At 31.3% G+C, this 72,089-nt stretch overlaps 8 protein-coding genes across 8 annotated transcripts in view; 1 reads left to right on the top strand and 7 right to left on the bottom strand.

Annotated features, from left to right (window-relative positions):
- The window catches only part of LOC143912296 (uncharacterized), a 2,697-nt gene extending 1,055 nt beyond the window's left edge, over window positions 1-1,642 (bottom strand). Inside the window, exons 1-2 of the mRNA XM_077431578.1 lie at window positions 1,237-1,642; window positions 996-1,123 (exon numbers count right to left, since the gene is read on the bottom strand). Of these exons, the coding sequence (XP_077287704.1) occupies window positions 996-1,123; window positions 1,237-1,642 (534 nt within the window). The remainder of the gene's footprint in view (window positions 1-995; window positions 1,124-1,236) is intronic.
- Window positions 1,643-15,271: 13,629 nt separating this feature from the next.
- On the top strand, window positions 15,272-16,093 carry LOC143912295 (uncharacterized). Its single transcript, XM_077431577.1, has one exon. The coding sequence runs from the start codon at window positions 15,272-15,274 to the stop codon at window positions 16,091-16,093; it is 822 nt and encodes a 273-aa protein (XP_077287703.1).
- A 1,177-nt stretch (window positions 16,094-17,270) lies between these two features.
- On the bottom strand, window positions 17,271-18,072 carry LOC143912294 (uncharacterized). Its single transcript, XM_077431576.1, has 3 exons — window positions 17,808-18,072; window positions 17,577-17,731; window positions 17,271-17,495 (listed from the first exon to the last, which is right to left on the bottom strand). The coding sequence occupies exons 1-3, from the start codon at window positions 18,070-18,072 to the stop codon at window positions 17,271-17,273; spliced, it is 645 nt and encodes a 214-aa protein (XP_077287702.1).
- A 1,644-nt stretch (window positions 18,073-19,716) lies between these two features.
- Window positions 19,717-21,004, bottom strand: Osi10a (Osiris 10a). The gene is made up of 4 exons (XM_077431575.1): window positions 20,874-21,004; window positions 20,629-20,810; window positions 20,041-20,268; window positions 19,717-19,967 (listed from the first exon to the last, which is right to left on the bottom strand). Exons 1-4 carry the CDS (start codon window positions 21,002-21,004, stop codon window positions 19,717-19,719), a joined length of 792 nt encoding a protein of 263 aa, XP_077287701.1.
- Window positions 21,005-29,096: 8,092 nt separating this feature from the next.
- On the bottom strand, window positions 29,097-32,148 carry LOC143912292 (uncharacterized). The gene is made up of 3 exons (XM_077431574.1): window positions 32,005-32,148; window positions 31,266-31,530; window positions 29,097-29,419 (listed from the first exon to the last, which is right to left on the bottom strand). Exons 1-3 carry the CDS (start codon window positions 32,146-32,148, stop codon window positions 29,097-29,099), a joined length of 732 nt encoding a protein of 243 aa, XP_077287700.1.
- Window positions 32,149-43,227: 11,079 nt separating this feature from the next.
- Window positions 43,228-44,895, bottom strand: Osi8 (Osiris 8). The gene is made up of 2 exons (XM_077431572.1): window positions 44,464-44,895; window positions 43,228-43,581 (listed from the first exon to the last, which is right to left on the bottom strand). Exons 1-2 carry the CDS (start codon window positions 44,893-44,895, stop codon window positions 43,228-43,230), a joined length of 786 nt encoding a protein of 261 aa, XP_077287698.1.
- Window positions 44,896-59,250: 14,355 nt separating this feature from the next.
- Window positions 59,251-60,114, bottom strand: Osi7 (Osiris 7). Its single transcript, XM_077431571.1, has one exon. It carries the CDS (start codon window positions 60,112-60,114, stop codon window positions 59,251-59,253), a length of 864 nt encoding a protein of 287 aa, XP_077287697.1.
- A 7,021-nt stretch (window positions 60,115-67,135) lies between these two features.
- Window positions 67,136-68,843, bottom strand: Osi6 (DUF1676 domain-containing protein Osi6). Its single transcript, XM_077431570.1, has 3 exons — window positions 68,596-68,843; window positions 67,348-67,603; window positions 67,136-67,267 (listed from the first exon to the last, which is right to left on the bottom strand). The coding sequence occupies exons 1-3, from the start codon at window positions 68,841-68,843 to the stop codon at window positions 67,136-67,138; spliced, it is 636 nt and encodes a 211-aa protein (XP_077287696.1).
- Between the last annotated feature and the right edge of the window lie 3,246 nt (window positions 68,844-72,089).

Below are 72,089 nucleotides of genomic sequence, written 5' to 3'. Positions count from 1 at the left end.
AAACTCTCCTTATGAGGTCAATTGATGAGTGGTTATGGAGAGAAGAAAATTATTATAAATTCACAAAAGATCGTACGCGTTCGATTTGAGAACGATCATTATTCTCGTAGAAATAAATGGTACATATATGTATACATACACACTAGCCGGCTCGAATATGAAAGGCACGTTTATGGAATCGCTTTTTTTAACACACTTACGAATCGTAATTAGGAAAAAAAACTCCGCCGTTATTTTACTCTCGGTAATCTTCAAATGATTACGCCTGTGTCGATAAAGTGTTACAAGAGGACCGTATATGCTGTATTCAATCATTAATATGTCAAACAAACGATAATGACGCGAAATTGATTGGTTCCGTATTACCGAGATCAGACGTGGAGCTTACGATCATTTCGAAGTGCAAACATACGTCCATTTACATACATACATACATATTTATTCGGCTAATATTTGCATTGATGATTTACATACTACTGTATGCTATATTGCTATTGACATATATTTAATTTGGAAATATATGTGAAATCCACAGTGTAGAAAAATTAAGCTGGTTTGTATATTTACAATGTACGTACATATTGTATTATTTTGGCTATTTTTTTGGAATTTTATCCAGTTTATTGTCATGATTTTTAACAAATTATAAACTTTTTACAATGATATGATGCTTAAGATTTGAAATATACATAATATAAATGAAACTAATAATAAAAACTTTGTAAAGATGAACTTGATTTAAAATTTGAATTGATTCGATACCATTGGACAAATTAGTTCTTGATAGTTTTTATAATAAATGTAGACTCAATATTAAATTCTATTATGGCAATAAAACCATCACGATTTTCATTGACTTAAGAATTTGAGCTTTAATATTATAATAAGTTAGGTTTTATATTTTTATAAATTAGCATTTTTATTTGAAACTTTTTTTATGAAATAAAATGACTAAAATTACGATTGAAATATTTTTAGATTAAATTTTATTATACCTTCGATGTGATCAGAGCTTTTCCCGCTAGCAGAAACAGTCCAGCAATTGCAATCGGGACCATAGCCGCCATCTTCATCGCCATTCCCATCATCATCGAGCCCATCATCTTCTTCATCTTTCCACGTCCTAAACAGATAAATTTATTATAAAAATCGGCAAAGCTCGCATTCAATATATTAATTAGTTTATTACAAAACTTAAAGGCGTGTAATTTTAAGCATGCAAATGATTCAACACACCTTCTTCCATGCCTCGTCCGAGCTCCTTAGCGTTGACCTTTGGCAAGGTGATCTGCAAGGTTCGCGAATTCAAGAATCCAGTAACTTTATCGATGAGGGAATCCGTCAAGGCTTCGTCCTGATCCTCGGCGGATCTGGAAGAGGCTGCCGCATTGTCGATCTGAGAGGGTTTGCTCTCGATCTCGGCAACTTTGACCACGTACACTTCCTCGCCGAGGGAGATCTTGTTGATCCTCGACAAACGGTCCACGAAGGTGATCGCCTTCTTCTTGAGACACGGCGTGAATCCTGTCGAGGATTTGTAACACTCGTCGTATATCCTGTAGGCGGTTTTCAGACCCGTCGCGAGCGTTGTCGAGTTTTCGTGGGCGGTTTGTGCGCCCACCGCTGCTATAACGAGCGCCATGCACACGATTTTCACCAACATTTTAGTGCACCACCGATACACTGAGCTTTTAAAGCGAGAGAGAGATGATGATGCTGAGCTTTGTCGCGGTCGGCTAGAGACTGGTGGTCCGTGATGGTTTGGAACTGCATTTATACTTGACCACATTTCGCCCGGCGAAATAAAATTGCGGCGCCATGGGAGAGGGGCGTGAGACCCGGTGCTGACTTGAGTCGTGCACATCAGATCATCACGATACTTGTCAAACATACCCACCCATTTGACGTTTTTACCAAATAATATATACATACATATATATATGTCACACCGTGGATTCATTTCAAACGACGCTCATTGTTCAAACGAGCGCAATTTAAAATACACATATGAACAAGTATAATGTTTGAAAATAAGTCTTGCACTAAGTCAGAACAGCTAGATATATTAATGTTCCCACATACTGTGAATATGCTCTTCTCTGTAACTCAAACTTCTCTTATAGAAGCAATTTTTACTAGTTTTCCTCCCTTGGTTTCGTCCTCTTGCACGAGGTGGTTAATTTTGGATATTCTATTACCATCTATGTACATACATAAGCCAGCAGTATAGCTCAGTGGTAGCGTGTATGATAAGCACCGAGTGATTATTGGGTTCGATCTCGCTATACTGCTGGTTAGTTTTTCAAATTTTATCTGATCATTGTTGAAACGGTTCCTCAAAATTGGCACAAAAATCATCCTACCTGCTGTCACAAATCTTCTGTATTTAATGTAAAAATTATGTACAAATCTAAAATCGATAGATGTCGTAATGGATTAATTAATTAATTAATTGTTAATTCTGTGTTCTTCAGCTTCTCGAAATACAGTGGTTTATGTAATAAAAATGCTGCATTGTTTGTAATTAATTGACTAGGAAGGCGCATTGGGGTCTCTTCCTATCAAGCCTTCCTGGTATATATATGTATGTACATATGTAAAAATAAAATAAAATATATGAAACGGCATTCCATATGTAAGCTTTTAAAGATTTCCTCAACGCAAATATTTTTTAAAGATTTCCTATGTACATACATATGTACATAGGTAGCCCATATGATGGACAACTTCCCATAATCTCTCCTCGACATTTTTTAGTGTGATTATCTATGTAGTATTTGTTAGAATAATTTATTTCGTTAAAGCCTCCATTCAGTATTTTTTTTTGTTTTGTATCTATGTATATGTTTTTTGCTTTAGTTAGTGTGTTTATGGGATTGTTTCAGGGAATCGCTAACTGTAGTGATGAAAGACGCAGTAGTAGAGTGGAGCGTATTTGATTAATCATTTGAAGAAAGCATGATTGATGGTCAATCGCAAAAAAATAGTGCTGATTTACAAATTACTAAAATAGTTTTGGGGTGTCCCACATGAAGTTAGGAAAACAGCTGTTTGGATTTGGTTGTCGGTTGTTTCTTAGCCGACTTTTGTGAGAAATAAGCATAATTCAGTTGATTATTTCAAATTTGGGATCCTTTTCGATATTAGTCCACTGGTAAATGTGAGTTCCGCAGTGGCCCAGTCTGCCCTTGACCTAGATTCTTCAGACAGGCTCTGATCGAGGTGTTGGAATTCCGACCCTGTTGAGGATAAATTGCAGGATAATTACGCAATGAAAGTTATTGATTTAAATACAAATATAATATTTTAAAAATGGATTTAATTTAAATGTGTGCTAAGATGTAAATTAATTTTAATTGTATCATAATAAATAAAAATGCCATTGTAGAAGTAACTAAGAAATAAAATTCAAAAATTATGCTTAAACCACAAAAAAACGATTTTTCTTAAGAACATTTATCTTCGTTCACTTAAGTTTTAATGGTTTTTTTTATAAATATAAGATTAATTAGAAAAGGGTCAATAATAAATAAAAATAATAGCTCGTCCTTCTATTTTTTAAAAATAAATGTTTCGATGTATGTATGTACCTATACATACATACATATGTATGTACAATTACAAGAAAAAAGTTAATATTTCAACAAAAATATTTTTAAAAGTTCATTAACTGAAAATATGATATATTATGAAACTCGGGTTTAAATTAATTTTATTTATATTTTTAAAAGCTCACGATGCTTTTTGAACTTAATTTTTGAACGGGTTTGTTTGATTGATAGTTAAGCTTCCAAAATAATATTACTAAACTTTCAATGCATGTTAATATTAACTCATACCATTTGACCACATTTATTCTATGCATTTGAATAAACTTTTTATATTTTTTGAAAACTTTGAATGTAGTCAACCCCCGGAAATTTTTTACTGTATCATTCATTTTCACACTAAATCTATAACTTAATTCCATTAACGATTAGTTAAATGCATTAATATAAAGCTTTCCAAACGGAATTACATTTGCATATGTATGTATGAATGTATGATATTACATATATGTATGTATGTAGTATCAAATATCAAAGTGAATGAGTTTCGTTTCTCGGAGTTTTTTGCATACAATTCGCAATTTTGTATGTATATTTTCCTGAAATCAATCGGTATGCAAAACCTAATGTAACGTTTGAATTTAATTGAATTTTTACATTAAAACATCATTGTTTTGTGTTTTATGCGTATTCATGAAAGGAATGCTTAACTAGGATGTGGTTTTGGTGCATCGTAATACTCATTCTATTTATAAGGACCTTAAGAAGACTTTTATTTTTCAAATTCATATTTCAAATTTGTGTATTGTACATATAGATATATGTATTATATTACAAAGAGTGGGTCACTTTCCATAAGCTATTAACACTTGAATATCACTGTGAATATTTATCATTTCAATTTTTTGTACTGCTTTATCCAACAACCTTTTTTTTATTATCAATAAATAAAATTTTTTACACGAAATGCTGATATATGTAAATTCGCTAGAAATAAAAACGATGCGGTGGTTAATTTCCCATTAAATCTAAGGCTTTTTGTTTTAACTTTATTACTTTACAAAAATTACTTTAGAACCGATTACTTTAGAACCTTTTGATGAACTTTCCTGGATGTAAATTTCCACACCTAAATATTTAATTGATGTGGACGATTAATTGACATTCATTTATTATATAAAAAGCATTTAAGCAAAAAAATAAATAAACGAAATTGGCATCATCAAGTATCAATTATCAATAATTATATCTCTCTATAATTATTTTTTGCCCCCTCCACTCAGCAACGGGAAACCACTCTTTTTTACACTTTCGTGGCGAACTGTAAACAGTTTTTCAAAGTTAAACAGCTATGCTAATTTTGAGAGAATCTTTAAAAGCAGGGATTGATAAGTATTTCTAGTTTCATATTTTTATTATATTATATTTCAAAATCAAAATACATATGTATTTTGATATACATACATATTTATATTTGTACATAGTCTTAAATTTAAATAAAACATAAAAAAAACATCGCAAATACATAAAAGGTACTTGTATACCTCTAGAGAATTTTAATTAACGTATTTAAAATACGGGGATAATGTGTATAGTTATTCAGTCCAGATCATAATCATAAAGTATTCATTTTCATTTAGTATTTTTATCATATCAATGCGATACATATCTTTTATTTTCTTTAGATATTTTTACTTTATCTATATATGTACGTAGTAACAATTAGACGAAGTTTAGTGATCACGCGAAGTTTCGAATTCGAGATTTTGACTGATTTAAACTCAAAATCGATCACTGATCTATAAAAAATGTGTGTGTCTGTGTATTTTTTTTTTAGAATTTTTGAACACCGTTAGTCCTATCGAAGTGAAACTTAGAATCGATTACTAAAATGCTCATCGATATGACGGAAATGGTACCTCCAGTACCATTTCCGGTGTCCTCGTAAGTGCTTTCTTTTTTTAGATTCAATTAGTTTTTGGATTCAATTATCTCCCAAACCGCTCAATGGATCAGACTGAAATATTTTTACATGTAATTGAAATTATTAGTTTCATACACTAATATTTTTTAAATACTTTTATCTCAACCGGAAATAGTATTATAGTTATACTCAGAGAATCGAGGTTTATGTTTTTCTCATTTAATTTTATGTTTTTTTTTTATATTTGCGCACACAAACAGTCTTCTGTAATAAAATATAATATGATTTTAATATATATACATATATATATATATATATATATATATATATATATATATATATATATATATATATATATATATATATATATATATATATATATATATATATATATATATATATATATATGTACATACATATGTATGTCATTTTGTGCGTTCCATTTTCAACTGAAAATTTTAACAACAATCATATCATCGTTCCACTATTTCTACAATAGTTTAAAACGGTTTGATTTAAGGTGTATTACATACATTTTTCACACGCGACCATAAACGTCTATTTTACACCTACTAAAAGTCACATTAAATAGAGATTTATCACACTGGCTTAGTCTATTATGTTATAACTACACACCGGATAGTCACAGTGCTATCCATTGTTCCATTGTTGTAAATCCTTTGTAAAAAAGGTTCGGCAAACCTTTAACAATGCATTTATAACCTTTGAACAATACGCGGCACCTTCTGGGTCCGGTGACTAGTTATAACTCACTTCAGCTAGTTTGACAGTAGCTTAACTTTAAATCTCGATTTCTGCTTAAGATTGACTAGCTTTTCTTTAAACCTCTAGCATACTCTTTAACGAAGAATAAGTTGTCTAATACGAATATCAGTCTTCCTAGTTAATTGAAAACATTGTTCACTATTTAAATTCATATTTCGATAAAACTGAGGTTTACTTGACAAACAGGATATTATGTAAACAGAGGATGATTCATTTTCAAATCCCACGGTTTACGTAGTTAAAAAATAGAGGGGATGAAATTTTCTTTTTCGTCTAAATGGTTAGTTTATTTTTTTGAGATAAAATTGATAAACACACATTTATTACTAGTGGTTTTACCCGGCTTCGCTCGGTATTTGTAATATAAACCGCTTAAAAATGACTAATCTAATAGTAAACATTTTATTAAATTTATTTGAATAGTTTTATTTTATATAAATTTATTTGAATACTTATTTGTTTATTTTATTAAATTGACTGCCACGTACAAACATACATTTATAACAAGTCTCTTTCGAAATTATATGTATACCAGAATCCGGTACCCCCCCCCGGCACCCCTCGGGACTTCACCTCCGGGAACTTTGCCTCCAGGGACTTCGCCCCCGGGGGCTTTCGAATCCTTTGGATCGAAAAAAAATCGAATCAGCGCCTATGAATCGAAAAAAAAAATCAAATATGTTTTTACGAACCAATGTTACATATATGTATATATACATATATATGTACATATATGCAAAGTCTCTTTCGAAATTATGTATTAGATACAATATCAGCTCGAATTTCCACCGACCGGAAGAGACGTTTGACGCCAGATTCGTGCGTCGCGTGACTTTTCACAAGTTTTTCACGGTCCTTCATTCCCAAAATTCGTCACGGATCATCCCAAGACTTTTCTATTTTATTACCTACACATTCATCTTATATATACGTGTGTAATGATCATGCACGTGTGCCACATACGGTTCGCCACATCGAGTACACCCGGCGTACTTGTACTCGCCTACGCGCATTTTTTGCGAGCATTCTTTGTTGACCCTCACGCTTGACCCTCCCTGTTTGCCGGTAAGCAGTTCATACGTACATCGGAAATGAATATTCCACGCACACATAATATATGTTTTGGATAGATGGATGTGTGTGTATATATATGTGTACAATACTTATCGTCAACAACCCAAAGGCATGCTGCACTACAAAACTAGGTCTCCTGTGAATGGGGGCTAAGTGTGAAAGTTTTATAATAAGCAATCACAGCTATTTTGTTAATCGCAAGTGCGTATTATCGCCGCGATTTCGTGAGAAATACGACTGGAATTATAGTTTTTCGTTCCCGTGTCATCTTTTGTGACCGTGGTCGATTGTGAATGGAAAGCTTGGGATGATTCGTTTCCTCGATAGCGTTGGGATATTTGTTTTGGGAGGTTTTTAGGCCTATGTATTGTATCAAATAGGCTAAGACTAGATAAGTGGGAAACATCTGATTTCATATGATTTATGTGTTGGGAGGAGTCTATTCGAAATCGGCACTATTAATCATGCATCCTCTTCTTCTTCGTGAATCACTTTCTCTCCTTTCCTTGGTTTATATCCCCTCTATAGGCCAATTGAAAGCCAAAAGATCAAGAGTGTGTGGTTTTGCCACGTGTAAGTAGCGGTTTCAACTTTGACCTTTAATTTATTATATACTAGTGGTTTTACCCGTATTCGCACGGTATTTATAATAAAAACAGCTTAAACATGGCTAATCTAATAGTAAAATTCATTTGTTTTTTTATTAAATTTATTTGAACCAAATTAAAGTTATATTTCATGACAGCTAATCAGAAATGAATTACACACACACACACACACAGTGAATGTTTTTTTTATACACATACATATAAGGGAACTGGAACTGAAAAAATAATCCTGATCCGGAACAGAAATCCGCAACCGGAACTGAAAAAGCAATTCGGAACCGAAATCTAAATTAAAATCGGAATTGAAAATGGTATCGAATTTGATATCGATATCGTCGTCATAGAAAATTATATTTTTTCGATAACTTCACGGATTCTACGACCCAAAACCTACAAATTCTCTTTCGAAATTATATATTAGATTAATTTTACATTGGTGAAAAAAACAATAATTTGTTTTTCTCATATTGAAAAGGAGTATGCATCAATGGGGTCTACCTCACGGGCCGGAATGTGAAATTACCGAAAACGCAAATATCGGAAGGCAAAGTTCGAAAATCGAAAGATCTAAAGTCGAAAGATCAAAAAAAAGGGTGCATGGTAAACGGTACATACTCACTTAATTTGCGCGAGCAGGATACAACAGGAACAAGAGGAACAGGCTTTTCCTCCCGTATTAATGTGGGGTAATTTCACATTCCGGCTCGTCACGGAGACCGGCATCAATGATAGCTAATTAATAATATAAAAATATGTAAACATATATTTATCGATTCACGTATATAACAAAGTATTGGATCATACATATAATATATATTTAATACTGGCCGAATTACCGGCATCGCTCGGCATAGGCAAAGTTGAGTGCTAAAAAGAAAATTTAATTTAAACTTTTTCAGAAATTTAAATTTGAGACTTGTTTATTTTTTTTGATATACATATAGTAGAAGACTAGCTGTTAAGTACCACTTTTATTTTTATAAATTGAAAAAATATATTGAAACAAATCTTAAAATTAACAAAAATAAAATTAAATTGCTTTCTGAAACACGATTTAAAATATAATAAACGTGTATCACACAACGGAAAACTATTTTACAATTTACGAGTACATCTAACAGAAGGAAAACACAACGTATCGCAAATTATTGTTCTTTTACATTTTATTATATTTAATTACTTATTATTTTATGGGCTCTAAGTGATTTCGATAAGTGTGTTGTATTGGAAATAGGGTCATCATTTTTACTTTCTATGTGTGTGTGTGTGTTTTCCTACTTAAAAAAAGAAGACCCGAATTGAACAAGTGGACGAGTAGGTACGCCGTGGCTTGCGAATGAGGTAATCCAGCAAACAATAATGCGAAAAATCACAATTCCCCGTTAAGTTTTAATTGTTTCACTTAATCCGGTTACCTAGATAGGTACTAAGAAGTTGAACAATACATTTGTAAAATGTAAAATTTTTTCAATTATAGTATTTACATATTTCTTTCATTATAATACATCTACATATATATATCTATGGTATGTACATAGAACTCAACTCATATAAGGTAAAAAATAATCAAACGTATATTTTAGGTTTTATTACACATTATGATCAAATTTCCTAGATTTATAGAGAAATTTTATTTCTTTATTAACAAATATAAGTAGCCCTACCGAAAGAGGACGTGTCACTTTTTTATGACGAGCGTTTACGGTTGCTCGTAAGATGGGAAAAAAAAGTAAAACAAGCAATTACACTTTTATTGAGTGACCGCGCTGTAATTTTTCAAGAAAAAATCTGTCGATTAAATACTACTACCGAAAACGGCATTCAGTTTGCAAACTTTCCATTATTAATGATGGATATGTTGACGTTTGATTTATTCGTAGGTAGTTCCAGTGCCAATTTCATTCACAACAAAGTGATTTTCTTAGTAGATATGCAAGAGATTTGAAGTTTAGAAAAAAAAAAATGAATGAAGGCAGTGTAAAAACACTTTCCTAACTGACACAATTCATCAAAGGGTCACGACTCCCATGTCAGGTGTCATGTGTCACTAACACTATTCGCATACTTTAATATTATATTATGTGTGGAGAACACAATGGATGTATGTAGGTATTCACCGTGACTAGATGATCTGGTTTAATAACACAGTCAAATTTTCCATAAGAGAGCATAAACAATAAAGGGGGAAATTTATGTAGGAACAACGTGTGTTAAAAAACGAACTATATGTATGTATTTATGTGTCATATTGTTTTATTAAGATTACTTCCAGCAGCTAAACGTGAATGATATCAAAAATTGTTTTAAATGATTTCGGGTATTTTGAGTAGCTATGTAAATATAATCTTTGCCTTCCGATATTTGCGTTTTCTGTAATTTAACATTCCAGCTCGTCACGGAGACCGGAATCAAGATACCAAAAGTGAGACTTGGCCAAAATTAAAGTTTTTTAGTTTGATTTATGAAAGAAACGAATCATTTTAAATATGAGCTTTTATTTTTGTAAGTCGTAAGCCCACTTTTCTTAATTTCGAGAAATATCTCGCAAAACATTAAATATGTACATACATACATATTGTATGTATGTATGTAATGTCTTGCGTTTTACAATATTTAAAAATACTGGTGGCTTGTAATAGTTTTATTCTGCTTTTCTGAGATTCTGGACATAAATAATTAAAAGTAGTGATAAAAGTTTGTGAATTAAATCAAACTGAAATATTTTATTTGAACTGAAAATAGGACATTACAGGGCTGCCGAGAGGAATCCCGGGCCCCGGGAAAAATAATTCCGGGCCCAATTCCAAATTTTTACAAAAAATCTTCTAGATACATTTTTAATATGCGAAAAATTGATCAAACTATTAGAAAAATACCTATATGTTGGTTGCTATTTTTTAAAATAATTGAAAATATGGTATAACAGGTACGATTTCCGACACGGGGGCCCCCTCGAGTAGTCCGGGCTCTGGTACTTTACCCCGGTTCCCCTCCTCTTGTTGGCCCTGTATATATATCATCATAATCATCATGATCATCTACAGCCACTGACCATCCACTGGGGATGAAGGCTTCTCCAACACGCTTCCACTCGTCTCTGTTTTGCGCAACGCTCATCCATCTCACCCCATACATTTTCCTAATTTCATCTACCCACCTTCCCTGTGGTCTTCCTTTTACCCTTTTGAATTCTCTCGGTTACCATTCTAGTACTTCTTTTATCCAACTTTCATCAATACTTCTAGCCACGCGACCCACCGATTGCCATTTCAATCTCTTTATTCTATCCACTATGTCCACTATCCTTGCCATACTTCTCACCCACGTATTCCGCTTCCTTTCGTTCCTCGATATGCCAAGCATACAGCGTTCCATACTTCTTTGAGTGCATTGGACTTTGTGTAGCATTCTTGGCGTTCAATGTCAAAGTATCACATTCATATGTCATCACTGTCAAAACGCATTGATAGAAGAATTTTTTCGTCAGACAAAGTGGCATTTTTTATTTAAAAACAACATTCATTCGTCCAAATGCACTCCATCCTAATTTCATACATACGTCTCTTTATTTCTTCTTTACTACCGGATATGTCTATTATTTGACCTAAATATAAATAGTTATTTACTACTTTTATTGTGTATTATTATATCATCTAATGAAATGCTACCAGGCATGCAATAACTGTTGAGCATTAGTTTGGTCCTATCTATGTTATTTTTAATCCTACTTTCCCTGTCTAGCTGTGTTAGTCTGCTAAGTTGGTCAGCTGGATCGTAAGCCATTAAAACTATATCGTCTGCGAACCGAAGATGACTCGAGAAGCGACTGTTGATACTTACTCTTGCTGTGTCCCATTCCAGGTTGAGTAGCTTAGGAGATATGGTGTCTCCTTGTCTTACTCATTTTCCTATGCTAAATCTATCCGCATCTAAAAAAAATAATCGAAGCTGTGGCATTCTTATACATATATTGCAGCTAACAGCCCCATATAGAAGCCCAGTACTCCCTGTGCTTGTAGAGCGTTAAATACTGCATTATGACTAACTGTATCGAAGGTTTTCTCATAATCGACGTGCTCGATTAATTCACCGACTACTTGAAGATGGTCCATTGTGCTGAAATTTGCCATAAACCCTGCCTGTCCTATAGGTTGGTTTTCATAGAAGGTATTCTTAAAAAAATCTGTAATTATTTTAGTGAAGAGCTTGTAAACCACTGAAAGTAGACTAATGGGTCGGTAGTTCTTAATGTCGCTTTTATCTCCTTTTTTGTGAATAAAATTAACTCCTCAACCAGATTTCTATTAACTTGGATTTGCCGCTCTGGTTGAAGGATTGTTTAATTTGAAATCGTAACGTGTTCTATTATTGTATTTTTTTATATTATATTTATGCTAGTTTTTTTTTCATCTTATTGTATACTTTTCTTTTTTTTTGTTTTGCCATAGTGACGACTTGGAACTACTCTGTAATGTCATTATGGCAAAATTGTAATAAATAAATATGTACATATATTGTTTTTTATAACTATTTGTCTACCACAGATAATATTCTGAGGTTATTTAAAGTACATGTAAAGTCGTTTACATACATTCTAAATAGACATGATAAAGCAAAAATCTGAATCGCAATATACATAATCGTAACGCTAGTAATCAAGATGTACATAATGTGGTTTTTATGCATATTTACAACATTTTACGCATCATAATTATAATTCGAGCGTAATCTGCTCAGGTAATAGTAGAGGTTGTGATCGAGAAATCTCGTCTCGAGATTTCTCGAGAAATTTTGATTCTCGTTTCTCGAGAATATTTTATTGTAAAATTTCGAGATTCTCATTTCTCGAGAATATTTTATTATGAAAATTCGAGATTCTCGTATCTCGAGAAATCGTTTATTAGAATCTCGAAAATATCGAGAATATTCTTAATTTATCACTACATGTTTTTGCTCAATAAACTGACTGATTTGTATACTTGTTAACTCGTATTATACTCTTTTATAATATAATTTACTTTTTTTCTTTTCAATGTTCTATTTTATCTCTCTATATCTTTCTTTCGTCATGTCTTTAATAAAGTTGTAAACCCCTGATATAATATACATATGTATGTAGTGTTTGTGTCCTTTTGATTTTTATATGTTTATATGCTAAAAAAATCAATTCACTATATTAAAAAAAAAATTATACTTTCTCGAGAATCTCGAGAAACAAAAAAATAAAATCTCGAATTCTCGAGATTCAAATATTTCGAGAAAATAAGATTCTCAAATCTCGAGATTCAAATATTCCGAGAAAAGGAGATTCTCGAATCTCGAGAATCAAAAAAAGTCGAGAAATCACAACCTCTAGGTAATAGTTCTATTATATTATTTAAAAATCTACCAGTGACTCCCTTTTAATATAAAATAATAATAGTAAATCTATGTAAAGATAAAATAATTGATAGTAAATTTGTCAGGCTAACTTAATAACAACATTAAATAAATAATGATATTAAATAATAACAATAAAACGTTGAAAATACTAGAACAAAATTTTTTTGGAAAGACTTGAAATGAAAATTGAGAGGTTTCGGTTTTATATACATATATACATATTTATGTACCTCTTAACGGTTTCATACAAAACAAAAGTCCGCCAAATATACATACATATGTACTATATTATATAAGTAGTTAATTTTGAAACGTATGTACATATTTCCAGTTCGATTCAAGGAATTAAAATGTATTGGTCGAACACAATTTCCCGTATATGTCTGTCATATCAAATCATTCTCATTATTATGGAGTAAAAAAAGTGATATTTTATTATGTAATCAAGGGAATAAATGGATCTTTCGTCTCGCTTTCAAAATATGAACTTGAGCTATTTATGCAAATATAATTTGTATCGAAATTCAGCAATTACAAAGCGTTAAATTATGCACCTTATAGTATAAATTGTTGTTTTGAAAATATCATATTACTAATGAAAAAAATACTTAATGAATGACTTGCCCGACACGAACGTTGATTCGCACGAATGCATTTATTAATGCGAACGCAATTGAACTTGAAATCATCAACTTGGACTTGAAAAATAAATGCATTTATCGCGAAATTTCATTGATTTAAATTCGAAATTTCATTATTTCATTGATTAAGTTAAATTAATTTAAAGTTAATTACCTTGGGTAATAATCACCTCGACTTTAAAAAAAATGAATAGCTCATCTAAAGATTTCATTAATGTTCAAAATATTACTGAAAAAAATTACTTTTTTGTTATTTGTAATTTTATTGTATTTAAACACAATTGTATTTTCAAGATTGCTACAATAATACGAAGATTTTCAATGATTAATTTTAAATTATCTATGTAATTGCATTCTTTACATTCGTTTCATTTTACCTGATTGAGATGTGTGAATGGGGAATGTTTCACGAATAGTTTTTCTTCTTTTTTTGTATCATTTGCATAAAAAGTGCATAAATAAATGACTCACAATTAGTATAATACATATTGTAATAGCATATGCAGTATGAGAATGCAACGGAATGCTAAATGCCATAAGTTTTAATATACATACATATATTTGCAGCCGATTAAACGCTAATATCTTTTAACTACTCACATTATTAATTTAATTTTAACAATTAATTTTAGCAATTAACAAAATTTAATATCTTATATATCTAGTTTATTTGGTAAAAAAATATTCAAATTATTGTAATGTATGTATGTATTACATAAGTGATGCTTAGAAATTTATCAAATGATTTTAATTGATTCGTTCTTCAAAATTTGTTTAATTAGATGTTTCAAAAGTTTACTCATAATAAAAAATACGAAAGACACCATGAAATATGAAAGGACTATTGAAATGTCATACTATTAGAAATTTTAAGATTACTCATTTTTTCAAAATATATATTGCACTTTTAAATGAGTTTAAGCTCATTATTGCAGACGATTACGCGCATGGATCGAATGCATTTCGATCCGTCACTCTTCGCGTATTGTAGGCGGAATGATTCTGGACTTACGTATTATCTATACCTTTCCATATACTTGTTCACACACATGCACCCACGGGTCTGGAGATGGGATGCGTTGCTAAGCGAATGCATTATTCTGATCGATCGAGAGTGGGCACGCAAAGTTGCAACCAGCTTTGACGTTCTGCTCTCTCGCAAATTATGCGCGGCCGCATCGATAGCACGCTCTGAAACCCTCACATGCACTGAAATTGGATAAATGGCCGTGCTTGCATCACACCTACTGCACTGCACTGGAAACATCTAAACAGACAGCACCACCACACAACAAACCAGCCACAATCATGCAGTGGACCCTCGTCCTTGTCCTTTTCGCGGCTGCAGCAGCAATCGCCGAACAGACCCCAGAACATCCTCTGAGCACCGGCCTGAGGATCATTCGCAAAATCTACGACCACTGCGAACACTCAGAGGAGATCGTCAAATGTCTCAAACAACAAGCCGTCAAAGTTACAGACAGAGCGATCAAAATGCCGACCATCCCAGTCATCAGCGGACTGGACCTAGTCAAGACCGAAACCAAAGAAAACGCCAGGTCTTACAACAAGTACGACAACATAAGCGACGAACAAGTCAAGAATATGTCATCTGAAGAGCTCGACCAAGTCCTCATCGAGAAGTCAGCGCGATTCTTAAACACCCACCAAATGTCCTTCACAATGTCCTCCTTGCTCGATAAGGCGTCCGAAGGAGAGAGCATCGGCAGGATGATCGAAGAAGGCCGTGGAAAGCTCAAAAAGTACATGGGACCTATTCTAACAGCAATCGCCATCAAAGGAGGCTTCGTAGCAATGGCTTTCCAAGCTATAGCTCTCATCGCCGGAAAAGCTCTCCTCATCGGAAAGATCGCTCTCGTCCTCAGCGCAATCATCGGCTTGAAGAAACTCGTCTCGGGAGGAGAAGCTCACGAGAAGACAACTTACGAAATCGTCAAGCACCCGCAAGTATCCCAAAGCCACACTTATTCATCTTCTCACTTCGGAGGAGGTGGTGGTGGTGGTGGTGGTGAATACGAAACCAGTGCTGGAGGTGGACACTATCGTCGTAGCCTGGATGCTGACCATGCCCAGATCTCTGCCTACTCGGCTCACGCACCACGACACTGAAAATCTGCCGAAAGAATATCGCAAAGGTTGCAATTTTCGAATTTGGACCTTTGCAGACGACCTGCAAGTGCATCGTTTTAATGTAAATAGTCTAAATTGTACGGATGAATGCACGTTTCGGGTGAAGAAGAGAAAAAACGCACCACTACACGGTTTAATGAAATAACGTTTTTGCGAGTCACATATTTAATTAATTTATTTATTTGTATTGAATATGCGTTGTGTGTAGCGTAATTGTAATTTGTAATAGGTACCCGTCTACTTGTATTCATGTGACTAATTTCCAAAGACTTATAATTTATAAGATACACTACAGTTTAATAATTTATGAATAGTTTTAAAAAATAAATATAATATTTAATAATTTATTTTTACGTTTTGTTATTATTATAATTTATGTATTGTAAAATATGAATATATCAGCAGTTACGAATGTACCTTTTTCATAGAGAAAAAAACGTGTCCAACGCACTGGCACATATAGTTATCAGTGTGCGTAAATGATTATCTTTATTTCTCTTTTAGCTTTATCAGACCGCAAAAACTGATGGTTAGCGATTATGATTAGTGTATCTACAGTTTGAATTATTTTAATAATTTTTAGTAGTGCATGATATTATTGTTTGCATATATTTGAATAAAATTAACGTTTCAATGAACTCGTACGCCTTTTAAATTTATACAAACTGTATATAATAATTGATGATCTCTATGAGTGTGTGTATGTGTGGATGATTAAAAAAGAGAAATTTAAAAATTATTTATTTCAAAAACTGTTTTACATGTAGTAAAATATTTCAAGAATTGTTTTCAAACAGTTTGATTATTTTTAAAGTTTATTTCAATCGATTTTCTTTGAATAAATAAATAAATAATATATCGTATTACACATTAACAGCACGAGTTTATACATATATATTTACTAAATTTATGACACTTCTTCGCCTCTTTCTCCTTGATAATAATTGTTATAGGCTGGGTTTGGAACGAAGCTTAAATTTAAAAATTATTTATTTCAAAAACTGTTTTACATGTAGTAAAATATTTCAAGAATTGTTTTCAAACAGTTTGATTATTTTTAAAGTTTATTTCAATCGATTTTCTTTGAATAAATAAATAAATAATATATCGTATTACACATTAACAGCACGAGTTTATACATATATATTTACTAAATTTATGACACTTCTTCGCCTCTTTCTCCTTGATAATAATTGTTATAGGCTGGGTTTGGAACGAAGCTATCTGATTTCTTCTGGCGTGAAAGATGAGCCCTGTAAGCCATCTCTTGGGCCATTCCAGACCTTTGCCATCCTCCACCATGTTCGTCCTTGGCGGCATAAACAACGTGTTCTCCTCCTCCTCCTCCTCCACCACCTCCAGACAACTTCTTCACGGCAGTCTAAGGAAAATATATAATTCAAAAATTAGCATGGAACGTTATTTCAAACACAGTTTATGCGAATTTTTACAATTTACTTACCAATAAAGCCAAAAGCAATGATATTTTAGCAATCATAAGAGCAGCGCCTGAAATTAGTGCTATTTTCCCAAGGAAAACTTGGCCTAAGACTGTAGCTAGACCCATAGCCATGTACATGAACATTGCTCCACCCTTTCCTCCCTTCTTTCTACGAGCTGTAATTTTTCCACTATTCATTATAAAATCACACTGGTTTATGTTCAAAATGAAATAAAATAAAACAAAACTGACCTTCATCTACTGAATCCGCTAGCTTGAATTGCACAACAGATGTTTTGAGGTAATCCAAAACTCTCGACATCAAAAGAGAATTCAAAACAGATCCTCTAGCTTCTGAAACTCCCGTGCTCAGGTATCTTTTGCTTCCCATAACACTGTTTTCATGCACCGCGTCAGGATCTCGTTTCAGATAAATTCCATCACTGATTTCAAGAGTCCTGTTGTTGTTCATTTCGTTCTCCAATTTCACGATGACCTTTCGTTTAAGGCAATCCATCTTCTCCTTTTGATTCAAGCAATGCTTTAAGGATGTGACGATCCCTGCCGTGAATCCCGGTGCATCTTCACTGCACACACTTGCGAGAACAAAGCAAAGGGGTACGAGCACACTGATATACTTCATAATTGAATATTATCAAAAGCACTATTCAAATTTATAACAACACTGTAACAGAACGCGGAAACGGTGCTAAATTTCGGAAGGTGATGGTGGTACTGATGCCGTTTTTGGATAACCCCTTCGTTTTATAGTAAAATCTTCATACACCGTGAAGCGTGTCCTCCTAGAAGTGCACACGTGTATGTGTACGTCTGTGTTGCTGAATTATAATTAGTGTCGTCTGCCGAAAAAGCGAAATAATGGGGTATACGATGCTAAGCAGACCCACATTCATAAGGCAATTACCGAGATTGTTCTTGCGGTATATAGAGTGGAACATCGGTTCGGATAATCGCACATTGCATCTCAATCGCGAAACTTTCTTTTTCATAACGTTTAAGCTGCAGCCGATGGCGATTATATTTCATAGACATGATGATGATTTCCGATGTTTTAGTCCTATTGAAAATTTCGCGAATACGCAATGAAAACTTTCGTTCGCGCCAAAGCACTGAACCGCATCGTTGCGATCGTGTGTAATGACAGTGGAAAATATTTTAATCAAATTATGTATAATACAATACGAACATTCTCTTTTTAATATCGATTTAATTTATGCATTAGATATTAGATACATACTATTTTCCAATAATAGGCAATGTTCGATGTATTCTCAATGATTTATAGGTATATCTATCGTAGATACGAACTAATCGTCTATCGATTTTGTTACGATCGTTTCAGCGGAAAAACACCACCTGTTGATTTTTTCATTTATCATTAATAATATTTCAATTCATAATGAATTTTTTCATCTCGACTGCTGCTACTGCAAACCGCGATTACATACTATTAACTGTGAAGAGTTTTCGTTGTAAATTGGAATTAATTTAAAACCACAGTCGACGACTTATAAAAGGCTATTTTATAACCGAGTAAACATTCAGTTATTAAACAATATTTCTTATATTAAATATATTATATGAATATTTTAATACTCGCACATATATTTGATACAATTTGTAAGCTGAAGCTTTGTTATATTTGTTAAATTAATTCTCAAAAGTACTTGTCTTCTTTAGGCATCGTTTCACATATACATACATATATCTGTAAATAATTGCTGTGGATTCTGTAGCATATAATCATATTTATTTACATACATATGTATATTAAATGCTTTGTTTTTTTTAAATTAAACTGAACCGACACTTAAAAATATTTAAATCAATTAATTTATTCAAAATTTATATACATATATTAATTTGTTTACATTTTATTAATCCAAATAATTCAATTTAATTGAATCAAATAAAATAAAGGTATCACAGGAAAATTCAATACTTTTCGCATGATCACACTTATGCAGTAAAGGCTTATGTATATGTATGTACATACATATATTAAAATAAAATAATATTCATCAATATTATAAAAAAATAGTAAAAATATATTTATAACACAGTGGTGAAGCTTTGAATTTTAATACTTTCATTGAGACTTCAAATGGATAACCAGAAAAGGGTTACACACTATTTCTTCTCATGGATTCCATGCAAAATTTCTAGCTCCACTGATTCGATCTCGTCCGTGTTTTTCTGAAAAAAGTCTCTCTAATCGGTCTCTAAGGTCTTCTGGTGACTGGGCTGGACCTGATTTATATGAACTATCACCATGATTTGTAGACGCACTATAATATGGGTCTAAATTTTCCTCAACAGCTCCCGAATGTATGTCTCCTTGTTTATAATAATGATCATTTCCATGATAGCGGTTACCGTATGCTGAAAATCCTATCGCAAGCAAAATATTTAAATTAAAAACATATATAATAATTAAATGTTATTTTATTTTCAATTAATTAACCTGGTCCATGACCTCCATAATATCCACCTCCTTGCCCATAACCTCCATTTCCGCCGAATAGAGAATTATATCCGAAAATTCCGGAAGCTAAAACTGCGATCTTAGCAAGTATCAATGCTTTCTTACTTACTATAACCATCAATCCGAATAGTATGGGCATAAGTGTAGACAATTGAAACTTAAATCCCAACAAAAATGGCACTAATAACTGGCGTGTTAACAAGCGAACTGAAAACAATTAAAAAAAGAAGATAAAATTAATTTTATAACCGTATGATTACTGAGAATATACATGGTTAGTTACACGTAAAAAATCGCCAGAAGTGTAATTTACGAGTAATGATTTTAATGGATTCGTAATCATTCAAAATGCAATAATCTCGCATTGTATAATATATACGACGAGCAAGTGATAAATGGATTCAGCAGTGCGAAATAGTATTTTGTGCGAATTACGTGAATGAATTTTAAAGAGGTGTTGAACTTTGCAGCTCTGTTTTTCCATAAAATAAGTTCGTGCTCAATTAAAAAACTTGTAATATTATAATAAATAGTTTCGAATAACCGTTAAAATTAATTTGCATTCACCTGTACTCGGCTCGTGGTCAATAATTTCGCGATCTCGTATTCTGGGATCCATAACGAATTCCAAAACACCGTTACTAGACAGTGTCGGTCCTATTCTTAGATTGAGTCCTGGATGCAAGTAGCTCATATCCCATTGCATTGCCCTTCTGCTCATTAAAGTACTAGCTCCTTCCACAATTGACCTATTATATAATATAATTTAAATTAATATTTAATATTGATTCATATTTAATTTGGAAATTTACCTAAAATCCGTAGGATCCTTGTCTAAGAAGTTGCTGATATCTCTGGGTCCACTTTCGTCCCTTTTCATAGTGACTCCTTCGGATAGATTGAATTCTTCTTTTTCTTCAAGATCTTGTAACTTTTCCAACATTTGATGGCCGACGCAAGTAAACAGATCAGACGATGGTCTATCCGGTTTATAGCAAAAATTTAAAGTACTTGACTTTTTTGAGATAGTTTGTTTAGCTACCGGTTCACCGGGTAACTGTACTGGTCGTGTACATGATATTAAGAATGTGATGATAAATACAATTCTGCAGATGTTTGCTTGTCTTATTTTGAGCTTTTTCATTTTGAAATTATCTGAAAGTGAAATAAAAAAAATAACAATCACGTATTCTAAGTGATTTTTTCACATTTTAATAACACGTGTTTAATTTTTTTTTGACATATGTAAAACACTATGAATTTGAATACGTCAAAAAGTCACTTTCGCTAACGCGTAAACACAAAACTTAAATCCGAATTTGAAGATGGAAATTAAATTGAACTTTCACTAACAAACGAGGATGCAATAGTGTGATGCTGTTGGTGACTTTTTTCGCAGTGATCGAGATTCGCAAATTTTCACTGTCTATATATAATTTCCCCGGTCATGATCCGTTGAACTTCCCTTTGTTTCCAAAGAAAGAAAGTGAGATTGGTCGGACTGTTTTTCACACGCATAAATTTAATGGAAGTTTGCAGGAAGATCACAATGGGTCATTGGAAGTGCCGCAATTTGCATGCTCCAGTTTCGAATTAAATTTCATCTTAAAAAAAAATTAAACGCAATTACATTCGGCGTGTAGAAATTTAAAATTATATTATCCAATATACGGGAAGGTAATATAATATAATGTTGATGGGAAAAACTGATTGGACAATATTTAATTGTTGATTAAATCAAGTCCGGCGACAGTAAGAATCATATGTATGTATGTATGTACATACATACGTACATATGTAGTATGTAGATAAATGCTTGAATGTCTTTAGTCTGTTAATTCATTCCGGTTATCAGGTTATGCACGTGTTATTCCAATTATTTCCGTCGACATTTATTTCATATCGCATCCGATCGATCAAACTCGGACACTGCCTAAGGAACAATTCGCCAATTATTTAATTAAAGTTTGACAAATTAGCATTCATATAAATATATTGTATGTACATAAGATATGTAACTATACAAAGTTGTTCTCATACGATAAAATTGATAATCTTAACGAGCTTGTCTAACCAAGTTTTACCAAAATGTATGATTCCAATTAAAAATCTCTTTTCCAACACCCACCCACCAAAGCTTTTTTACATCAAAAGCTCCATTAATTGTTTTTCAATTTGAATTCTCTATTTTGTTATATTCACTGGTTTTATATTCAATGCTTATATGAATTTATATATTAAGTTAAGCTTTCATTTCTGTATAGAGGAAAAATAGAAAGAAAAACTGATTAATGAAAATGACAACGGTATCATAAATTGCCAGTAATGGACCCGCAGACGAAGCTATTTGTTGCCCAATTTGTCTGCCATAGAGACCGCTGTCTACGATATTTGCAGATATTAACAATTGAATTATAATTAGCCAAAAAGTCTGGCCTATTTTTTTAATATTACTTGGTGTCTCAGAATCGTTACTCTACCAATTTTTCGTTGTGATAAATCGTCCAGCTGATTGATTAACAGATCCCTGCATCCAGGCCCGACCCGAGGGTGTGTGACGCTCCTATGTATATGGATTTCAGCCCCCCCCCCCCTTAATTTTTTTGAACAATAAATTTTATAAAAAGGTACAAGTTGAAGAAAAATATATTATGGCAAAAATAAATTAAATTTACAAATTTAAATTCAAAATAGGCACGATTTGCAGCCGTGGTCAAATTTATTAGGCCACTTGTAAAAAATCGTTTTAACCAAAAATACTTGGGTATTTGAAACAGCCACTATCTGTATCGCATCTTACTAGGAATTCCTTTATTGTTTAACCATACTTTCTTTTCATTGAATTGCTTATTATTTTAAAAACATACGAGATTGTCCATTTTACGCATATCAGTGTTTCGAGAGAAATGGTTTCGTCGCTTCGTTTTGTCGTTTCCGCTTCTGCTTTTTTTCTTTCGTGGTTTGTTTCAAATATATGCATCTTCTTCTATTGAAAAATGCCAAAAACACGGGTATCAAACGAAGGGAAAAGGGCTCAAATTATAGGTAAAAACTAAACGAATCAATTAAAGTTGAATACAAAATATTCTAAGAAAGACAATTTTTTTTCAATTTTATAATCAAAAAAATAAAAACAAGAGCGCCTCGCAGCACCCTTTGGCTCTGGCGTCCCTAGGCACGTGCCTCGTCTGCTGCACCTTTGAGACGGCCCTGGCTTTATCTATATTTCAATATATAATATTTTGTCTTGTGCAAGTTTTTATCTATATCTCAGAGGCAGTCTTTCATCCGTTGCTCGGGTATTGAAGATGAGCATCTAAAAGCTGTCTCCGATAAACGTTTTATTCATTTATTCTATCTGAAACGTGAGTCTACAGAAACTTAAATAAGGGATTATATATGTAGGAAGCTGGGACGAATTGATCAGAACTTCACAGTTCAATCACTATCAGCTAGGGGCAGTTATGCTTCATTCAAAATAGGAGTCTGCACAGCTGACTTTTCTGTGGTTTTTGATTCTGCTTTTTGGCCGCGGGGAGTCGGGTTGCGTCGGTGGCTTTTTCGGAAGACAAAGGCCGCAATGTAATAAGACCTGAAAGCAACGGGCGCGCCTTTGTGAGTCCTTAAATGTTTACTACCAAAATGTAAGGAGACTTAATTCAAAGACCGACATTTGTTTATCTGCTGTTCTTGCTCAAGATCATGACTTAATTGCTTTTTCTGAAACTTGGATTTGCGATTCTGTCTTAAGTGGCGAACTTTTCGATGACCGCTATTTAGTTTTTCGGAGGGATCGTTGCAGCAGAGGCGGGGGAGTTCTTCTCGCTGTACGAGCTACTGGTTTTCAATCTGTTCGCCTTTTTGATCAGCTCAATACCATTGGTGAACATATTTGGGTTGAACTTCGCTTAAAGAATTTTTCTATTTTAATATGTGTACTGTATTTTCCTCCGAATGAATCTCCTTTTATTATAAATTCATTTTTTTCAAATTTGCAAAATAATTTTAATGTTTTGGCTGGCAGGAAAGTCATGATCTTGGGTGATTTTAATCCTAGGAGTTTGAATTTTGTTCCTAATGAATTAATTTTTATGTCAGAACTATTTAATATGAGTCAATTGAACTCAATAACTAATTGTAATTATTTATGTGTTTATGTGTATATGCATGTATAATGTTTGTATTTATATGGATGTATGTATTGTATGTGTATGTGTATTGTATGTGTATGTGTATATGTATATATATATATATATATATATATATATATATATATATATATATATATATATATATATATATATATGTATATATGTGTAGGTGTGTATGTATGTATATGTATATGTGTATTTTTATATGTATTTATGTATGTATGTATGTGTATTTGTGTATACGTGGAAGTATTTGTGTATATATGGATGGTGTACATATATGTTTATATAATTGTCTTTGGCCAGGAAGGTGCATTGGGTTTACCTGTTAGGCCTTCTTGGTGTAAATTAAATAAAAAAATAAATAAAAATAAAATAAAATATACCCCTAAAAACCATTAATTTTACCTACATACGCCTTTAATCATTATATTACTTAATATATTTATGTAGATATATGTACATACATATTAATATCAATACCTATTTTACCGAGAAAAAAATATATGTATTGCAGAAAAGTCCCATTTTATCTGTGAAAATATTTGGAATTGAAAGAAACTTTTCACTATCTAAATATTTTTCAAAAATTCACAATATTTACGTAGTATGTATGCGAATTTTAATTGTAATTGTTTTCGTCTGATTCACAATTGTAGTATATATATACATAGTAGTTTTCATTTGAGTGTTTCAAAAAATTACAACAATGTGTTTTGTTTACCGTTTCAACATCTCTCATGAAAGGAAAAATCGTGCGAAAAAACGGAACACTTTCAACGAAAACTTGACGATATACATAATAGTAAAGATGGTACGACGATAATGTGTTTATTCGGTCCTTTCTCTACAATGCAATGTTCATTACAGGAAGTTTTTTTCTATTGAATTAGACGTATATGTATTTAAATACTTATATGCAATATAATATATGTTTGTAGAGTAGCGATCCGAAGAAGATACTCTTTTCATAATTACATAGTATTATATATAATACCAATATGAATGGTATAAAAACAGTATCCAAATTGGTATTTCACTGTGATATAATTAAATAGAATGGTGCCAAGTTAATTACGAGTGTAAGTGATGATGACTTTTTAAATCACGTTTTTTCTTAAGTTAGTTTGTAAACAATAGCATTCCGTGAAAATTTCGATCGAGTTATTTCAGTCAGTGGATCGTGATGACATTGGTTCGTGGTAAATTGACCGTTCACGACGTTTGTTATTTATTTCGGTTTCTACGTATCGAACGACGGCAGACCTATGATTTTGGATCGTATTATTGGTTTATGGCATGTGAACCGAAAATTTGAGTGAAAGTGTTGTGCCGAAGCGTGTATGAGGTGCATTACGAGTAGGTACGTTGCGTAGAAAGTAAAACAAAGTGAATGAGTGTCATCTGAAAGGAAACATTAACTGTACATCCAAGTTTCATTTGTCGGCCCATTTTTTCCGAGATAAATTGCGTGATTCCTTCGTCGTGTCACACGTTTTTTGTCATTTTCGTTACCGATTTGAATTTGTAACAGAAAAATATTTTTTTCGTTATATTATATAACTTGTTTGTTTACAGCAAATTACCTACAGAAATATGCACATATTTACATATATAAAAAAATATAAAATTTCAGTGACTGTGAAAGTCTTTAATAAAGAATGATTTTAATATTTTTGGGTTTAATTTTCGTAAATCGGAAATTTTTAAACGTCATAAAAATAAATTGACAACTTTGTCCGTTAATATTATTATATATGTATATATTTTTTTAAATATGCACCTTTAGTCATGAATTGCCTTTTAAATATTCTCAAAGAAAGTCGTATGTTGAATGTGGTTTTATTTTTTACTCTCTTGGCGTTTTTCGAAATCATTGTCGACATCTTTTTGTCATCACTTTCAAATAATATGAATGTGTTAGATGAGATATCGTTTCTTTGAACCTATTACATGTGAATATAATTATAATGTTCTTGTAGTATTCTTTTAATAATTTATAAATATTTTATTTAAATTTATATTAATAAAACGATACTAAAAAAAATATTTTTCGATATATTTTAGAAGATTTTTTCTAATGCTTTATTGATGTTTAGATTGCTGACGACAGATGACTCTTTCTATTTTTTTATTTTTTATTAAATATTTACTATACGCAAGTTGGTAAATCGGCTCTATAATTTTAAGCTTAGTTATTTAATAAAAATATTTTAACTATAAATTATTACATTTTTTTAAATTTAAATAAAATATTTTATACAAGCTCAATACAATTTTGTATTGAGCTTGATACTTGATATTTTAATTTTCAAAAATTATATCATATTTATAACTACATATTATAAAATGTGGCAAGATCTACATATAATAGTAGTACCAATATCAACTACTTATGTATGTACATATGTATGTATAGGTATATGTTACAGTCGAAGTGTATTTTCAGATGTAATATGTATGTATATTCCAACTAGCGTTTAAGGTCATTCATATTCAAATACAATTCAACTAGTAAATTATAACTCTTCAAACGCAAATACACTTTCGAAAATGTGCACCAGTTGTAATATATCAAGTATATTTGACAGTTTTGATGTTCTTACAAATGGTTTAGAATTCAATAATGCGTAAATATTTGCTAGGTAATACGAATTATGATAATGAGTATCGTATTACGATGATTCTAAGAATGTTTTCAAAACAAAACTGTTACTTTCCAATTAATTTTACTAGTCGAGTGACGTTTTCACGAAAACCTAGCCTCTCCATCTAACCTGGTACCAACTTATAGTCGAGATCTTTTTCAGTTGTAATATATTTTAACCAGTTGAATGTAATTCGCCATATGAATTAACTTACGTGAGTTAGACAAAATATATTCCAACTAGTCAAAATATAATAAAACTGAAAATACACTTCAACTATAACGGTAGTTGGTACCAGGTTAGATGGAATATATTCCAATTAGTCAAAATATACTACAACTGGAAGATGCACTTCAACTGTAACGGGTCTACGTGACGAGACAGAATGTTAAATTACAGAAAACACAAATATCGGAAGCCAAAGATCGAAAATAGAAAGATCTTATATGCTATCTGTGTATCTACATATGTATTTACTTTTTCATTCGTCCTGCTTTTATCAGAAGAAGTTAAATTAGAAAAATAAAAAAGATTTTGTGTGTAGCGTTAACCTTGCGGTAATAATACAGATTTATTTTAAATCTTTTTAAACTTTCTATCTACACAAATGTTGACTATTTGAGTATTCAACTTTTTTTCGAAACGGTAGTAATGGAAAATAATCAAATAACCACAAATATACTTTCAAAAAGAAGCAAAATATATCAGCTGTGTCCTAATGAAACTAGAAACAAATATTGTGTGTTTATGTTTACAATTTCTTTCTTAAAAAAATTGTCTTTCTTAAAAATATTATATAAAATAATCATGTGTTCACACGACAGCCCATAACAACCGCAATGAATACCAATAGTTTTTCTTGATGTCCTGGTATTAATTGGGCCAATAGGCGTGTCAGTATGACCTGGAAACTGGCCAGTTGGTGGGCGCGCCTTTCCTACATATGTAAATTCTCTGAACATCTTCCACATTCCCAATGCATTCATAATTGCCTATTTATACATTCAAAATATTCCCTGGGGGCTCTATCCATTATTGAGTTTGATTAATGTAATACATGCATGTAATATCACTTTGAAATATGCATTCATGCATAAATCAAGTACTTCCGATTAATTTTTAAGTGTAGTTTTCAGATGTGTAATTCCAAATATTGAATATATCGATGGATAGTTTTTTTGTGATTGTATGTGTGTAAAAGATAATAAAGATCAAAAAATAAAATGCAGGAAATCATTTATAAGTTTTATATTCTTTCAATCGTATGTATCGTCATAAAAGGTTTAAATTACAAAAAAATAATCGTACATTGTATTGTGAAAATAGAATTTGTCTGTCTCAAATGAGAAATTATAACATAAAAAAAACAAAAAAAAAACTAAAATAAACTAATAAAAAAACTAAAACTTAAATATTATGTACACACAAATAATATTTGGTAAATGTAACAGGAAACTAAAAAAAAATCAAATAAAATTCACACAGGTAAACATGTAGGCACATTAAAATAATCTTATCACAAAATAAAAAAAAATGAAAAAAATATACAAAACATAATTCATAGTAAATAACTCAATTAAGAAGCATATTTTCTATGATTTGTTTCGTCAATACTGTTTTGCGATATACAATAGCTTCTATTGAATTATAATACTGAATAAAAGCAAAAGAATTAAGTATTTACATAAATCTTTGCGTTAAAGAAGAAAAAGTCATGTATTTAATAGAAAATAAAAATAAAAATAAAAAGAAAATAAAATAAATCAGTCGAGTCATTTAAGATAAAATGTCTTTCAAAATGAAAGTAAAATAATACGAAAATAAATCTTTCTGGTGCATCCAAATCTCGTACAATACTACGAATGAAGTGAATAAATATATTTTTTTAAATAAAAATCGAAAATTTACGTAAAAAAACGTTTACATTATTATTATATTTAAATATAATATTTATTAATAAAAAACAAATTCAATAAATTACTAAAAATAAATTGCAATTAATAAATAACACTCGAATGTAGACCCCATGCATATCCACCTAATCATGCTTTTTTCTCTATGGACGGATCCTTTGCTAATGTATTAAAATATTATATTATCTAGTCGACAAAAATAATTTGGCGGATATGTTAGAGATAGAGACTGTTTCTTAAATATCTATTCGGACGGTTTATGGTAAGAACTAGATATACTCGATGGTTTTATTTCGAATTGAAATGTCGTCGGGGGGGGTTGCTTATTCTGGTTTGTACGCGCTGTAGGCCAACTCCTGAGCGGAACGACCCCATCCGTGTCCACCACCACCACCACCACCACCTCCGTGGTGTTCCTCTGAGTAGTGAGGATGAGCCACGACTTCGTAGCTACCACCTTCATTCTTGGAGCCCAACAATTTCTTCACTCCGATGATACCAGAGATGAGGAGAGCCAACTTGCCGACGATCAAAGCCTTGAAGGCGACCAGAGCGAGGAATCCAAGGACCAATGGGATAAGAGCAGCAGCCTTCAACTTCAACAATAAAAGGAGGGGCAAGAGCATCTTCTTCTTCTTCTTGCGACCTGAAACCATTCGATTCATTAGAAATTTCGATTTCAAATCAATCTTAATTTGCACAAATCTTTGAAAAAAAAAACAACAGTTAACGAAATTGCTGATACAGTATCATAAACCGTTCGCCCTACTTTATAAGACCCACTTTATAATTGTATTTATTTCAAGTTGTCGGTTTGATTTGCATATTTTTTAGATCGATCGTATATCCGTTAGAAGACAAACTTCGACGAGACGAGTAAATTTTTTTTCATCCGAATGTATGAATCAATTTGATGTGTTTTAATAATTTCGATCTTAATTGTTTAAGTGTGTAAAGGCGCGCGTACGTTTGTACAGTTATTGTCGGAATTCTATTAAGATTCAATGGTGGTTTTGATCTTGACCGTGTCTCGACAGTTGAATGGCCTTAAAAATGCCAATGAATTGTCGGCCGGCGTTGCGTTGGGCATAAATTATCCTCGAAAGTTACCACAAAACCGGCACCTCAGTTGCCATATGTGCTCATCGATAGTCAGGGAGAAGAAACACCGAGATGTTGAGCACTTTCCCTTGACCCAGTTGGGGCCCGGAACACGAGAGAGCTAGTTCTGTAGATGACTACTGCCCCACCGACAAAACAAGTCAGACTTTCCAAATTGAGCACCTCGTGCTTTAATTATCACCACGGGTCGATAAACGTGCGGTAATAAACATATTGATATCGACGTATCACAGAATAGACGCCTGTTTCTTTTTTTTTTTTTGATTCCGCTTCGAGAGAAAGTTGTAATGACCTTACGATTTGGGGCCGTCATTACCTTGCGTGGGTAAAGTTTTTTTCGGGTCACGTTGTGACTGGTTTTTGTACTGAATTTATATCGACATTCTCACAAACTTTCCAGCCACCAAACCAGTCGGAGCGGTGCTATTGCCATAAATAAAAATAATTTTTCGCTTTATTTTATATAGTTTGAAACTGACACCTCGCCTATAATCTTTAGATTGACGATATAAACGGGTGTGATTGCCTTTTCGAACATTGTAATATGCTACGATCTTATTATGGTTGTGAATGATACTCTCTGTGACGGTCAGCAACTGGTAGTTAGCTTTATTCTTTTCAACCGGGAATGATGGATGACTTGAAAAAAGTTGTTTGGAAAGTCAGCCATGCGGCATTTTCTAATTGTATTAATGTGATAAAGAGGATTTTCACGTCCGGAGTAAAATCTCTTTAAAATGAATAGTTGTACGTCGATTAAGTTCGTGTTATGTAGGTTATTATGGTGAAGTTACATTGACCTAGTATTACAAGGGCGATGACCCTTTGAGAAATTCTGGAAGTAGAAACTCATACCACCGGAAAAGTACTTAATTGTTCTATAAAAGTAATTAATGCAGTATCAATGCGTAGTTAAAATGAATGAACACGGAAATTTAACGGTGAGATGTTTTGATTTTTGATTTTCGATTTTGATAATGGAAATATATTTTTAATTGTAATTTTACGATTTCTTACGAATTTTTAATGAAAATTTATATTTTTTCTCTGTATTGCTCTCGTGATAGTGACATTGACCGCCGGACAAAGACATAATAATCGACCCGCACGTAGTGAATGTGCTTTTTTATACTCAACGTAATGGAACAGTGATTACTACGAAAAAAGAACGATTTAAGTACGAAAGTGAAGGCAAAACGGAGAAAAGTTACTGAGCGTTATGACATTTCAATATGAACACATTGCGCAATAGTTTCCGTTACTTGTCAAGTGCGTCGATCGCGTAAAACAATAACAATTTCATTTATTATTATTTTTTCTTTACTTCAACGTTAATTTAATGAATGAAATAATAGTATGTGTATTTATACCTTCTTCCATGGATCGTTTCATTTCATCGATGGAGTCTTTCGGTACTTTGAATTGAAGGGTGTGTCCTTCTAAGAATCGGGCAACTCGGTCGACCAAAAGTCCTTCGATTTGATTTTCCCTGACGGCTGGTTCCACGGAGAGGGGTTCATCTTTCAATGCTCTTGCTCCTTGTTGTCTTGAGGTTTCTCCAGATTGGACCAAGGAAATGCCTTCGGATACTTCGTAATCACCGTTGAGGCCATCTACGAAGCGAAGAGCACGCTCCTGTAGACATAAAAATAAAATCATCAAAAATTATGATACAATCTTTAAGGAATCGATTTGAATATAATGAGATTTTTATAATATAGAATTTATATATACTACAATTTAAGCTACAATATATGTAGAATTCTATCAAAAATCTAAATTAAAACTGAGTTTATATTATATATTCTATTTATATTACAATTCTAACCAAATTTTGAATGAATGAATCGAATTCATGAAAGAAAGTTTATATATTTATATGTATTGGTTTCATTGATTGATTGAGGTTGTGTTCAAAGTTCAGAGAAATTTTCTACTTTTCATTTGATGAATTTAAATTTGATTTTAATTTAGTCAGAAATTTATCTTGTTGGATTTTGACCCGCGATATATCACGTACGCTTGAGTGGAAGTGGGAAGACACGACCTAAGGCACTGTTCAATACATAAGTGCACTTAGAGAAAGATTTTCGTTTATAAGACACTGACCTTGACGCATAGGGAGAGATCACTTTCGCCACACTCCTTGACGAAGTTGAGTGCTGACGCCATGACTCCGTCACCGGAGTTATCAGCTGCTGGCATCGCAGCCACGGCCGTAGCCACCACCAAAACTAGTCCCAAACACCTCATGTTGATGCCTAAGGATTCTATAGAGCCTGTTTTGTCTCCTAAGGAGTCTGTGTCGCGTCAGACGAATTTGAGCCGACTGTGGTGATGATGAGGCTTGTACGGGGTTTTATGGGGTCCACATGCGGCCGGCACAGGGGGGGACACGTGACGTTTGGCCCGTGTGGTGTTTCTCGTTCTTAGTTACCCACAGACAGGAGTCATTGTATTGGCTTGGACGACAGAGACCACCTGCTATAACCATACAATATCACAGAATCGTCCTCAATCACAAACAAGTCCTAATTGTTTCGATTATCGCAAATCTTTAACCGAATTTCAATTTTTGTACCAAAAATCTTACCGAATTTCGACTAAAAAACAGTTATCAGATTATTCTTGCATATTCGAACGCATCGAAAAATTGACCGATGATCATTTTTTTTCGATAGAAAAAACAAGGCGCTTGATCAATGATCATTAGCATTGCCGAAATAAAATGAAGTCGAAAGTAAAATAGAGATGGAAAAGTAAATATACATATTGATAGTGAATTTACATCGTTAGAAATAATTTAACATATTATATAATGTTCGCATTACAAAGTCACGACCGTCCGCCGAATGTCAATTACTGCTTAATATGTCATAATAATGACGTAAAATAGTAATTTAATAAGTAAAATTTGCAAAAAAGCGGAAAACGAGCGTGTGAAATGTGAAAAATATTCATAATAGATTTGTGTGTATTGAATAAATTTTAATATTTTAAAATCATCGCACGCGCAAAAATTGCGTACGAAAGTTTGCGCGTTGATTATGAACGCTTTTTCAAGAAGCTATTCACAATTTTGAGCAAATCTCAATTATCTCATTTTTCATAAGGCAGAAAGCTTTTATTTTTGTATTGCTATTTTATTTTTTTAATTGTCGTGCCAATGAAATGACAATAGTTGTGAAATTTTCCGTTGAACTGGAATACGCTAAAAAGCAACATGTTAGGGTCATCCGAGTGGGTGTTGGTGTGTCCGTTACTATTGTGCACGTGTATTTGTGGATAATCATGATGACCTTGGACCGGTAGATCCGTGTGTTCGTCTTCAGGTTGAATAGAAAGTTGTGCCTTGAAGAAGAAGATAAAAAAATAGATAAAAGAGCGGAATTTGACACGGAAACAATACATTTAAATATTTCGGATTCAATCTGAGCTTTCATATCAAACGCATTTAGTTACACTCTAAAAGATCATCTTTTCATAAAGAAAATAAAACAAAGTGAAACTTCCGTCCCGACTAATTAAATGTAAAGAGTACGTTCGTATTGTTTTGTCAGTTCGGAGAATAAAAAAGTCAAAATAATTCGGTGTAACATATTGGTAAAGTACGCGGTGCAACTTTTGTTGACCTAAACACAACTTTTATGTAGTCAAACTCCCACAGGTGTCACACTTTGTATTAGCCCGGTTAAAAATGCATTTTTGACGCCTATACGATAAAACACGACCAATAAAATTAGTGAAAATAACGGTTTTGGAAAAGTTGTCTCCGTGTTAGTGAAACGGAAATTCAAATTGACGCAAATTTTCAATGCCCACTAACGAAATTTATTGAGCTGTGGATAATTAACTGTGTCTCATTTTATTAGTCAAAATCTAAAAATTCATATATGATTTTAACTGTAAGTTTTTGGTATTCAAACCTTCCGGAAATAACAGTTCATTCTTGCATCATTTTTAGTACCAATTCATTGAGTCCGTTTCATGTTTTCGTTGATTGTATTTGGCACATCGGAAATTGATCATTTTTATGCGTATATTACAATTTTTAAAATTAAAATTATTCAATTTAGAACTATAGTATATCCTTGTCGTTTTTCGTATTCACTAGAGTACAGTTTTTCGAAATGAATCGATTAAAAAAATATTAAACGCGGAGAAAGTCGTGCGTTGGCTTTATTAGATATTCTTATATTCGTGCTGATTTGATTCAGAGTTTTTTGTTTCAAAATTAAGAGGTTACACATTTGCATGAGATTTCTGAATATGTATTAAAATATTATAAAATAAAAAAAAAACCAGAAAATTTTCATTTTATGCATCATGTCAGCATCAATTTCACTGTCGGTCTTATGAAAAAAAAGATTTTTTTTAATCTTGACGTTTAATATAATTCCGTTAAATGCCACTGGGGGTTTTTCATCCGGATGCCATTGTCGTCATCAGCCTACATTAAATTCTCTCGATTTTCGTGCGCCACTGACGTATACCGGTTTTCCTTTGTTGTAGGAATACAAGGATGAACACTTGTCGTTTCGTTAGTCGAACACCCAAATTCCACAAGGAAAAGTGATGCGCGCTTGTGATTCATGCTGAAGCCGACATTTGCTTAATACGCCCCTAAATATTCACCATATTTGCTCCTCATAATGGATATATAAGGCTCTAGTTTTCTATTCGATCAATTGAGAGCTTCTACGTGATAATCCACATCAAAGTCGTTTCTAATCGCAAACTGCGCACAATATGAAAAAAAAGCACTGCAACAGCAGCTTGAAAATAATCAACACGATCACATTAGTACAAATTCATCAATGTGCAAAGATTTGACCCATTTTCCGATTTGCATGAATCATACATATAAATCATACATCGAAATTCATGACTCAATCCAATTTTCCGGGTCGATTTGTATATTTGAGGTTTATCTATCTCTGAAGCGAGTCGTCCAAACAATCTATGTAGACTGGGCAACGACAAAGCGGTTTACTTTTTGTACGAATGGAACCAGATTGGATCTCGGTTCAACAATGTGTGCTGAGTGATGCGGCCAATTGATGGATCATCGCAACATCAGGTATTCAGTCCAAAGCATCGCCAATGCAAATGGTAATTCGAGTCGAAGTTTCTAGTTTGTTTGACTAAACGCTAAAACACATTAAGCACCATTTGAACGGGGCAAACATGTGCGTGAGTGCACGTGTTTATGTGCATAAATCGCGATTATTAATGTATTATACCTTCACACCTACTATTAATGAAAGTGCCCGATTTCTTAATAGCCTGAATGTGGTGGTTCTCTTCTCAAAGCTCAATAGTCCTTTTCAGCACAGAATTTCAACTAGAAAATCATCTAATACAGTTCTAATGTTGGTATTCTGATACATGTGGATAGATCAATATGATTGGGAATTTTACAAATTATCAACGAATGATATTAATGATTTTACCATACGTACGTTTCCGGATTCAACTTAAGTCTTATTTTGATCATCGTTTGATTCACATTTAAAAACAAACGAATGAATTTTGGAGTAATAATAGAGTGTAATAATCTGCAATAATTATGTAGCTAATATTTTGTTTGTAAAAAGCCGTTTATTTTTATAAATATATTTGTGAAAATGTGATGGTTATCTCAAATGGCATAAAACCAAACAATTAACAGTATTTAAATTACATATAAAGTAAATTATAATATCATTTTAAATGCATACTTTTTTCGTTAAAAAGCTAAAAAGATCTGTATATAATTTCTCATTGTTCTTAAATGAATAATACAAAAAATAAAATTAAGTAGGTAGTTGTGTGCAGTTTTTCTTGCGTAAAATTTATAATACAATTTTAAATACAATTGCTTTATTTTATTTTCCTCCATTGAGTTATTTTTTTTCTTTTCGGTTTTCTTTTTGTTTTTAATTTCTATTTTTGTATAACTTTATGTATTCACAAACCCCTTGGGTCCATTGGCTATACCGCTTTTCCCAAGTATTCTTAAATAAAATAAATAATTTTCCAGTTTGATACGTTACATAGTATAAATACATATAGCTAGTAAGATCAAAACAGACTTTGTAGTATCTGAACTTTATTTAATATAATAATTGCCTGTCATATCGCCATATTTTTTCACATATTGTCACACGATGAAAAATGTGTCGAATTATTATATGAACATAAATCATGTACCTGTCATGCATACATATGTATGTATATCTCATTTGATTTACATTCAATGACATAGGCATTTCTAGCACTAAAATATGATAATCTTCAGGGACTTTAAAGTAGGTACTATGCTATGTATACATATATGTATATGTACATATACTATTATAAATCATATTATGAAAAGCTCATTGCCATACATAAAGTGACATACATAAACAAACATATGTACATGCATATCTTATTACAGACATTTCGTAGTTATATGTATGTATATTCCACTTCCAGACTACGGACTGCGTATTGGGGAGAGAATATGTATACATATGAATGGTATGTATGTACATACATACATATATGAATAGGCATACAAAATTTGTAGGCAGGTGAATATGAGAATATTTAAATTCTTAGATACGTAAATTTTTCAAATTATATTGATAACCTTACGGTACTTTGACCGACTCAAGGTCACCTCAAAGACCTTACTCACCCAGATTTGGCCAGTTGTGATCAAACATGTATGCAGGAAGCGTCTATCGTTTACGCATACCTTAAATCTTTTATTTTAATTCGAGACTTACTTGCTTAGCCTATTTAAATGATTAAGATAATGTTTTTTCTCCATATGTACAATAAAGAGGAATTAATAATTTTATGGAATTGAGTATTCTATAGCTTAATTGTGTAAAACAATTGCTTATGACATAAATAAACGAGTACTGTCTCAAATTGGTCGTATTCAGTTCTAAATATGTATCAAAAGATTACATTTCTTTAAAAGTTAATTTTGTACTTTAATGAATAAAATGTAAAATTTTTAACTAAATTAGGATTTTTTGAGGAAAAATTAAAAAATTAAAAGAAAATAATAGTAACTGAAAATATTACAACTTTGATTGAATAAAAAACTATGTATGTATGTACATATGTAGGTACTACTCGAGAACTGTCTCTTGTGAAAAATTGAAGCTGAAAGTAACGACTTCTTTTTTGAAATAAAAAAATCCGTTTTAACATTTGATTTATTATTTCTGTCCAATTTAGAAATCAGTTTTACGACTCTATTAGTAATAAAATTAGCATTAAACATTATTAAAAAAAATCGTAATGTAAAGCGCGGAAAATGTAAAGAAAAGTAATCAAAATGAAAGCTTATGGTGAATGCGTAATATTATTTATAATTAATTAAGTCTGGGAATGCAGTATTATAGAGGATGTGTACAAACAAATAATGCAAGCTTTCTATACAATCAGACATGTGCTTAAAACGATGCCAACATTTACAGTTTTTCTCCTCTTTGATAATATTATATTACACGTACAAATGATTAACATAAATAAGTTGTTGGCATTGTATAATTTTATGGAAACTTCATTCAATATTATGTCGATATTTTTTCAAAATCCAAAAATAATTTTGATAGAAATATAATTTTTCATTTTATGAGATATAAATCTGTAAAAATTACGAATGAAAAAGCATACATACATATTGACATATAATATATATACATACTTACTAACATCAAAATAGAGATTACTCTGATACGTACATACATATGTGGTAGGTATAAAAAAAGAAATTTTCTAAAAGCACATGCGTATGTATGTAATAATAGACACTTATCCACTGTAATTGTATGTCTATACACTACATATTATATGCCTTAAAATAAGACGTATAATAAAAATAAAAAAAATAATTGAATACAAACAAGCATGAACGTTGTTTTTATTTATGTATGTAAGTACATATGTACATGTACTTCAGCGAATCACAGTGTAAATGGAAATACTCGTATTATTCAATCAATTTGTTTCTTTGTTTTTATGTTACGATTTGTTATACAGTTGTCAATCTGTTTGACTTCATATTTACAACCGTCTTTGTACGATCAATTAAAAATAATACATGTGTATTGCAAATTTAATAATCAATCAACTTACTTTGTCACGCACAACTACAGTCAACCCAATTCCTTATGTATTATTTCACATCAAAATCATTGCATTGCACAATTACAATTTATCAAGAGTTCAAGACCAGTACATTCTTTTCCTAGCGTCAGTTATAATGACATAATCATCGACATACATTTTATAATGTAATTGCAACATAGCTAAACAACAAGTTCAAGTTCAATCATAGTTATTACAAAAAAGTTATTTGAAAATTTCTAACATCTTTATAAGATTTGATTGTTATTAAAATCATTCCAAAATATTTTGACTAAACTATCTAACTACGTTTAATTTAAACATTATTTAATTATTAAAACAAATCTATGGAAGAAGTATATATTATATGTTAATAATAAGAAGTGTGTGTTAATTAGCTCAATATGACAGACGAGAAAAAGTGAAGAGGAAGTGCTTGAAATGAAGTATGCCACTTTAAAAATAAAATTATGTCAATATATTTCATTAATAAGACATGCAATAAAATTTTTGAGATGAGTTTATATGTACATACATATATCCGATGGAAATGTGAAAATGAAATGTATCCGTTTACAAACAGCTACTCGTTTCGAGAATAACTATGCTAAATTATATTTTGCCACCGTCATGTGTAATTGGAATCGAATTTCACATCTTTTAACGGATCTTTTAGTACACAAAAACACATTTATAGGTAATATTTATGTATCATATATACAAGTATTGGGTGTTGTTAGATATTGCGCGAAGATATTTGAGCATTTTCCTGATTTTCCTCCTCATAATTCGTGTACACGAATCATTTATGCAAATATCCCGTTAAGAAGCAATTACTTTTTGAATGTTGACCAACTCTTACTTTACTCAAAAATGTTGATTCAGGTTAACCTACAATATTTATAATGGTATAAAAAAATAATTTCGAGTTTCATTAAATGGCGATCAATCCAAACACACGCAACCGGAAAATTTAAGTGCAAGTATGAAAATTCATATTTTTAACTCGAATAAAAGTTTAATTTAAATCTGTCGTGAAAATTTTGGACAGTTTAAAATATGAAGAGGAATGTTTTATTTTCAGAATTGCAATATATAAATCGAATTCGAATAGATATTTCGAATTAAATCTTCGATATATTATTTCTCATTCTCTACTCGTGTACTAGAGATCTTAATCATTCAGAGCTTTCTCTCCAATCTTTAGAATGATACAAACCTATTATAGTTAATATAAATGACGATTATCTTGTACATATGCTGGAATGAACATGTATATAAAATATAGTCGTTTATCTTAAATTCTACTTTTACGAAATAATAAATATAAATAGATACGTTTATATGTATATGTATTTCAGTTTTTCATTAGCAATGTCTGCTAATTCATAAAAATATGTATCATTACAAAGTATACATTTTATTAAAAACTTCTTCTTAGTATTGTATGGTATAATATGATCCTAAAGGAAAGTGAAAAATATGAAATGCAATATACCTATAGCATAGATATTGCACGTATTCAGAGATCGTGTCAATAGTGAAGGTAAAAGCAATCAAAAGCGAAAACATCAGTCGTTTTTGTTACCAAATACAAAATGACTTTGGATCTTACTCAGATTCAACCCTAACATATTCATAATATTATATTATAAATAAAATATATTTTTCTATTATTATTTTAATTTTATGATTTTTTTATATGTGAAATCACATTTTATATATTATAATATTTCAAGGTTATCGAAAGATGTCTCTTCTTAGAAAATAAACGATACTACTTACCTACAACATACTAAACGCCTATATAGTTGGCTCGCATTTACAGCACTCTAACGTCTTGCATTAAAATTAAATAAATAATATATGTGTATGAAAACTCTTTCGCAGAAAATATGGACTGCGGTATGAAATAATATTTAACATGGTAAATGAGTTTTTTAGAATAATACTCTAAATACATATTGTGTTGAGCTCAATTCAGGTATTTTCAATTCGAAAACTCCCAAGTCACTGATTTCAAAGTTTAGGCATTTTTGTAGTTCTTCATAATTTTATATGCCGAAATAATAAATAAAAATTACAATATTACAATAAATTAAAAGTAATATCATGAATTTCCAATTCCAATTTTACAATATCTTGATTCAATAAAAATGGTTTAAAAATTAGATCGAGTATGAGAATTATTACATTTCCCACAATTAAAATTGACAGTTGTCAGTTTACGATTCTCACGAGATGGCTTTGTATGTTTAATCGTGTAATATATTATATGTGTGTACATAATATTTTTAATTATTAAATCAAATGAAAAGGAAAATGTATAGTAGGGGCTGAAATAAATAATATGTGGTTTGAGAATTCACACAAAAAATTGCAGTTTTTTTTTACTTTCTTTATAATTTCGATGCGAATACTTATTTACATACCATACGTAATAATATTTTCGACGTTTCACATATACAATATGTACAGCAAAATATGGAATTGGAAAGCTTTGATGTTAAACTGAATCTGATTTATGCATTTTATGTACATACATCTTTTTTACAATTCAGAACAAACGTTTTACCGTCGTCCATATTTATACCTCAATGTAAAGAGACTTTCTAATAGTCTTGAAACTATCAATTAGATATTTTATATCGTTTAAATCATGCCATCTATACGAAGAAAATTGAATGAATTTTTCGAATTCTCCAGGATTTGAACCTCGGATCATTCTTCCTATAAACTATCATACTATCATGTAAACTATCACTGTGGCTAAATTAGATTTATTAAAATATGGTATATGTACGTATAGTCCATAGTGCTAACTTTAAGAATTGGCAATAAACAGGTTTCATATCTTACCAGACAATTAAAAATTTAATTCATGAATGTCATGATTTGGATCCAAATTCTTTTGTCTAAATTTTTCGGCTGTATTATTAAGTCGTTGTTGAAAAGACTACGTACATATGTATTTTTTTGATTTTTACTTACCTCTTATTAAGTTCACATGGTTTTCGTGTTAGTGGTCATTTTTTATTAAATGCTTTTTATTATTACGAAATTATGTTCACAATACAGCTTATATCTATTTTAATATCTAATGATCTGCTGATCATTTTCTATTTTACAATTTTAATTTAATTTGGTTAGTAATCATAGTATTATATTATTCTAATTTTAATGTACAGCATAATAGGAAAAAGAGCTCAAAAACCTATTTACAATTCTTATAAATGCTCATAATACATCTAATACATAATATTAATTAAAGATTCTCTAAATTCGATGAACTAAAGCAGATTGTGTTTAGGTAATCTCTGTAAATATATACCTGAAGGGTATAGAAATTTTGTTGTAATCAGTTACTAATCACTGAGACTCTTCACAAGTGTGTTAGTATGGTTATTAGTGATTCTGTCATAGAATATACTGGTTATTTTGTTAGTAATGTATGTAACAAACGGAATATTAAATATGGCATGCAGTTTTTTCAAGTTAGTATATATGGATGTATTATAAATTATTTTTAGGGATTTATTTTGTGTTACTTGGAGCTTAAAAAGGTTAGTATTCGAGGCGTTATTCCATACAGGTGAAGTATAGGTTAATAATGGTAATATAAGCACGCGATATAATTTTATTTTATTTTGAGTTGATAATACATTTGTACATATATGTAATGGCAATATCAAGAATAATGTCTAGAAACTAAATTATTGTTTTTTCCACTCTAGTCTTGTATATTATGGGATATACCTACCTATATATGTACATATGTGCATACATACCATACTCTTCACGAGAGATATCTCATTAAATACTTTCTTATTCCCATAAATACTCACATTTAAGTCTAGATTGGTATACTATAATATTAAATCAAGATCGGAAGTTTTTTTCTGACTAGAGTTGAAATTGTACAAACACGTCAAATCATTGTCCATTTCTACATTTCAAATTAGAGTACTCCTCCTGAGAGAATACATAACTTTTTTAAGCTCTCTTTAAATTGAGATTGGTATATTTTAAAAATAATGTGTTTTGATGTAAATAAGATGTACAAATTTTAAAAGGAATGCGAAGACATTAATCAGCATTGGTTGTTGGGTGTATCCGAGGCTCGCTCTTGAACCAGATAAGTTGATCTTCTGGTGGAAGGCGATTCGTAGGAATCTGGCTCTTGGATGTGGGTAAGCAGGAAACTGCTTAGGCGTTGTTTCATCTGATCTACTCCATTTAGTACACGCTTGCTCACGTACCGAGCATATCTTGTTAGCACAATTACCCATAAACGCAACTCACAGACGACAAACGCCACGCATTTGCCACGCGCCATCGACATGGCCGTTGAAATTTGCACAGTTCGCTTCAGCGCTCGCATCTCGTGGGCCTTGGCCGTAACATACACCGCGAGAAAGCTGAATTCCAATACGATATCTTTCTCATATGTGCAGGGAAATTTTATAAAGATCTCAGACTTTTTTTTACCGCGACAGATGTTGCAATTTCGAAAATAAAAATGCATCTGTTCAACGGGAAATTCGATGTAAGATTTACCGTGTGGTGTTTTTTTTATACATGGAGTTGAATAGCATATTGCGCAAATTAAAATGAGGTATTGAAAAGCAGTATATTTTTAATAGTTTATTTCAGTTTTTGGAAATACAAGAAAAATGAGGGAATTAAATTATTTTATCATCTCAATGGTTCTATTTAAACTTAAAGACATAAAAATAAATAAACTAAAAATCTGGCATCACAAAGAAAATCTAAATATAAAATAATGACTGATTGTTCGTAAAAAATAAAATTAAAAAACAAAAATAACTAAAAATGAAGTACTTATGATTTATGCACATATATATCTATATATGTAAGTATAACACAGCAATTTTCTATCAAATTTCTAAAGAAAATTTCTAGCCATATTTGGTATCGCTTGTGAACACATAAATAAATTGAACATAATCACAACAAAAAAATAAAATAAAAATAAAACGTAGATGTATGTACAAAACTTAATTGTAGATAATAATTTAAGTATTCGAAGACGAATTTCGTTTTGGTTTTTTCTCTATATTTAAATAAATAGCGTAAATATTCAATAAATAATCGTTTCAAATAAATACATATCGTCGATTGCACTCAATAAATGGACAAAATTAACCAGATGCGATTAATTGGAGAGGTCGGAATGATTTGGTTGAAAGATTACGAATTTTACGAGGAAGGCTTTGGAGCGTAAGCGGAATATGCTTTGGTCTGGGCTTCTTGGTAGTTTCTACCCCATCCAGAGCCTCCGTGACCAGCTGAGACAACCACTTCGTGGCTGGACTCGTGACCTCCTCCTCCGGAGACGAGTTTCTTCAAACCAATGATGGATGCAAGTACGAGGGCGAGCTTTGAGACGATCAAAGCTTTGCCGGCAAGGAGAGCCAAAGCGCCGAAAGCTAAGGGGATCAAAGTTCCTCCGATCATCATGGCCATGACAATGAAAGGTGCCATTTTCTTCCTCTTACCGCGACCTTCTTCTGAAAGGGATCGTTGGAGATCATCGGCAGATGGAAGTTTAACCTGATGAAATAAATAGTTATCAAAAAGAATTATTTTATGACATGTGTGGATTTGTCTGATAATGCTTTAATTATGATATATGTAATTCATTACGTTTTTTATTGTGCGTGTTAAATGATAGTTAATTAATATGAATTATAGCATAATGATTATAATTATTTTGTAATGCTCCAGTTAATATTTCTCTATTCATGAAGTCGTTAGCGACTTAAATATTTAAGCTCGTGTTATTGGAACATGACCGAGTTCGTTCATTTTAATTTCGCTTAAAAAAAGAAATCTGTCACACCATAAAATCAAGCAATTACAGTAACTAATTAATATTAATTTATGTAAGAAGCGTCATACAAATTCTTATCGATAAGATTGAAATTTATGAGCCATTCAGAAGACAAACTAAATATGTGATTTAAATGAAAAGTAGAGAAAATTGATTTTATAAACATTTTGCTATAATTATAATAGTAATGCTTTAATATTAAGTATAGATAGAAATCTTTAAATAAATTGGCTAATTTTCTCCAATTTTAAATTAGGCATTTTCCATATTTTCGCTATAAAATTAAATATATTTTATTGCTTATAATTTTCAAATATTGTAAATTTTAAACGATCTCTAGTTATAAGAGATAATCATTCATAATTTAAACACACAGCAATAATGATGTAATTTAGAAATTTTCGCTGGTGATTTGAACGAGCGTGTTGAAGCAAACCCAAAAAGAAGCAACAAGTTGTATCACGCTTTTTAGGCAGTCGTAATCGCACATAATTTAAACGTAAACAAGATAATAGAAAAAAAAACTAGCTCAAAACGTAATCCTTCATATATAAATCAAAGTAGAGGGATTTTATTAAAAATAAAAGAAATATGATTTTTACCTGCAGAGTGTAGGTAGAGAAGAAGTTGGTGATTTTATCCAAGATCAATCCGTTCAAAGAGTCTTCCTTTTCGTTCAGGCTCCTTGGCAGGGAAGCTTCCAATTCGCTTTCGCTTTTAGTGGGAGTGTTATCAACGGGAGCAGATTCATCCTTGACCAGAGTGATTCCATCGAAGACGGACACATCCTTGTAAGTCCTGCTGGCACGGTCCAAAGCGGTTACGAGTTTCAACTTCAAGCAAGAAGACAAGTCGGCGGCTGCGCAATCCTGATAAGTCTTATACAAGAATCGGAAGTCGCTCATATATGAGGACACGTCGAATCCTTCAGAAGCCCTCGCTTCGTTGTTGGGAATAGCATTTTGGGATGTGGATGCGGACCTAGCCAGAGCAGCTGTCGCCAAGCAGACCAATGCGAAACACCTCAAGTACATGATTGCTGTTTACAGTTTTCGATTCACTTGAAATACCACGTGATCCAGTTGTTACTGATCTAAAGCCTTGGACTTGACTGTGCTGATGCAACGCTACACTTGCTGTTATATACGCGGGTTGATTGTGTATTAAGTCCCCCCTATCGTTTCATTATTTCAATTCCACGCTCTGCAGTTTCACTGGACCAGCAGATTGTAGGTTACAGACGGTAACTTGACGAGGGATAAAATATGTATATTTATGTATCATGGTACGTGCTGTTTATTGACATGAAAAAAAAACTAAAATCGCTTTTAAAACACTCGAAATGACAATATTTCACATCGTTAGTGCCATGTTGAATTTGTATCAATCGCACGTTGATTTTTACACATTTCGCACGTCATTGAATGCTGTGACTTGCACATGAAAGTAATATTATGCACTCATCCAAGACCATATTGATAAAATGTGAAATTTTTCCCATATACTTTCTGTTCGATACGTTATTGATAGATTTAATTGTGTGATCGTCAAATTAAATGACTTCTTATTGACCTACATACATATGTATGTATATTATCTATCGATTTTTTTCAACATATGAAGAATATCGCCCGTAATTTATACATGTACATACATAAATTATATATCCATATGTATAGATATAAATAAGTATAACTTAAAACTTAGTCCTGGATTCAGTTATCACAAAAAGATATCTGATTGATTTTTAGGAACAATTTTCAGGGATCTAAAATTCAATTGAAACATATAAAAGCATAAAAACAATTACTGAAAGAAATGAAAAAGTGAGTCTGATTTCGATTTCCGCATATGGAAAGAAATTTATGAAATAATAACTTTTATCATAGAATGAATTCAAGTGGATCAAATTAAGTTATTTATGAAAACTTTTACTGAATATGCGTTATTGATTGTAATTAATCTAATATATATTGACTGGCATAGATATTTTTAAATTATATGTAGGTGAAATATTTTTATCATTTCAAAAAATAATCTAACCCAAAAATTGCTAAATTACTACAAAGATAGTTGTATATGAGATGTCCATTATTATTATTTTTTGTTGCTTTCATTACGAGATATGCTTATACGCTTTTTGACCATGTAAAGCGTAAAACTTATTAAAATAGCAATTATACAATTAAATTGAATTCAGAGCAAGTAAGAACTGAATTAATTTAAAATAAATATAATTATTTATTCAGTGTTCGTTAAAAAGATTATAAATTTTTTATTAAGAGCATTTACTTGAGAAAATTTTAAGATAGTAGGTACATGATTTTAATAGTAACTCACATTTTTGTAAAAGATTTTCCGCTTTTTCGATAATTGAAACTGTTTATTCGCGATTACATTTAATAAAGTAATTATGTATTTTTTTTCTTTGCCTTAACAACAACTGCTCTAGCGTTTTGAACGCACTCAGTTAACACAAAATTTTCTAATTCGTTGGTTTCAATTCTTCTATGTACCGTTAATTTTGATTTGCATCTAAAATTTGGCTTATAATTGTCGTGTCAATGTATGAGTCATGGCGTAGGCAGCTAAAATTGAATTCATGTATTCAATTCAAGTACCCTAGATTCTTTCTTCTAAATGTAATGCTAAGAAATCCTTTGTATTTCAAAAATGCAAAAAAATCAGAAGTACATTTTATTGAATCACTGTCAAATATCGATTTTGCATAGTGTTCATATATTGATAGAATATACTAATTAGAAATAGAGCATATCTTTCATATGAAAGAATAAACAGTTGCGTGTCGTTCTAAATATACGCATGCATTAATGTATATTTGCACAACATTCTTAAGATTGTCATAAATGAATCTTTAATAAAAATAATGCATAGTATGAAAAATATTTTCTTATGTATCAAGTCGATGACATGACATATAAGAAAGTATTAATTTTAATTATTATTATAAATTAAAATAGAGAAAATTCCTGAAAAACGTTATAAATATTTATTAATTAACGCGTGCTACAATAAAATTCATTGTGGTATAACAAATGCATATATGTATGTTTTTAATTATAAAAATAAGAAAATATCAAGTTTTGGAAAATTCTCGAAAATCAAATGTTTAAATTTTTCATAATTACATATACAGCGATCGATCCATAATTTATTCAAGGAGCTTTCATACTGGAAAAATAAATTAATAAATACAATACAAAGTTTAGATACATATATGCATACATACGTATCAATAATTTTTTTATTAATAAACCAATTTCAATGATATTTCATACAATAAATATCAAAAGTATGGAGATTTGTTTCACCAGGTATAAAAGATGACATTTTTTAAAGAAGGTCCATTTCCCAAATGCAAACTCTTTCGACTCAATTTTTCATAACGTTTATAAAGCACAACTCTTAATTTCAGAAAACATCATAATCAGAAAAACTTAACCAGCCCAGAAACTTATTAGCGTGATTTGTAGATTCTTAGGTGCACTACCTGAGAAAATAAAGAGCTTTTCAAAAATTTATCATTTGATATAGTAATAATAGTAGTTTAAGATTTTTTTCATAATAACTTAAAAGCTGACATATGTATATTTTAAATCTAGAAATATTATATCTAAGTTTTGTAATAAAATATATAACACTGTCCAAATATATACGTAGGTATACTAAGTTTAATTTTATTTCAGTAAAACTTCAAAGAAACGAAATTTTCTTTGAAGTTTCTCTCATATCAAAAAAAACTCTCATATCAAAAAAATGTAGTATGGAAAAGTAAAAGTTGGAATAGATTTTTAGTGCGTAAATGATTTTCATTACCTTTTTAGTTTTCCAGTCTGATTAATTTATTTTAAATTTATTATCGGAACTTTAATCTCACTCAGTTACCAATGGAATCAAATTAGCATATTTTTCCTTTTCGTTTACTAGGTTAATTGGCGATGTTAAATGCTTTTTGTTCAGCTCAATTTCGATATAAAATTATATTGTATATCTAATTACATACACGCATTCTTGAAATCATCTCTGTAAAACCATGAACGCGAATTCATAAAATTATAAAGAAAAAATACGACAAAAACTAAAAGTATACGGGATTGATTGATATGACGGTAACTCCTTTATTACGACCATAATCTAGGCAAGAGTGAAAACGTGAGCACGATTCACATAGATAACTCTAAATCATATTACACGTGCTTCCAAAGCACCAGTTCACGTTCTATTATCGTCATTTTGGAGAATGAATGAAAACGACGATGCTGATGTATGGTAATTTCAAGTTGCAGCACAGAAAAACCATGAATTGGCAGTGGTTTGCATGGCCCCGGGCAAAATCGAAAGTTTCGGATTCGATCGCGGTCACTGTCCTTTGTGACAATGACCTCAGACTGAACCACGGCTGCGAAAACTTGAACGAAATGACTTTGACATTCATACCATCTTATAATGGATCATATTCTTATTAATGACTCCACCAAATTACCTGCAAATCTCTCAGCAATTTAAATTTTCGAAATAAAAAACATATACAATACACATCACGTGCCTATCAATAACCAAAATTTGCTGAGTATTGTTCTATGTAGTATCTAGTATTGTTCTATGTAGATATATATTTTTATACTAAAAATACATACATACATACATATGTATATGTAGATAAATAGTATGTGAGAACTCTTCGATAATGATTTCACAATACGATAGTAATTATGTTGCGGGTCAAATTGTTTCTGCATTGCATATTAAACGCTTCTTGATTGCATTATAATATTATGACAGAATTATATGATATATATAATAATCAACTAATAAAACATGAAATCTACTTAGATTTATAAATAAAATGCACAATTTAAATAGTAATTTTTAAACTCCAGTTGGTCTGTAACTTTTAAATTAAATAGGCAGTAAGTTATGTACATATATATATACGAATTTAATCAATTTGTTCAGTATCTTATGTTCTTTTTAAAGTCATCATAATTTCCGTTCTATAAAATTAGAAAATCACTCGCGTTTCTTCAAAAAGTCATTTCATTATGAGTAATAGCACAGTAGAACTTCAAACTGACCATTGAATATGGCATTCTGATCAGTCTATATGCATATATAAACTGAAACTTTTTCTTAGCATCTGTAGTTCCAATGCTCTTCATTGAATATTTTGAGAAACCACTCCAATTATATGCAGTATAAATTATTTGACTATATTTCAATATTTCTAAACAACTAAAACATGAAATACAAAACAACAGAGCTTTGTTTGAACACAGAAAAAGTGCTCTTAATGTTAATAGAAATTTTTCGACGCTTAAAAAAATAAATATTGATCATTGCCTCTGTTTATTTACAATGTCAGTCTTCTTCTAAAAATAAAAAGTATTGCTCCAAATATATTCGGTATTACAACTAAGCGCTCTTTAATTTTTCACGTTTCTTTTCGGCGAATATCTGCATTTGCATAATCTTATCGCACCAACTACCGCTTCGAAAAAAAGTCACAAAGAAATTGGCTGTAGTATTATTAATATTCCATTATTGTATTACACTGCGTTGAGAATATACGAGTACTATATGTACATACATCCACTTTCTGTTTTATAGGGAACACTCTCTATTCTTAATGCTTTTTCTATGCAACATATCGGTCTGAGAACTAGCGAGCCCACTTGTACCGTGTGTGTATGTATGTATGTATGTATATTCAATTAAGTCAAGTACTAAGTGAAAGTTAAACGTCGTTTTTATGTGAATATTCATCTTTTGTAAGAGATATTTAATTTTTTTAATGGGATATCGACCCGAAATAAATCTAAATACTGCAACGGCGATGGGTCAGTCTGGGGTTTGGTGTATCCGTTTCCGTTATGGGTCAGCGGTGATTTTTCGTGATTTTTTTTTTTGTGTCGGTCTGATTTTTTTTCTCGATCGAAAAAAGATATTGGTAATTCCTTTCTCCAGCAAATGAAAACGAGTGAAAAACGAAAGTCGAGTGTGCAATTTCTACGTTTGCGTACTATTATGTTGGGCCTGAGGCGCCGCGGTAAGTGAGCCGCTCCTGTAACCGGCCCACCAACGGTAACCAATAGAAATCGTATCAATGGCCAATACAACCGGATGCTCTCTGCAACCGTGTCAGTTCCGTTTCGACAATGATTCTCAACCATCTATACAAATTGTCCAAAATGACAATGTTTGGGTATACTTGCCATATGCGGTCGCATCGGTGCTTCAATACAATTGGTTGTTTTAATTTGAATGTTTCGTCGATATCAAATTTATTTTCATATTTAATACTAGTGTAATGCCCGTTGATATTAAAACGGGTATTTTCGGAAAAAAATTAAAGTATTAGTCGCCGTATTAGTCTATGTGGGTTTGGTGCAAACGATCGAAAAGCGCCAGACAGATTGAACCACAGATTAACTGGATGGCTGCTTTAAACGCAATCCTCGACTTCACGAATGAAAAATTGCACATCAGATGACGAGTAACCTTCCGATGTGCACAGATGCAATTATTAAAATGGTAATTATTAAAATTGAGTTGGATCTTTCTGGCGAGTTTTTAATAATTTAATAAGGAAAAATTCGGAACTAAAAAAATTTAAAAAAAATTTCATCATCGATATGAGAAAGATACTTTCTGTGCATCTATCGGCGTATTTTTTTAAAAATCGACCGTTAAATAAGCACGCTGGACTCGTTTCGTGGGTGTAAAAAAGAGGCGATTTTATAGATGTTTGATGTCCAGCTCTCTTAAGGGCGAAAACACACGCGTGGTGCGTGTTTTTCTTTTGGAAAAAACGCACCATCCCTAGCCAATATGCATGGTACAGAGTCCCAAAAATCACCCCCTGGAGTGTTTTCGGTGAATCACATTTTGAAGAAATTTAAAAACTTAGGGTAGATTTCGCTTAGTGTAAGTGCGAGCAGTGCGCACGCATAAGGTACATGTGTCGTTAATCTGTGGTTCAGTCTGTCTGGCGCTTTTCGATCGTTTGCACCGCATCGATAATATCATATTAGCAACACAAATTTTTGTTTCATAATTTTTATACTCATTATTTATTAATAAAAACGCTTATAGTTAAGCAGATTTGTAGCCGTTAGTACCTACATATAGTAAATACTACTGTTGCAAAAATCTAGTCAACCAGCCAGACGAAGTATTGAAGTTGTCTACTAATTTTTCATGGAAAAACTTGGCTGTTTCCATACACATTTGACAGCTAATTGGTATTCCTTCTGATCATTTTTGATTTATCTATATGAGTATCGTTGCAACCAAATCTTTGTATCTTGACATTTTCATACTTTTTCGTTTCGAAGGTGCTGCAGAACTACCGCAATCTCTCACGAACCCCTCTAACATATTTTTTTGTTTAACTATATTTCGAACAAGTATGTAAATCTGAAATATTTTCGAGTTAATAGCAAAGAAAATAATTTCACACACAAATGATTATAATTGATAGTATTTAAAAATAGGGATTTTCGAAAAAATCTGCTCTGAATACACGCACTTATTAACTTCTTCGATGATCAAAAGCGACTGAAAGAATTGACGCAATAGTAATGCTGCTGTAGTGCTGCTGGTCAGACGTGGATATTTATAACTCCAGGTCGATGGTTTCCTATCAGAGTTGGCCAATTTTCTCTGATTTCATTGTTGAAACGGTTCCCGATTAAAAATTGGCTAAAAACCTTCCTAACTATTATGTCACCAATATTTGAGTATGATTAATGTACAATAAAATGTATCTACAATTCATAGATGTCTCGTTAATTTGACTTGTATAATAAAAATGCGGTATTGTTTGTTTTTGGCCAGGAAGGCACATTGGGGTTTACCTGTAAGGCCTTCCTGGTATAAAATAAATAAAATTGAAAGTCTGTTTGTCTGTCTGTCTCGTATAGGCTCCTAAGCCACTCAACCGATTACGATGGAACTTTCAGGATTTATTATATGCATGTCCGGGAAGGTTACTGTGAAAAACACGGGAAAAACTTCTTAATAATAATATTCGTTGAAAGTTCCATCGTAATCGGTTGAGCGGTTTAGGAGCCTATACGAGACAGACTAACAGGCGAACAAACATTCAATTATATACCTATATATGTATGTATATAGATAACTTGTATGCAATGTATTGCCATAATCAGTTTTTCGAAGTGCTTTATTTTATGATCAATTTTCTATCACAGCTAAATATGCTGAAAAATACCTATGTAGATATATTTATTTTATAAAAAAATTATTACATATGTGTACTTACATATATATAATATAAAAAACGCAATATAGTGTTTGTTTTACGGTATAATTCTTTCAAGACAACGTTTCATGCAGTTAATGACTTTTCCTTGAATACCAACGATATATATGTGTGTATATTGATTTTAGTTTAACTTATATAATATTTTCCTGCACTTTATTTCTGGAGCGATAAAATATGGCAAAGTGTGTGTGGAAGTTTATTTTTTACTACTGTTATAATGATTTTTTTTTAAATTATGAAATACCAAATATTTTCACATTTTTTAATCTCTAACTAATTGGTTGTTACACCGATTGAGCTTTCGCACAAATTTAAAAAAAGTAAAATAGACACTTTCCATCAATACAAATCAAAATCATATTACTTGTCGAACTAACTTACACATTTAACTTTTTCCATGCAAATATGCCGTGATTAGAATACGTTTATGCATGCATACATTGTGGCAATTCATGTTTGAAATTTTGAATATATGTATGTATGTATGTAGGCTATTAATCATCAGCGAATTTTGAGAATCATTGGTGTACGCAGCCGGATCTCGACTTTATATGGCTTTGTCATTTCATTCATGAATTTCATCAGTCACGTTTTCCAACCGTTTATCGTTGGTGGGGAAAAGTGAAAGATCATCACTTTCTTAACGTTATTTTAGAATATCAAAGTTATGTTCAGTGTCTCATAAATGATCTCTAAAATTAAAGGATGTAATTGATGACTCTCATAACTAAACTATACCTGCATATGCTGTAATTGCAACGAAGCGGTAAGCTGAAAAGTAGCGTAACCGCCATAATGTGAATACATAGGTACATACATATGTATGTATATGTATATGTATATTCATTCACACCGATTCTGCATGCGAAAAGCATACTATTTATGAAATCTCGTGATAAACAAAAGTGCAGTTATTTTAAAAGGGGCGAATGATAATTGAAATACATACATACATATATGTTTTCATTAATTATATATAAACAGTAATTTTTGCCTGATGGAACCAACCATGAATACTTTTTTGACATTCAGAACTCAATGAATTTATTTCGGAGAGTATAAAAATCAGTAAATAAAATAATGGTAAACAATCCTATTACCACAAAAATTGTATCTGTATTTGATTTTGTATTAAGAAAAGTATAAAAATTTTCTGAATATGTAGAAAGTTGGTTGATTCATATAAATTAAATATTATACATGTGTATATGTTCAATCTAAAGAAATAAAATATCGTATTTAAGTACATATGTTATGTAATCAACATCTTGCACACTGATTTTATATATGTACTTTAGGTTAAATATACTAAAATTATTGTAGGTAAAATATATAAAATAATAGAATTTCGTCATGGTTAATTATTTTCTAGACATCTGGATGTGACGCGCAAAACTTTTTAAAAAAAATCTAATGATCTTAATCAACGTAAGACATCTGTGATGTGAATCTAAAACTTTTTTTAATTAATAAACGTAGTTTTTGTAATATTCATAATCGTATAGGTGTAAGAAAAATTTTAAAAATACAAAAATATTCAGAAATACAACGTTAATATCATTAAACGTCTGTAGTTTCGAGGAAATGTAATTTTAAATTTTTTTTTTAAAGACTTATTTAAATTATTAAACTTATTAAAATATTAAAATATAATAAATTATATTTATAAAAATAAGAATATCGATTTAAATAATTACATTATAATTTTAATGTTTTGATTTTTTTATTTAGTATTTATTCAATTTAATTATAATTTAAGGTATTAATATTTGTGAATATACTATTTATGCCAAATTTGGATGAAAAAATTGCGTGTAAATTTGTTGAGAGATTTAAAAGAAAACGTAACGATTTTCATGCTTACTCGACATTTTTTTTCAGTGGAGAAATTAAATAAGTAATTAAACGAAACATATGGTCGATATGGAAGTGTGCTAAGTACCGGAGAAAGCCTTTCAAGTAGTTTGAGTTTCCATTATCTAAAAATGAATGAGTGGCAATATGGTAAAATTATTGACAAATACAGTAAGAAAAATTTGTTTTTCATTCTTTGCCAATTTTGATGCGCTATCTTCAGAAATAAAATACGCAAATCACACGACCAAAATCAAACGTACTTACTTCTATTTTGCATTGTAATTCTCAATTTCAGCACCGTTAAAAGGAATCCATGCATAATAAAATCGTTTAGTTACTTTTATATGGATGCAGAATTCATAGTCTGTTTACTCTTTGACACATAAACTGAGCGAGTGACACAAGAGACCTCGCAGATGTTGGAAATGTATGTACATCGCAGATTTGGCGTGCAGACGAGAACAGTTACTGAAAGCGGACAAATTAGCAATAAAGAACTGGTCGGTGACAACTTGCGGAAGCGGACACACAATACATACGGATATATGTATGTATGTAGATAAGGGTCAAGTTGAAAATAAAATAAAACTTTTATTATACGTACATATACTAAATTGTAATAAAAACTTTAGATGCTTCTGGTCAGTAACTACATGTAATATAATATGTAAGCAAATAAAATAAACTGTAAATACTTTTGGGTAAGTAAGCATGCAAACATTTATTGTAATAGATAGTCAGGTGATTCGATTTTGCAGTGTATTTTCACAGTTGGTTCGTAATTTGAAATATGAAATTGTATCGTGCAATTAAGCATTGTTAAATGATTTTTTGAATCTAAAAACACGTGATTAATTTTATATAATACTAGTGTTTTTACCCGGCTTGGCTCGGTATTTGTAATATAAACCGCTTAAACGTGGACTTATCTAATAGTAAACATTTTATTAAATTTATATGAATAGTTTTATTTTATTTAAATTTTTTTTTTTTTTTATTAAATTGAACGTCACGGATTTTACGAACCAAGCAAACAAACATACATACAAAGTCTCTTTCGAAATTATATATTAGATTATAGAATATATGTATATTATAGTGAATTGTATGATAGTATTTACTGATCGTTTTTACTTTATTTATTTTTTATTTTATTGTTACAAATCAATATACACTCGCCATTACAGATTTGCTCCAATGCGACGGGTGTACGTTAACGAAATACAGAATACATAAACAATCAGAAATCAGAAATACAGTAATACATACATATACAATCAGAATATATAGCATATAACAATTAATCAAAAATAATAATCATAGAGACATCTATGGATTATTTTTAGATTTTTTTTTTGTGTACAATTTTTATACTTATGTATAATAAATACGAAATTATTATGTACGTAGTAACAATAAAGTTTTGTGGTCATGCGAAAATTTGAACTCAAGATTTCGACTGATTTGAATCGATCACTGATCACGTTTTAATGATCTAGAAAAAAATTGTGTGTCTGTGTATTTTGTGGATTTTTTAAACACCGCTAGTCCTATCAAACTGAAACTTAAAAGTATCAGTTACTGAAATTCTTATCGATACGACGTGTATTTTTAAATTGAAATGGTACCTCCCCTTATCGGTTTTGAAGTCCTCTTTTTTGAAGTTTTTGAATTCAATTATCTCCGAAACCGCTAACCGAATCAGACTGAATTTTTTTTTACATGTAATAGAAATTATAAATTTTATAACTCAATATTTTTCAAATATTTTTACCTGAACCTAAAGTAGTACTTTTTATTCTAGAGAATCGAGGTTTTTTATGTTATTCTCAGAAACCTTTTAGTTTATGGAACTAAAATGTCATATCCAAAATTTTAAGCTTAAAACCAAGGTATGTATAAAATTTGGTAAGCATCCACCGGAAGTGGTAGTTAACTCCTGTTCGATTTTTCTTCCATTATTTTTTTCGACCCTTTAAGCATGTGTGCTCTTCACGAAAAAAATCAAGTATGATTCTTGTATCAATGTGTTGACAATAAAAAAAATGACTAAACTTAATAAGCCGGAAGTGAAAACCGAAAAGTCAAAAATGTTGTTACCACACCCCTGAATTTATCAAGCTGAAAATTTATATTTGTATTCATTATGTACTAACTTAGAGCTGATAAGGTTTTGGTCACAATTCGTAAGCCGAAAGTAGTATATATTTTAAAATAATATTTCATTATTTTATTTTGACCTTTTAAATTATTTTTATTTTCTTGATATTTAATGTGTGTAATAATTATAGTGATTTTAAGTAATAAAAAAAATTCGAACAAAATCCGACAGCCGAAAGAAAGTTTCCCTACATTTGCGCTCAATTTGTATCGAAAATGCTCTCATAACCAGTATGTGTGAACGTGTATGTAGGTACATATGTATGTTTAATTATCGAATTTTGTTGTGTGACCTTATATTTCTCAAATATATTGATAAAGTCATGGGTTGATAACATCCGAATTTTTTTTAAGTGACCAAAAATTTTGTTGCCTATAATATGCGGCAAATAAAATCAACGAGTTTAAACAGCTCAATTTATTATAAATACAACATGACGCTGGATATTGTACCGTTGTTGATTATCAATTATATACATACACATGTCAATATAGTTTCTTTAGAAATTCATCTTATTTTTGCAAAATGGAAAAGTCTTATTAAAAAATACTTTGAATTTCCGAAGCTCGCACGAATCGCATGTGTCAACGAATATCGCGTACTGAATTTCTAACGATTTACTAAATATGCGTATGCATAATATGCCTGTGAAATGAGCCGCATCTATATACTTGCAAGTATCGGGGTCTATTTATATCATATAATTTATCTGCATAATAAAAACATTATACACGGAAAAATGTACGTTTAAGACTAACGATTGGGTATGACTAGTATTTAATCGATACGTCTGTGGGTTTAAATGTAACATTCAACATGGATGATATCTGGGTCATATTTTATGCATCGCGTAGTATAGGAATGCAGGATGAGGATATCGTTGGAGATAACGGTCCGATCCAGTTTGATCGAAATTTGATCGAATTTGGTTATAGCACTTAAAAATTCAACATGTGTGTGCTTGCCTCTGTTCGCCAAAAGTTATCTGCATTGCAACGCTATGGATACGACCAATTTGGATTTCTCGGTCATTATGACACATTACGGTTCGATCTTTCTCCAGTGTGAAAAAAAATACCATTGTAGTGAAAAAAAAAGAAGCCAAACGAGTCAAGACGAATGTGTTTTACTTGCAAAGCCTCTGATTAGATTCACATGGCTCGCCTTTTGTCCAAACATAACTTCTTCCAATATAAACCGTGCGAATTTTGAACGATCGTCATTTGTGTTTGTATATATGTATGTATATAAAAAAAACGACATATATTTTGAAATCTAGTACATGCTTGTTATAAAATAGCGTTTTGTTTTCGAATGTCTATTATGTATAATTATGTTAAAAATTGTAACGAATCGGTACGTTTACCTACATTGTATACTTTTAGTTTGTTTTTATGTGAGATTTCATATTAATTAATATGATTTGATATTCTGCAAGTGAGCAGTAATTTCTCCGGCATCTGTCTGAATGAGCTACATTTCCTGTTACGCTTTTAGAATATAATAAGTCTGCCTTGATGGACGGAATCAATGACGGATATTAAAAGACGTTATCCACAATCTTAGCTTATTATTTTTTTTAAACAATTTTTTTACGTACAAGAGCGACAAGTTGGATGTCAGAATATGAAGGTCAAGAGTGTTATCTCTCCATCGCGAACTCTAACGGTTAGGAGAAAAGTTGAATCAAATATTGAATTTCCTGGAAAACGACTGGCAACATATTGACGATTCAGTGTCGAGTTCATTGTAAACTCACACACTAGCTTAGAAATTATTTCTCTTCTCATTGATATTGCACTGCGAAACCTAGCTTAGCCTCAATGTAAAGGAAGAGCGGTGTGGATAAGTGAGACGACTTGATTTAATGTGGGTCAGTCAAGATATCTCAACTTCCCGTACTTACAAACAAATAACCTGTTTGCATCAAAAAGTCGAACACTTGAATATGAAAGCACACATATTTTTTTATTTGCCTCGTTTAGATGCGAATGTATTTTATATGGTATGTGGGGGGATATTTGCATTTTGTGTGGAAGTGAGCTAATTGTCATTTTTATAGGTTAATAGATTGAACTTGATATGATTCTGGTTTTGTGATCTAAAAATAACCTGTTCGGTTTCAATTTGACGTGTTATAATTTCAAGATCTAGGTGTGTGTATGATATTTAATACATATAATAAAAACAGTTCAGTATTTATGTTTTTCAATTTCTTTATTCATATTTATAAAACAAATTCGTTTGTAAATATTACACATAAAGCAAAATCGTCACAAACATAACATTGGCATCTTCGTTGAACTATTGTACAAAAAGTGTAGAAACAAAATGAAGACTATGAAAGTGAGATATAACCGGAGAGGTAACGAAAACAAAAAAAAAACTAAAAATCAGAGCATGATTAAATAAAACAGAAAATAACATAATGGAAAACGAAAGTACGGTGTTATGGCAAGTTATGGCGTGAAAACAAAACAAAATCATACAAAACATAATGTTTAAAACAAAACGAAAACAAAATAATAGCACTAAAACAAAGTTAACATAAAATCACAAGTCTTATAAATGTGCTGTTATAGCACCGCTCCCTTTAAATAAAGGGAATCTTAGAATCTTAATAAAAAAAAAACGATTAAAAAAAAAAAATAAAAATAAAATAGTTAGAGGTAGAAAAAAAATGACTAAATGACAAAAAAATAATACATTTTCAAGTCGAAATAAAAATGGAAAAAAATGTATATATAAAAAAAATATAAAAAAAAAGTTGAGCCTCCGTAATTAAAGCCTAATGATAATGTCTATAGTCTCTCGTCGTATAGCGTCGCAAGTGAGCAATTTTCGTATCGATTCGAATAATTTAAATAATTTATTTAAATAAGAACAATATTATTTTGTTTTAAATAACACAACAAATAGGACGACGCGTCGCCGTTTCGACGGTCCATCGCGGCGCACACTGAAACGTGTTGTCGTCATCCTGATAAATAAATAACTAACAATAACTTATAAGGAGTATTGGGTCGGTACTGACGGGGTTTGTCGAGGCTTTGCGGCTTAGACGCATCACTGTTGAGGACGCTGAGCCCCATAAGCTTGCTCCTGAGCATCGATGGCACGACCCCATCCACCCCCGTGGCCACCGGAAGAACCGCCGCCACCACCATAACCGCCATCGTATCCAGAAGCACCGCCATAATCAGCGCCATGGCTGCTGCTGTGACTGCTGGTATGGTGAGGATGAGCGACGACTTCATAAGTCACGTGCTTCTGTCCCGAGAGGAGTTTCTTCAAACCGATGATGGCGGAGAGGACGAGGGCGAGTTTACCGATCAATAGAGCCTTTCCAGCAATGAGAGCGATAGCTCCAAGGATCAGGGGTAAGATAGCTGCTGCTTTCAATGCAAGAGCTGCCATCAACGGACCCAAGATTTTAGCGGCCTTCTTCTTCTTTCCACGTCCTTCTACGCTGTTGTCAGATCCGACGAGTCCTTCAGCGGCTTCTTCCAAAGCGCGTCCTCCCGACGAGACTGCGTTTACGACATCGCTTCCTTTCAATTCAACTTTGACGGTGTGAGTTTCTAGGAAGCTCTGGAGGCGTGTAAGGACGAGGCTTTCGAATGATTCGTCGCCGGTCAAAGCACGTGGGGCTCCTTCTTGTTCGGTGCCTGGAGTCTTCACGACTGTCACTCCTTCGGTTAGGGCGAATCCTTCCTTCTGTCCGAGCATTTTGTCCACGAATGAGAAGAGCTTGTACTTGACGCATGATACTGAGTCCTTGCGGAGGCAGTCGCTGTAGATGCTGTCCATGAGGTCGTTCTCGGTCTGGATTGCGTTCCTCGAGTGCTGCAGGGAGCGAGCCTCTTGGGCAGGCAGGGCAAGGGCGACGCCCGCCCACGCCAGAAGCGCGACTGTCCACCAGGTTGTCATTTCTATTGGGGAGATGGGGGTGGTGGTGGGTGGATGGTTGTTGGGTGCTGCTCGGCGGGCTGAGTGAGGCTGTGCGGCTCCGGATGCCCGGCCATCTCTTATATATCGTGGCTGAGGCTCCCCGCCCTCCCCCACCGGGAAAAGTGTTGCTCGAGCCAATGTCAATGCTGATGGTGCTCCGTACTCATGGTGCTCCTCACAATCAACTCCAGGTCTCACGCACACATGTGTGTATATAATTTTATACGAGAATTGTAGTAGTGTGTTGGCCGACACTTTGGTACGCCGGCCGCCGGTTTAGTTGCCCGAAATTTATCACTTCCTATTAACACCTGTTGGTCAATTTTTGCACGCGTTTCGGTTTCACTTTAGCCCTACATTTTCGATTTTATTCTCCTTATTCGACTTGTTAATATAATATATATATATATAGTATCCTTGTGCGTGCTCGCACTTGGTGGCTTTTTATGCAATTTTCATAACAGTACTACAATGTGGTGTGTATCAATTTTACTATAAACTGACTGGTTCTAAAAGGTAAAACACACACTTAAGATGACGTACCTACATGCATACATATGTATGTTAATTGAAATACCATGATATATCTGGGTATCTGATCTTATTTTTAGTTTACCGTTTTTTTTATAATGAAATTAAAATTGTTTCAACGTTGAAGCATCTCTTTAGCTGTAAACTTAATCTTTGATTATCGTTCACATATACATATATAGAAGACATTATTACATTTATATACAGGAATGTATTGAAACTATGTAATATGCAAAACACACTTGAATTTATTTACAATGAAATATAAATTATAAAAAGGAAAAAAAAATGATTCAGAAATTATTTATTTAGTTATATGTATGTACATATGTATGTAGTATTTAACCAAATAAAGATTATATATAGATTTATAATTTTTTTTTAAGAATATTATGTTTTAAACACTAATATTATAAATACCAAATATTTATATACTATTTTGGAATGCAAATAATAATGATTTTTTGCTTGTGTATACATACATATGTTTGTTTATTCTGTTCGTATTTTTAAATTAAATAAATACAATACTAATAAGAAAAATAGTGTGTAAAATAGATCATTGAATCAGTCGCTATAAAAATAGAATTGAGATGTATTGTGAATATAATTTTTTCTTCATTATTACACATTCTCTGTTCTATTAATTATTCATGTAATTCATGTTTATATAGATCTTGCTATTCTTTTAAAAACATAAAAGAGGTTTGTAAAAATATTCCCCCTCTTATTGATCCTTTTCTTTCTTTAAATTTCTATTGTTTGATCATTTTCTTCATAATATTATGTACTTAAATATTCCATATCTTCCATTATTCAATGCTTTTCTTCTTTGTTTTTATTTTTTATTTTCCATTGTAGCTATCGATCTTTAGAATTTTTTTTGGTGTCAAAGTTATATATATACCGTGTAATGCTGTTTGTTTCTGTTTTTTTTAAATAAATATACCTTTTTTATCATTATTTATTTATTACACGATGAGCAAAGACGATTTCAATTAAACCATTTTTTAAAATTTATATTCATATGTCAACAGCAGATACTCAGTATACTAACAGATACAGATATACGTATACTCAATAACAAATTTAGAAAAAATGACAAAAATACTGTATATAATATTAAAATAAAAAATATATTGATATCATCATCAAAGGATCCATATTTTACATGAACATAATAATCGACGTAATGGTAGGCTTATCATATTCGTTAAGAAATAATTATTAATATATTCATGGAGATGAAACTTCGTGCTCTTTTTTTAATAATTTGCCTTTAAAATTAATTCATTTTATACGGTCATCAAAGGTCCAAGGAGCACAGACATGAGCTGAAACCTCACTTTCCCTGCGACCGTAAGTCGGCTAAGAACTCATTCAAGAAAACAACGTTCTGATGCATTCGTGCACTTGAATTTCATTCTCGAATGCAATGGCAAGTAAAATGTAAATAAATAATAGCGCACGTACACACATACATACATTTAGCGAATAGATACCTGAACAGACTATAATAGATAGTATCCATTAAAGAGAAAGCATTGTTGCACATTGTGCGGGTGTTGGCATTAAAGATCATCAACCGGATTAAACCTTTGAAATTATTTGAAAAAAAAACTATTTATGCAAATATCTCACTGGAAATTGCCTATTTAGATCAATTTGATAACAGTGAACTTTGAAAAACCAATGAGAATTGAACCGCGCCGGTTCATATGCCATTATAATATTATTTTATATTCTGCGCATAAGCCACAAGGGTAATTTGCATGTAATGAATCTAGTTCCCAGCGTTGTGAATGAGCTACAAAGAAATGCGCAATAAAAAGATATATCAATTAATGCAACGGATTATCTACTTTTTTCCGCTCAAAAGTAAGCTAATATAAATTGAAAAAAAATGTACATATATACGTGTAGCTAATTACGAATACGTACTTAACGTTGAATTTATTCACATAAATTTATTTAAAATATTATTAGATTATTAATTACAGTTGTATGAAGAGCATCCATACATACAAAAGTAACACGATTCTCATAGAGTATGACACAAATCTTCTACAAAGATTCCCATCGAGAAAATTAATTTTCAATGTACTTTTTTTAGCGAATGTAATCTACTTTAGGTTTTTTAGGACGTAATCTTCAATTCCGACCACTCGATTATTGTATTATATAGATATTTTTATATTTGCGATGCTTTCTTTATTTACGCAAAAGGTCATAGCTAGAAATCCTATACAAACACGATAATAAATTGGATTAGTGTGACTGAAAATAACTGTAGTACGAAATGGTCAGTTAACATCATGATTGTCCAAATACAAAAAAGCGATTTGAATCGTCATTTCAGATACACCCGAGAGAATTCTGTCACGGTTGTAAACTTACTTATGTGTACCTTTAAATTGTTGAGTAAATAATTCACTGGCATTTCAATCGACATAAATGTAGGCGGGTAAAGATTTCTTGCTGGGAAACTATTTAAGGTAGTCCATACATCCTGGCAGAATATGCAAGTGAAAGCTTTGATAGCGATTGTTCAAGAATTCGGCAGTCATAAAAAAATTGTTTGCATGTTAAATTTATATAAACATTTCGAATATATTTACCGTAAGACATACGATGGTTTTTTTTGGTGTGTACGCAAAGCTATCCTCATCTTTAAAATGCGTAATTTGTTCTAAATATGCTGAACACATGGCATAGAGAAAGTCAAGGCGAAATTGTCGGTAATACAGAAATCGCTCACAAAAATAAACCGTGTCATAATTTTTGGAGATATCTTCTCAAGAACGGATGTGCTTGATTATTACATATGCAAGTGCGTGTATGTGTGTGTGCAAACCTGAAGTACGTTTATTAGCTTCAGGTAAAAAAAAAACAATAACTACGAGATTATTCCAGAGGAAATCGTAAAATAAACGGTACACGATCTTCAATGGATATCTTCACGCTCGTCTGAGAAACGATGAATCGTAATTAGCCAGTAATGAAATTTTTTGATTTTAATTTTAATATTTGAAAAATTATCGTATCTCAAATTCATGTGTAATGTATTGCAGAGTTTCTCATACTTTTTTTGTTTGGTCACATTAACGAATCACTTTTACTTCATGGAGTTTTCATTTTTTGATTGAGATTACCGAATATTTAAACGATTACATTCAACAAAAACATTCAAATAAATACAAAAATAATATATATTCAAATTATTCTATCCTATGAATTATAAATTTAAACCTTTTAATATAATATTAATTAAAACTGTTTATTCCAGGCGATACAGAGAATAGTCCAATTCCCATCGTCCATATAAATAATAGATAATCAAATGAATGATTAAATAAATAAATTTAATATAGTGATAATAATAATAAATGTATGAATGTAATAATAATACATTATTATTATTATAATTATAATAAATAATAATAAATTTTAAAATAAACTTATCGATTTCTTTAAAATTAATGGTTTTTATAGTTCTTCCTGTTCTCAGTTTATTTTTTGTATTTTCTCTTCTTTAATTTATTTTATTTTGGTGACTCATTACTATTTCAATTAAATTAAATTCTAACTTTGTTGGAAATTCAACTATTTTATACATTTAAGTTAAGCACTGATTATTTATATTTCTTTTCGGTTTTCTTTTTATTGGTTTCTTTTAGTTTCGGTTTGTTTTTGATTTTTTTGTTTTGTTATCTTATCTGATATTTTTGTATCATCATCTACAGCCACTCACCATCCACTGCTGGATGAAGGCTCTGTTTTGCGCAACTCTCATCCATCTCACCCTAATTGATATTTTTTTGATATTAATACCATTTTCCAAATTGATATTTTTGTATAACTGTATATAAGTATTAAAAATTCTTGGGTCCATCAGCTATGCCGCATTTTCCAAGTATTCCTAAATAAATAAATAAAATTAACTGATCACTATAGTAAACTAGAGAAATCGATTTTTTAGATTGAATAATTCAATTTTACAGTTCAAAACTGTACAATATTCATTGTCAGCAAAATTTTTAGATGTTTAAATGTAACTGATCTGAATTTTATTTTCAATTCGTGCACAAGAATTACTACAGAACAATAAAAAAAAAATACATAAATAAACCATGACTATTTGAAGGGAATTTACTTCAGATGTAATTTATCATATTTTTCTATGACGATTGTACACATCTCAAAGTAATGTTCCGTGGAACATATTTTGGGAAACATTGGTGTAGAAAAACATTTAGCTGTTGAAAAAAATCTTATCAATCTCTGCGTTACCATATTTGGAAGTAAGAACAGGGAAAGTGTTTATATTACCAACAGTTAACAAATAGACTATACGATCTGATAAGTACAGTTAAACCGCCGACAAATATTACCATTTTGTTACGATTATATGTGTGATTTTAAATCAAAACTTACACATACTCGTATTTATTAGTTCTCCAAGAACAAATGGAAATTTATAAACCTTCATGGGTTGTTGGGTTTTAAATATATGCACGAGACCCTAATGTGAAGCTCCTACACTTGACGAGCACATCAAGAAGTTTAACAATATATGTGAATAAATTAGAAATCGAATTTAGCTCTATTGCAGTTCATTTGACACGGATTCGATACCCACTTTATGAACAATATTTACACAAAAAATACATATAAATATATGTATATTCATTTTCGTACTCGTATGAAATCTCATTGTACGCACATACAAAATTGGCCATTATCCAGAAAATGCTTCGTAAATATGTATCTTATATACACTCATTTTCATCTCAATGCAGTACCTATCTATCATATTCAAATTATTCAAATTAAATAACAAAGATACAAGTTAGATAATATATTAAAATAAAAAAGTCATAAATATGTATGCATCTAATTGTTTATTTTGCTACTCAGCAATGCGTGACTTATCAAGATTCATACGGTTCATTGAAAATCAACGACTGTGAATTGTTAGCGTTTAATGGATTGAATTGCATTCACAGACGTCAATTAATACATTTAATCACCAAATTTAATTATACACCCACTCTTTGCAACTTTCATAAATTATTCTGAAATCTTAAGCAATTTGAAGCATGCTCGGCGTGTTTTGAATATGAATAGAAAATATGTAGTTTACATGTACGTTGAATATGATATAATTTGCCGTAACCCTAATTAATCATTCATTATAATCATCAGTCAATTATAAAGTAAACTTTGAATATACGCGGTAAGAATTATATATTCCATGCGCCGATGCACTTCAGCTACTCGCCAAATTGATGAAATCTGCTCGTTTACCACTTAATTATATCACACTCGTAGTTCAATTAGCATTTTATGAAATTGAAAGATTTCAACGAATTTTCGGTGAAAACAAATCACTATGCATGTTTTTTAAGAATGTATCAATTGTGCTATTTGATAATAATTCGTTTAAAGCAAAATTGAAAGCATTTAAAAGTGTTTTACTATTTCAATTAAATTAAATTCTGATTTTGTTCGAAATTGGACTATTTTATTATGCCTTTAAGTTAAGCACCGATTACTCAGACACGCCTTGATTTTCTTTATTGTCTACAATTTTTGAGAACTTTCACCAAATTACGTGTAGCATTTACTCGTACATACATTTACGTATATGTAGGGTTTAGCTAATATTAAATTTTCATGATATATTTTACGAAAAGAATGCACTGAACTGTATACATACGTGTGAAAATAGCTACTTCATTTACTGCAATGAATGTCTTTTTTTTATATTTTAAATCCATTCGATAATAATTTTCACACATAATATGTATGTAGTTACGATTCAATACGCCTACTTTGCTATTTAAAATTTTTGTAATAAATGCCTAAAAGCCTAAACAAGGAACAGGTTTTTTATGCAAATAATGTGTGGAAAATGACTACGAATAGTAAAAATACGAGCAGTATTCCATAATACACGTAAACTTTTCACTTTTGGATATTTTGCATAATTTTTAAATTACGAAAATCTACGCATGTATATGTACATATGTTATAAGGCAACATTTATTTCCATTCATAAAATAACATTTATGAATGAAAATAAACTTTGAATAAATTGACAAGCCGATAATGCCATCTTATAATAATATAGAAACAGAAAGTATTTATTACGACGACTTATGTTTACTTTACTTGATTATTACAAGCACTTTTTATTATTTTAGGAAATGATTTTTTTTTTCAAATAAAACAATATCACATAATAGTTCACTTATTAATAAATATAAAGTCTTTTCGTTTATTATAATTAAAAAATAAATATTATTTTTAAACGTACAATATTACATTAGTACATACAATAGTAAATTCTTTGGCAAAAGATATTGCATTGAACATTACATACTAAACAGTAAATAAACATTTCAATTAACATTACAACATGCTATATTAAATAAAATCAGGCACACTTTTAATATTCTTCGACAACTTATCGTCTACTGTTCTTCTGTCCACCATATGCTAAATTTTGTCCTACTGTTGATGATTGGGGAGCATATTCCACGTGGCCAACATCGATGTGACTTTGCCAACCTGGATTGTATCCATGAGGAGGATATGCCTAAAATTTTTAAATGTATTAGCATATTTCATAAAACAGACGCGATTGAATTCAAGCAATTTTTTAGAATGTATAGAAACCTCTCCATGGTGCATCATTTTCTTCACCAATTGAAATACGCTAATGGCGATGGAAATAAGAGCCATTACAAGAGCCTTCTTCGCCAAAAGTATTACACCTAGATATACCAATCCAATGACTGATGCAAATTTTACTTTCAATCCGAGAAGGAGAGGCAGCAACATTCTAAGGACTTTTTTCTTTTTTCCCCGGCCCTCTTCGAACATGGTCTTGAAAATATTTTTCAAACCTTCAGGTGTGCCATCTGTGATGCTTCTGAAAAAATATTTTATAAAAATTTATAAATAGAACAACCTATACATAACCTATATATTTTTTCAAAATTGTATTGAACTACGGATGTATCTAAAAATGTTTTAAAATCAAACACAAAAGATACTTAGTTAACAAAAATACGTTTAAAAATACAACAAATTATTTTTGTATACTAAAACTATATTAGAAAAATGTATGCGTTTTTCTCTACATAAGAGACATATATTATGGTACAAAGTAAACTTTGTAATGTTATGTAACGTTTCAAACGGTGTGAAAATTATTTAACTGGGCTTAGTAAATATTAGTTAATCTATGTACATGTGTAAATGTACGTGAATTTATCTTCATACATAACATACAAACATATATCAATTAAGCTACTGATTTGTAATTTTTTTTCATGCACTATTCTATGTATTATAACAACTATTTAATTTATTATAAATGTATAATACATTAAATAGTTGAATTAATAACATCATGTATTTAAATTTATGTTCAACGACAACTTATCTTAGAGGTCACTCTCTCAGACTCATAAAAGAAAAATCGAATAAATTGATTAGAGATTCCTTATTTTTAAACAGATGACTAAAGTTTGGAATAGTCTTTCAAACAATGTAGTTAATATTGAAAACCTTAATATTTAAAAAAAAAGTCGAATAACTTTCTTAAACTAAAAGGATTTGTATAATTCTTCATTTCCAATATCTTCATTTCTTTCTATATTTTCGTTTTATTTGTATCAAACCCCTTGGGTCTATCGGCTTTGCCATCTCCTCTAAGTATTTAAATAAATAAATAAATGTATGATAATTTATCAAAAGGACAGTAATGAATTGAAATGAAATAGTATTGGAAACAGTTTAAATTGTTCAAGCTTGGTATAAGATTGATGAAATAGTTTAAAATATAAATAGAAAAACTGATTAAAAATAAAATTTCGAATTGAATTGAAATTGTGCATAAAAATTCCATACACATACTACCTTCCAACGTTTTCCATGTTCAATTTAACGTTTCTATTTTCGAAGAAGTTCCCTAGTTGTCCGGATAAATAGCTTTCTAAAGCATCTTCTCTTTCTTCAACTCCGCGAGCTTTTTCTATTCTCTCCTCAGCCTGTTTCTGTTGCTCCATTAGAGATCTCCCATCGAAGTTGACCTGATCGGCATTCTTCACGATGTTAATATCGTCCAACACCTTGACAGTGGGCTGGTCGAAAAAGTTCTTGGCCATTCTGAACACCTAAAAACGGCGATAAGCGAGATGACACAGTATACATACAAAGTGTAACATCAAAATAAAGATGAATTCATTAATATACGACACACATTATGATATCCCTGCACTCTGATTTACATTTGAACCGTTAGCTAGCCTTGAAACAAAACTTGTTTATTACGTTACACATTTGTATGTGGCTTAAGCTCGCTAAACATGCCCAATGTCGTGTAAAACCAACTAATCAAAACAATGAATGGAGCACATGACACCGCACTTAAGTGAAGTTGTAAACTTACATGCATTTGCAAACAGGATATTGAGTCCTTTCTCAAGCACCCTTCGAAAGACGATTCCATGCCATTCTTTCCAACTCCATCGACGACATTTTCCTCAACTCCATAACTGTCATCGCCCAAATTCGCAACAGGTAAAATTGCCGAACCGTAGCAAGAGTAACGACTGACTATAATCGCAAATATAAATAGTGAAGTTGACACCATCGTGTGTAACTTTTGCTACCTTTTGAAATCTTTCACTCTATCAACTTTTTCTTTTGTCATGTACTATTACAAAATGAACACTTTTTATTGTGTTTACTCTTTTTATTCTAATAAGTTATTTTTAATATGCTTTTCACGATCAATATGAACCTAATACGTCGGTGTCGCGAGCCAATATGACAATTTACTATAAAACCATACTGTATTTAAACCCTGACGTGATTTAACTACGTTAACTTGATTGGTTAAGTTAACTACGGGTACGTTAAATAGATCGCGCACAGTTTGCAGTTTAATTTTGCAAAGGAAACTTTACACAGAATCGACGCATAAGCATTGAATTATAACATAAATATATACAGATTAAATATATAAAAAGCATCAAACATATTTTTATCAATTTAAGCTATGGGTGTTCATTTCGGAAAAGCTCAACTCTGGTAAAAGTGCTTGAAACAAATCCGCGAAAACGACAATAGCGAACTGACCCAATTGAGATCATTATAGAATCACACAAAGGTCACCCAAGTCGCTAAAATTTAAATAAGAATGTAGCGAATCCTTGGTGAAAAAACTAATTTTAATTACAATAAAAATTCGAAGCCGTAACTGTTTTCCCATCGGTGTCCATTTCCCGTTAAAACACTAGGCTAAATTAATATTTAATCGAAATTTTCAGCGTTTACGTTGACGCACTTGCATAGTTGATACACTTTTTAGTTCTTTTTTAGTTATAACATGAAAACCAGTCAGTTTTCTTCTCCACTGACCATTTCACGAGTGCAATATCACACGCTATACCTACATCGCATTCAAAGTTTCACACGATAGCACGTCATCCATTCCGTACATACGGAAAATTTACGGCAAAGATGATATAGAAAATACCACATCGTTACACATACATACAACCATTTAAGGTTTGCTTAATTAATTTCGTGGCGGATTTCAAAAACGCACCGCTTCCAAGAGCTCATTTATCATGTCTTAATTTTTGTCTTAACTGAATAATTTCAATTCATTCAAAACATCACTATTCATGTACGTAAAAAAATGTAGAAGAAATTTAAATAAAATATATTCAAATAAATAATTCAAATTTAAACAAAAAAAGGAACTTTTTTTATAATTTTTTTAGAATATAAACTTAAATGAATCCTTACAGATTTTGACGAATTATTTTTACAATATGTATATACTGATGAATGTATGTTTATCCACTATGCAAATCTACAGTGTTCCAACTACTAAATATGGCGCTATCATGGTACTCTGTCTTATACCGTAAGCTATAATATTATCTGAAAAGATTCATCTTTTACTTTTCAACTTTCACCCGCCCGAGCAACGCCGGATCGTTTGGCTGGAATTCTTTGAAAATATAAATAAATCATAATACTAGATTTTATCACATATGATATTTGATCAAATGCGTCATTTCGTTCGGAATTTGAATTTTAGAGAGTTCACTGTACGAAGTCGGTGATTCAATTGGGACGCAGGATACCCCTTTCGCGCTCGTGAAAGTTGCTGCTTTGTGAAATTGCACACATTTCAAGGAAACATACACACTCTTCCAGCAGGCAAAATGCACCTTAGGTGTATGATTAAATTATGAACAGGTAGTGGGCGTGCAAGTGGGTCGGTGTTCACTATAAAGAGCAACCCAATAGCACGCATAGTCGCACACGCCTTCTTCTCCACTAACAACACTCTTCTATCATTTTTGAACGGATTACTTGCATTGAAAATCAAAAAAATATGTACATATAGATCACATAATCCACTTATCTTATCAAAAGGAAAACAGCTCATAGGAGTGTACGTACAGCTATAATACCAAAATTTTTAGGACTTTTAAAATTGTATGCATACATCTTGAGATCAACTTTGTAACTAAGGCCTTTAGATAAATGGATATATAAAAACATGAAATCATTTATGTAATTTTATATTGTGGAAGTTATCTGGTATTTGCTGACATTTGATTTTTTTCATTTATTTTTTAGTTTTTCTTATATTGAAGTACTTGTCAAACACTGTCACTTAATTTTTGACAAACATTATAATATGTCCTACATATGTAGTTTGGAAATGGGCAAAAAATTATATGGTTTCCGTTAGTCTTTTAAACTTTTTCATAGGATAAAAATAGAATATAATTGAGTAGACAGAAATTAGATGTTACAAAATTTTCCACTAAATATGTATATATGAAATGGCAAATTCCAAAGACGGGAAACTTTATGAAATCTCAAAATTGTAACAACTTTTTGAAATGATTGAATTGTTTAGATTTATTTTGTTTTTTTTTATGACTAACAGTGCTCGTAAATCAAATCGATACTAAACATATAAAATATGGTTTGAATGTCAATAACTCATGTGCAAATATTTCAATTTTTTCTCTGTATTTTTAATGTGTGCTTACGTACTCGAAAATTTCTCTGCAGCCGTCTTACTTTCTAGCGAGATTTTGTTGATGTTAATTATTAATATCAATTTTTATTTATGCTCTTGCTAAAATTGACCTGGGATCTGTTTAAACTATTCAACCGCCATCCATCTAATAGCATTACGTTCGTGGTATCTGGTCACAAGTTAACAGTACGAATGTGAGAACAAATCTATTATTATGTGTACACTCACAGGGTCTAATATCGGAATAATGCGGTTATTCTCACATTCTCGGCATGCTAATCAATGGAGGTAAAGCAGTTTGATTTGAGATCGGTCAACGTGCTAGTAACTAAGTGGT

This window comes from Arctopsyche grandis, chromosome 5 (assembly GCF_051622035.1).
Source record: "Arctopsyche grandis isolate Sample6627 chromosome 5, ASM5162203v2, whole genome shotgun sequence".
NCBI classification, from domain to species: Eukaryota; Metazoa; Arthropoda; class Insecta; order Trichoptera; family Hydropsychidae; genus Arctopsyche; species Arctopsyche grandis.
Note: the sequence above shows the minus strand (reverse complement) of the source record. Positions and strands in the feature narration are given on the sequence as shown.

Excerpts from the sequence above, each read along its gene's own strand:
- LOC143912295 (XM_077431577.1), top strand. The coding sequence starts at position 15,272 with ATGCAGTGGACCCTCGTCCTTGTCCTTTTCGCGGCTGCAGCAGCAATC.
- LOC143912294 (XM_077431576.1), bottom strand. The coding sequence starts at position 18,072 with ATGGATTGCCTTAAACGAAAGGTCATCGTGAAATTGGAGAACGAAATG. Across the intron at positions 17,732-17,807 it reads AGCGGATTCAGTAGATGAAG|CTCGTAGAAAGAAGGGAGGA; the intron begins GTCAGTTTTGTT and ends GAAAAATTACAG. Across the intron at positions 17,496-17,576 it reads CATTGCTTTTGGCTTTATTG|ACTGCCGTGAAGAAGTTGTC; the intron begins GTAAGTAAATTG and ends TATTTTCCTTAG.
- Osi10a (XM_077431575.1), bottom strand. The coding sequence starts at position 21,004 with ATGTTGGAAAAGTTACAAGATCTTGAAGAAAAAGAAGAATTCAATCTA. Across the intron at positions 20,811-20,873 it reads AAGGATCCTACGGATTTTAG|GTCAATTGTGGAAGGAGCTA; the intron begins GTAAATTTCCAA and ends ATTATATAATAG. Across the intron at positions 20,269-20,628 it reads TGACCACGAGCCGAGTACAG|TTCGCTTGTTAACACGCCAG; the intron begins GTGAATGCAAAT and ends AATTGTTTTCAG.
- LOC143912292 (XM_077431574.1), bottom strand. The coding sequence starts at position 32,148 with ATGAGGTGTTTGGGACTAGTTTTGGTGGTGGCTACGGCCGTGGCTGCG. Across the intron at positions 31,531-32,004 it reads ATCTCTCCCTATGCGTCAAG|GAGCGTGCTCTTCGCTTCGT; the intron begins GTCAGTGTCTTA and ends TTATGTCTACAG. Across the intron at positions 29,420-31,265 it reads GAAACGATCCATGGAAGAAG|GTCGCAAGAAGAAGAAGAAG; the intron begins GTATAAATACAC and ends GAATGGTTTCAG.
- Osi8 (XM_077431572.1), bottom strand. The coding sequence starts at position 44,895 with ATGTACTTGAGGTGTTTCGCATTGGTCTGCTTGGCGACAGCTGCTCTG. Across the intron at positions 43,582-44,463 it reads TCTCTACCTACACTCTGCAG|GTTAAACTTCCATCTGCCGA; the intron begins GTAAAAATCATA and ends TTATTTCATCAG.
- Osi7 (XM_077431571.1), bottom strand. The coding sequence starts at position 60,114 with ATGACAACCTGGTGGACAGTCGCGCTTCTGGCGTGGGCGGGCGTCGCC.
- Osi6 (XM_077431570.1), bottom strand. The coding sequence starts at position 68,843 with ATGGCCAAGAACTTTTTCGACCAGCCCACTGTCAAGGTGTTGGACGAT. Across the intron at positions 67,604-68,595 it reads AACATGGAAAACGTTGGAAG|AAGCATCACAGATGGCACAC; the intron begins GTAGTATGTGTA and ends ATATTTTTTCAG. Across the intron at positions 67,268-67,347 it reads AAATGATGCACCATGGAGAG|GCATATCCTCCTCATGGATA; the intron begins GTTTCTATACAT and ends TAAAAATTTTAG.